This window comes from Ailuropoda melanoleuca, chromosome 1 (genome assembly GCF_002007445.2).
Source record: "Ailuropoda melanoleuca isolate Jingjing chromosome 1, ASM200744v2, whole genome shotgun sequence".
Classification (NCBI taxonomy): Eukaryota; Metazoa; Chordata; class Mammalia; order Carnivora; family Ursidae; genus Ailuropoda; species Ailuropoda melanoleuca.
Genome location: NC_048218.1, coordinates 89,767,213 through 89,839,301, shown reverse-complemented (window position 1 = coordinate 89,839,301; position 72,089 = coordinate 89,767,213). Strand labels below are relative to the sequence as shown.

The window sequence follows — 72,089 nt, the reverse complement described above, 5'->3', positions numbered from 1 at the left end:
ACAAAATATATGTAGAAGCAGGAGTTCCTTTTCATGAAAAGCTCCAGGAATTGAAGGTCCTATGAGCACTCTCCCATTTGCCTCAAGGAAGTCAGCCATTTTGTTTAGTTTCGGAAGTACTGGAGGGAAGGAGAGGGAGAAAACAGGGATCAGTTCTTTGAGGTGAAGATGGATTCTGACTTCCAGTGCATTTTTCCTGAACATGGTGGAGGCAGTTCTAAGAGGGAGGAAGTTCTCAGACTCCCATGCAGCGCTCCTGGAGAAGAAGCTGCTAAATGGGCACAGTTTGGGGATGCGTGAGGACTGAACACCAAGTGTCATGATTGGGGAAATGAAAAATATTCTTGTTCAAGCACAGTATAAAAGGAGTAGAGGTGTCTGCTTACAAATGATTTATGCAGGCATTGATAATTAACATTTCAGAGCTGATCAAAATGGACCAAAGACTAGAAGCCTTTCTTCCTTTTTTCCTAGATTGTATATGATGACCCAGATTATTTATGATCTAGAGAGGGGGTGGAGCCCCTTTGTCCTATCTTCGTTCTCCCATAAAATCAGTTAAATAAGGTGGATTAAATTTCCCATCAATCTTGATGAATAGCAAGCTTAGGCAGATATATCTAATTTAGAACACTAAAGAAAATGATGTTTTTTGTACCCAGTACCGTGGAGCAGATTCACATCCTTTATTAAAGTAGTGGGACCAGAGCTTCTTGGCTGGCTCAGTTGGAAGAGCATGTGACTCTTGATCTCAGGGTTGTAAGTTCCAGCCCCATGTTGGTTGCAGAGATTATTAAGAAAAAAAGATAAGAAACTTAAAAAAAAAAAGCAGTGGGGCCAGTATATTTTGACTCGGTCTAAGCTATTCAGGACCCATGGGAAAGAGACCACTGTGGGATCCCTGGTTCTGCAGAATGTGTCCACATTTGAGAGGAGATATAAAAAGGTAAACCAAGTGAAGCAGGTAGAGGTATAGCCCAGTAATGTGGTGTAAGCCAAGGACAGTGAACTACAATTTAGGTCTTCATTTGTATGGCTTAGAAAACAAAGCCTATGCTTAAATCCCCTTCTCTTGGTTCAAGAAGAGGAACTGTGCTATAATAACCATTTTTTTTTTTTTTCTGTCTTGAGGAATCCTAAGTCAAGTCAAGAAATCAAGCCAGAGCTTCCTCAAGACAGTACAATGTTGGGGGGCGCCTGGGTGGCACAGCAGTTAAGCGTCTGCCTTCGGCTCAGGGCGTGATCCTGGCATTACGGGATCGAGCCCCACATCAGGCTCCTCCGCTATGAGCGTGCTTCTTCCTCTCCCACTCCCCCTGCTTGTGTTCCCTCTCTCGCTGGCTGTCTCTATCTCTGTCAAATAAAATCTTAAAAAAAAAAAAAAGACAGTACAATGTTGGTTTTACTAAAAAATTCCTTCCTTTTGATAATCTTGTGATAATCAAACACAGTTGATTTTTCTTTAGGGATCTAAAATAATAAGATGGTAAATATATTCATTATAATCCTAACAAGATAATGGAATAGACCTATAGACTAGAAACTCAAGCTGGTTTTGTTTTTGTTTTTGAGACTTGCACTATTACTTGTAAAGTTTATGAATAGATTATTTATTTAATTTCTAATTTTAAAATTTCAGATAATTATATGAATTGTGGTTTCTACCACAAAGTATTCCAAGAGTTTCCAGGAAATGGGTCTTTCAACTTATGTTTCTTATTTTCATAGCATGGAAACATATTTGTTCTATCTGCTTTGGGGGAGAGTTGGTAAAAGACCTTGAATGTTCATGGGACAGTGCTTGGACGTATGCTGTTGATAACTAACAGGCAGCCAAGGGTTTGATAAGGAAAATGGCACAATTAGGGCTACTTTGTTTCCCTAACTTATAAATTATAAAAGTAATCCACTTTGATAATTTTAAAAATCAAGCAAGGTAAAAGTGCTGTCTAGAGGTATCTACTATATGATAACTTATTGGCTTTTAATTTCATGTTGGTGTTCCCAAGAGCAGTAATTTAATACATACAAATTCTTTGGTCAGTCAGATTCATGTGAAAAGGAAAAGAAAACGAACAAAAATATTTTAATTAGGAAAATGAAAAAATGTAATTTAAAAATATTGATAAACATCTCAACTCGATATGATACATACATAACAGCTCCATTTAATCTTCAAAAAGAGAAGCAGGCAAAATGTTAATGAAAAATTAGAGGAAATTATGCTTAATGAAGGAGAAAATAGCCTAATATTTTAATCACCTCTATAAAATAGGTTCAACTGTGTGTGAAAGAGAAAGTAAAAATAATGAGAGATAAAGCATCAGGTTTTTTTTCACATCTGTGACTATATCAAGCATCACAACTTTCATGTTAGTGTGCATTAGGGAAACATTTTTCTATTTTATACATATTACCATGAAATTACTTCTCTACTATGGATGGTTAGGATGCTGTATGGCCTTGTGAACTCCAGCTGTACAAAAAGAAAGGTGGTAGGATGAAATAGGGATTGTTCAGATAGAGATCACTGAACTCTGAGCTCCATGAGGGCAAAGTCTGCATCAGCTTGTTTCTCAGTTGTACCCCCAGTGCTTCGCACAGTGCCTGGTGTATAATAAACACCTCATAAATATTTTTGAGATAAATAATAATAATAATAGCTAGCATTTACTGAGTGCTTTCAGTGCACTATTCTGAACACTAATATTATTTTATACAGTCGTCACAAAAACTCACAAACTACTTCATAGCGTATCAGTGCAGGAATTTACAACTTATAGGATATGATTTCAAAGGCACTAGGAACTAAAAGAAGTTTATAGTTTGTTCATTATAGGGCGAAAGTTAAGAACTTTCAGAATCATACAATTGCCTGAATTTTAGGTTTCTTCTCATTTACCGTTGTCCAAAATATGGAACTTCTTTTCCTGTCTGTGCTCTCTGGTCCTTAGCATCTCACACAGTTTACTTGGTCCCATATGCTTGCTACAATTTCAATAGCTCAGTCATCATGGGTTTAAAACCTCTCTTTGGCTTTCAGCAAGCTGACTATGATATGCAAGACCTTCTTTGTATTTATCCTAAGTTGGGTTTGCTGATCTTTTGGAAGTAGAAACTTTTTCTTCTGGCAAAAGCTGTCTATGTCTTTTGTCAAATTTGAGAAATTTTTGGCCATTGTTTCTTAACAAAGGGACTCCAATTATACATGATGTTTTCCCACAGGTTCCTGAAACTCTCATTTTTTTATCCAAAATTTTTCTGTCTTGTTAATATTGAATAATTTCTATTAATCTCTTTACTCTGACACCTACATTCTACTGTTTAGCCCACCCAGTTAATTTTGGATTTTAACCATTAATTTCCCATTCCAGAAAATTTTGAAAAAAGAAAACAGATTCCATTTTGTTCTTTTTAAAAGTATGTTTACTGAGGTATTACTTACATATAGTAAAATTCATGAGTTTTGACAAAGGTATACATTTGTGTAGCTATTACCACAATCAAGACATGAGCACTTCCCCCATCCCAAAAAGTTTTCTTGTGCCATTCTGTAGTACGCCTGTCTCCTCAACCTCAGCCTCTGTCAATCACCCATCTGTTTTTTGTCCCTATCTTTGTCTGTTTCAGAATGCCATATAAATGGAATCATATGACATTTAGCTTTTTGTCTCTGGTTTATTTCACTTAACTTAATGCTTCTGAGAGTCATGCTTTTTGTTGCACGGAAATTACCGAGTAGTATTCCACGTTTAGGATGTACCACTATCCGTTTATGCATTCACTAATGATATACATTTAAATTTTTTCCAGTTTTTGGGGCGCCTGGGTGGCTCAGTGGGTTAGGCTTCTGCCTTTGGCTCAGGTCATGATCCCAGGGTCCTGGATTGAGTTTCGCATCAGGCTCCCTGCTCAGCAGGGAGTCTGCTTCTCCCTCTTCCTCTGCCCCTCCTCCCTGCTTGTGCTTGCTCTCAAATAACTAAATAAATAAAACCTTTAAGAAAATTTTTTTCCCAGTTTTTAGCAATCATGAATAAAATTTCCTCAAAAATTCTTTTTTTTAAAAAATATTTTATTTATTTATTTGACAGAGAGAGAGAGACAGCCAGTGAGAGAGGGAACACAAGCAGGGGGAGTGGGAGAGGAAGAAGCAGGCTCATAGTGGAGGAGCCTGATGTGGGGCTCGATCCCATAACGCCAGGATCATGCCCTGAGCAGAAGGCAGACGCTTAACAACTGCGCCACCCAGGCACCCCTCAAAGATTCTTATATATAGGAATGGGATTGCTGGATCTTATGCAATTGTATGCTTAACTTAAAAAAACAGATTTATTTATTTATTTTAGAAAAAGAGACAGAGCGTGAGCAGGGGGAGGGGCACAGGGAGAGGGAAACTCAAGCAGACTCCCCGCTGTACGTGGAGCCCAAAGCAGGGGCCAGACATGGGGCTGATCTCACCACTCATGAGACCACCAACTGAACCAGAACGAGTCAGCTGCTTAATCGGCTGAGCCACTCAGGTGCCCCTCTTCTCCTATTTCAATTCAGGTTGACTTTTATATGTTTTATATATGGGAGTTCATTGTGACGTTTCATTTGAAGAACTATTCCAAAAGCTTGAAAACTTAACTATAGAGAACAAATTGATGGTTTCCACAGGAAAGAGGTGATGGGGATTACAGAGTGCATCCATCATGATAAACACCAGGTGATGTATGGAAGTGTTGAATCACTAAGCTGTACACCTGAAACTAGTATTACACTGTATGTTAACCAACTGGGATTTATTTATTTTTTATTTTTATTTTTTTTTTTAAATATTCTTTTTTTTTTTTTAATATTTTATTTATTTATTTGACAGAGATAGAGACAGCCAGCGAGAGAGGGAACACAAACAGGGGGAGTGGGAGAGGAAGAAGCAGGCTCATAGCGGAGGAGCCTGATGTGGGGCTCGATCCCAGAACGCCGGGATCACGCCCTGAGCCGAAGGCAGACGCTTAACCGCTGTGCCACCCAGGCGCCCCCCAACTGGGATTTAAATGAAAACTTAAAAAAGCATTGATAAATGACTAAATTGTCATTATAGCATGTAGATAATATTTAGAAATTTTAAAATCTTTCCTCCTTTCTTCCTTTTCGTTTTTCATTCTTCATTTCTTCTTTTGCTTATTCTTTATTTAAAAAAATTGAATACCTATTATGTGGCAGTTACTGACCTGGTTACTGGAAATATCTCAGGGAACAAAACAGGCACAACTCTCTGCTTTCATGGAGCTCACATTCTAGTATGGAGAGACAGACAATAAACAGTGACACAAGTGCCAATAATAATGGCTATGAAATTAAAAAAGAGGAAGGCAAAGGGGACCAGAGGTGTCTGGGGAGGGGCTGCAGTTTTGGTTGGGGTAGCCACCTACGCTGATTGAGACAGTGCATTTGAGCAAGAATTGAAGGAGAAGAGAAAGAAAGTCATGCATTTATGAGAGAAGAACATAAAAGCAGAGGAAACAGCCTGAGTTAGGAGCATACCTCCCATGTGTTTCTTACACGAAGAGCAGCAAAGAGGCCGGAGTGGCTGGAGGTAAGTAAAACTGTGAAGGGGAGAGGAGCAGGTGATGATGTCAGTGAGGATTGTGTTGGGGCCATAAAGTCTATTGTGAGACCACCGGTTTTAGAATGGAAGAAATGGGAAGCCATTAAAGGCTTTTGAGCATAGTGACAAGATCTGACTTATGTTTTAACAGGAATGCTTCAGTGGCTTTACTGAGAATAGACAGTGGAGGTTAAGGGTGAAACTGAGGAGATGAGCTAGTAGCTACTGCAATAATTCAGGTAAGGGAAGATGGTAGCCTACAAAAGGGTAATGGAGGGGCTAAGAACTGGTCCACTTCTGGATGTATTCTGAAGGAGGAACTGACAAGATTTGGATTTGTAAAAGCAATACATCTGGGCATTCTTGGTCGCAAGCAATAGAAATCATTTCTATCTTGAAGGAAAAAAAATTAGTTTTTTGCAGAATCAGTGTAAGGATCAACTTTGGGAAATGGGCAAGAGCTAGAGAGGAGTAGTAGGTAGGGGAAACACTAGCAAAGATTATTTGACTCAAAGACTCTGGTCTGCACACTGCTGTTGCTATTGGAATGCATATGATCCTTACTCCTTTCCATATCTTTAGCACGTGCTAAACATTTAAAGTCCTATGAAGAGAGCATCTGACCGGCAGAGCTTTAATCATGGGAAGAATGTGGCCCCATTCATATCTGTGGTAACAGAGAAGCACTACCTCTCACTAAAACCATATTCCATGAGGGATTTCTCAAAAGGGAAGTTGGATTATTATTAGGAAGAAGGGTTAAATGCTGAACAGCCAGGAAAACAATTGTCCACTAAAACATGATGACAAAACATTTGAAAATTACAAAAAAAAAAAAAAAAAAACCAGGAAAGGAAAGGAAAGGAGAGGGAGATATAACCCCAAATGCTATTGGCCAGATACGAACACTAAGAACATTTTTTTGTATTTCTTCATAGTTAATTTTTTTCTATACATCGGATTTATATGTACTTACATCGTGCATTTAAACATCATTTAAAATCTCATGTTTTAAATAATTTTCCCAATGAATTTCTGTTATTTTTTACATGTAATTTTTTAAAAAGATTTTATTTATTTATTTGTTCATTTATTTATCTATTTATTTGAGAGAGAGAGAGAGAGAGCATGAGAGAGGGGAGAGTCAGAGGGAGAAGCAGATGCCCTGATAAGCAGGGAGCCTGACTCAGGACTCAATCCAGGGACTGCGGGATCATGACTTGAGCAGAAGGCAGACGCTTAACCAACTGAGGCATCCAGGTGCCCCTCTTACATGTAATATTTCCTTCATTATCAAACCCACAGTTAAACTGCTCATTGCAAATGGGCATACAATTGAGGTCAAATAGTCAGCATTTTTTGGATGACCTGGCTTCCATTTTTATTTCACCTGCATTAACAAATCCATTTTTGCCATTCATTTGAACAGCAGCAACAAAAATACTGCTAAGTACAAAGTATTCAAATTGTTGTCATAGCAAATACTATTCTACAGCGATGAAGTCGCTGTCAAAACTAAACTGGCAGACAGTATTACTTTAGAATACCTCAGCTATTTACAAGTTAGTTGATAGTGTGAAGAGGTAATTTATGAGTGTCAGTGTATAATGTATAAAAGTGTAGGTTGTAGGAAAACTGAATTTTTGATATGGATAATGGCCTATGTTCATAAACTATTAAGTCTTACCTGAAGCAGTTCAATACCATCAGCATTAACTCTCTTCTATTCTTAGCTGGACTGGCTGTGGTACAAAAATCATTCAATTCTTGGGTAATGTACTTGAATGTAAGCAATGCAAATTATTTTATCCTTGATATAAATTTATTAATTTTGGAAAAATACCACTTAATTTTTCCTGAAAAACTGTCATAAATAATGGGTTAAAGTTAAAATAAGAGAAATTTTCTTTAGTATCTTTGGAAAAAGCATCACTGATATTATAATAAAAATAAGTTCATTCATTCATTAGTTGAGTTACTTGTTATTTCAACAAATACTTAATTGAATGCCTTCTGTGTGCTAGGTACTGTGGTTAAACTGGTTTTGATAGCATAGGTGGTTAGGAAAGACCTTCTCAGGAGTGGTAAAGTGAGCAAATGCTAAAGGATGAATGGAAGTTGCCTACTCTAGGTTAAAGGAATGAGGATCAGAGGGATTGGTAGACAGAAGTGCAGGTGCAAAAAACCTTGAGAAGGAAAGCAGGTATAGAACTCAAAGAAAGTGAACATGGTATAAGATGAAGCTGGAAATATAGGTAGAGGTCAGACCATGCAGGCTTAGTAGGATTGAAGTGTTTTAAAGAGATGGTGCTACAATGAGTTTGTGTTTGTATAATGTCACTCTGAATGCAGGTGGAAGAATGGATTAGAAAGCAATGTGTATGCTTAGGGATCAATTACAATGTATTCATGAAGCACTTACTGTATGCCAGGAACTGTTGCTAGGTGCTGAAGATACATAAGTGAACAAGACCAATAAGGCTCTTACGTAATTGAAAGTATCTCAAGGCTTTCAAAGGTAAAAAAAAAAAAAAAAAAAATATATATATATATATATATGCTTATATATATGCTATATATGCTATATATACTTATATATATAAGCATTATGAATAACGATATAGATACTTTTATAAGTATGATGTAAAATATAAAATTTAATATTTATAAATATTAATATTTTAATATTAATATTAATATTTTAATAAAGACAGAATAGCTTAATGAAAATAAAACATTTGATCTTGATTTTGCCACTAACTAGTTACCTGACCTTGGCAAAGAAATATAACCTCTGTGGTGCTGGCCTTGGTAAAATTCTTCTGTACGATAAAGAATGAGATAACGAGCTGAGATGTTTTTCCCACATCTAAAAATTTTTTAATCAAATTACACAACTTGAAATAATAGCCTCATCATATTTGGAAACCTCTTGCTCCATAAAGCAAAGCTAATTCTCTTTGTCCAAATGAAACTTTTTAAGTGCTAAATCTGTATAGTCTTGGAAATCTATGATAAGTGATTTATAGCCTAATGATTCATATGAATAAAGCTACAATTCATATCCTAATTACTGGTTATTAAGGTATCTAAAATGGCTCCTTCTGGCTTCCAGTGATTGTAATTTCTAAAGCTTGCTTACAGGCAGAGATGACAGCTCAAAAGATGCTGCATTATAACCTGCTTGGAAATATGACATTTCCATTGGAAAATGTTATTGATTCCAAGAAAGGACAGAATTCCAAGGCTACTCATTAAAATTTTTGAAATAAATATCTTAAGTGATAAGTTCTTAACAGGGACTGAATCTTTGTATCTCGTGTGGCATTATATATATAGGTACATATTTCAAAAATGCTTTGAGGAGGTAAGGATGGTGCTAGAAGGAGAAAAACAATTACAAGAAATCTGTGACATCACAATGTTAATATTTAATTACAGTAAAATATTCAATTCTATGATGAAGTATTTAAATCTACTATAAAATAGAATTATTGGTTGGTAATATTTCACATTTTAAAACTTTTCTTGTCACTCCACATGAAAGCATTTTATTTTTAAAATTTTTTTCAGGATTTTATTTATTTATTTGAGATAGAGAGCAAGCAAGTAAGCATGAGTGGGGCCGGGGCAAGGAGGGGGGAAGGCAGAGGGAGAGGGAGAAGCAGACTCCCTGCTGAGCAGGGAGCTTGAGGAGCCCAATGACGCAGGGCCAATCCCAGGACCCTGAGATCATGACTGGAACCCAAGGCAGACGCTTAACCAACTGAGCCACCCAGATGCCCCAACATTTCACATTTTTAAAATAAAATCTAGAAATTGTAATATATTTCATTACAGCTTTAGGTAATAAAATCAAAAGTCCACTACAACAGATATTGCCCATTTATTGCAACAGATTTAATAATTTTTCAGATATACTAGTTCTTATTAGGTTGAGTATGAGGTGGGGAAAGATATCCCGTAACTCAAAAGTAATTTTCCTAACTCCCCATTCTCTGCTGCTCTGAAGCAGCTGAAAGAAGATGGAGATGGAGGGTGAGGGGATGGAGGAAAAAGAGGAAATATGATTAAGAGGGAATGAACTAGAAGAGGAACAAGGCTGTAGGGGTCAAGAAAGAGAGTCCAGAGTGTCACCCAATTTGGAGATGGAGGTGGGAAAGCTGATCCTCCAAAGGGAGAATCTCAGTAGTTCTATCTTTCCCATTTATTTTCCCCACATCTAAATTTTTATCCCCCATCTATAGAAATTGTTTTATTGCTTGGGGGAAAATATGTCATACACTACTAAGTACTAAAATTCAGTTATATTTCTTTAGTATTTTGTATCTGAAACCTGTTAATTTGGTATACTAGGAGTTGTGGATGACACATAAGGATTATTTAATGGTTTATTCTTTCAAGTTACTCCTTATTTTGATTTATCTATCTGCCCCATACAAACAGAGGTTGACACATAAATTTAGTAACCGTATTTCCAGTGAAGGGGCCTGGAGAAAGAGGCTAACATTTAACGTAAAGAATCTTAGCTAGGACCTGCCTTGGAAGGGGACAAAAGCCTGGCCAAGGGCAGCAGCAAGAGAGCCATGTCTTGAGACAAGTGGAGACATCTTGAACATAGCAGGATTTCCTTAAAGGAGAAAAGGAAGAATAGATTTGGTATAGAAGTATATTAGAGGTATATTAGAAGTATATAGAGGTATATTCCCCTTCTGGTAGGGAAAGAAAGCAATGGAGATCTTGGCTGTATCAAGCTTGGAGCTTGGTTGGAGAGGAGGGTAGTTTATGGCTGGGGTAGGGTGGGGCAAAGGGAGGCATAAGCGCCATTGCTTCTGGGGTCAGGGGTGAGAAGGCAGGTGGAGAACCATCAGTCCCATCAGGCAATTATACAGGGCCCCTTAGTTGAGATAACAGTGGTAGTAAAAGTAGTAGTAATATTAACAGCTAACATCTCTTGCATGTTTACCATATGCCAGAATATATATATATATATATATATAGGTAGCCTCCATGCCCAATGTGGGGCTTTAACTCACAACCCTAAGATTTACAGACTGAGCCTGCCAGGTACCCATCTTATTTTTTTTTTTTTTCAGGCACCCATCTTAATTAAATCCTCATAACAAAACTATGAAGTACTATTAGACCATTTTATACAACGGCAAACTGAGGCATAGAGAGGTTAAGTAACTTGCTTGAGGTTACATGGATAGGAAATGTAAAAGGAGGTTGTTATATGGTAATGAAATGGAAGAAGATTGTATTGTCTATTTGTTAGTCAAATTGCCATACATCCCTTAAAAGAAATCAAGTATGGCTTTTTCTAGGCTAGCATACATTTTGTGCAGTGATATTGCATGGTCATTAGATTTGGGTGCGAAGCCAGTTTAATGGAGCAGTGCACAGAGGAAATAGGCTGCTCTCTTCACTAGCTTAATATGTTCCACTGATGAGAATTTTTGGAATGCTGGGCACACCCTGGTTTCAGTATGCAAGCACATTCCAAAGTGAAATTTCAATGACCACTTTCTTTTGCCTTAACAATTATCACAGCATTATAATGAAGGGTGACTGCAAATATTCTTCAGTTATAAACAGGGAAACCAATAATTACCACACTGTGTCACTCATTTTTTGGATTACATTACATACTTTTCAGTCATTCTAAAGTGGCCTGACAAAATTAGGAAACCTTGTAAATTCTCACCTGTTTGACATGGTCAGGAGTGTTCTATTCCAAAGTACAAGTTTTCCTTCTCTTACTGGGATTTAAGATTTGGACAACGGATTTCCCTTTCTTCTCAGAGATTAGGTGGGAACTTGCAAAACCTATGGGGGGGGGAAGTATTTTTAAGAGATAATGTTATAGAGTATTATATTTAGAAATTGAAGAAAATAAAAGATTGTTTTCACAATAGCTATAGTAATTACAGGACAAACGATAAATTCTTGGCTAGACTTTACAGGAAAGAAAAGATCTCACGGTGGCCGGAGGAGGAAGCAGGAAGCAATTAACTTTGGCTCCAGGAGATTCTAGAATCTCCTGACACATTTTTAAATTTGTTCAAATATAAACTTGTATTTTAAAAAAATCCGAGAAACACTAAGAATTTATTCTAATCAACGGTGAAATTCCCCAGATCAGAGCAGCACTTACACATATTAGAATTCAAATAAGCGGCTGCTAATTTGAAGTCCACCTGGAGAGCCCTGGAGTTTCCCTGTCCATGGCCCTGCCACACCAACACAACCACCAAAGTCAAAACCTCTGAAGCCAACTTTAAGTAACATTCCTAAAGCAGAAAGCACGCAGACAGGAAAATCTTTCAGCTCCGAGCAAACAGTGAAGAAAAATTCAATCGTGGGGGCACTGATTTAATTAAAGGATTTAGTGACGCTTAAAAAAAAAAAAAAGCTGGCGGGGCAAAGGAATCCACTCAAACTTGACTCAGGAAATGGGAAGTTCCTTTAGTAAACAAGCGGTAGCCACAGACACACCTGCCACTCCCAGAGAAGCCTAGAGGCTACCACTGCCACCTCCCGGTCACATCCGGGCACTTCTCTACAAATTCCTGGCGTTCGGACGTGCGAGCCGTTAGGTTTATTTGAAACACACGTAGAACCAATCAATCGGCGCCGGCGGGGAGGTGGGAGGAAAGCAGGGACCAATCACCGCCCCTCTGGAGACCGCAGCCTATGGGAAGGAGGTTGACATCACGCGCCAATCGGCATGGCTTTTAGAGAAAGAGGCTCACTTTTTGAATTGGTTGTGGCTGACACCCGCGAGGAATGGCGGTACGAGTAAGGGGAATCAGTGCTTGAACAGGTGGACTTCCGAGGCGTTTTTTGAGAGTGGTGAGGACTTTGTGGATGTGGGTAGGGGAGGTGGGAGTGGGCCAGCTTCCCCGGAGCAGCGGGCCCCTTCTGTTGTCCGACGGCCCCGCCCCGATGGCCGCGAATTCCGGAGCACCCCTGCTCAGGCTTCCTGGCTCTGGGAACTCCCCCACTGCACTCCCAACAGCTGGGCAATGACGCGTAGTGGGATCCCGAAGTCCTCCAGGTTATTGGGCATCTTCATCCCTCACCTGGTGAGATATTTCTTCCGGAAGAATGTTTGGGTGAAGTGAGGGAGTTGGGAAGAGTGGTCTCGACAAGCCGCCTTGTCCCTGCGGTTCTGGCGGCCCACAGCTGCTGTCTTTGGGGGCTTATCTCAGTGCTTAGTGGTTTCGCTCTGGGATTCTTCTTGGTGTCTTCTCTGTAAGAAGTTTACTTTTTATTTTTAAAAACGCCAGCCCATTCCGGCCTCCGCCTAACCACCGCCCCCACCCCCCCCGCGTGCGCCTTCCTCCCGGGTACAGATTTGTTTGGCTTAGTGGTTAAAAGTGCAGCCTCTGGGATCAGCCCGTGTTTGAATCCCTGTTTTACTGACTTGGGTGCTTACTTGACCTCTCTTTTCTAGGCTTCTTTATGAGATGGAGACAATAATAGTACCTGCCTCTTAGGATGGTTTCAAAGATTAAATAAATAAAAGACTTAGAACAATGTCTGCCACATACTAAGCGTTAAATAAATGTTAACCATAATGTTTATAATGTTAACACTAATGTTATTATTGTCAGTAACACTACCGTCATATCCAGTATTTAATTTAGCTCCTCTGAAAGATGATTGCCTAAAAAAATAAGTAAAAGGAAACCTAAAGTATTTGTGCAAGTGACAGATTTTTTCTTTGAGATGAAAAGAGGCATGTGTTATTTAGTCAAAAGTTGCTTGAGTTTGTCCTTGGATGAGAAATAAGCTGTATAGGTTTATGAACACTGATCCTATTGTGTTACAAGTTTACAGAATACATGAATGTGAAAAAGTGATTAGTGTATTTCTGTTAGTAATCAGAGTGTTGGATGTCATCAACTTTCCGTGCAACTCTTTTTTCCTAAAATTTGAAGCTATTTCAGCAATAAACTGCTCAGATACAGTATTATCAAAGACAATTTTAATTTTTAATTACCTATTTTGTTGGCCTTTAAACAGACATAGGAGAAAAATGTAAACTCATAAGATGTTTTTGATTATTAAAATCTCCCTCCTTCATTCCTTAAAGTATGTTAGTTCATCTCTTGCCTTTTTTTAAGGTTCTTTTAAGGGAACTTTGAATGATAGCTTTTGTAGAGCCTTTTCTTTTTCACTAGAAACCATTGAGTTTAGGAGACTTAACAAAAAAAAAAAATAAGGGCTGGATAGAATTTGTCATTGATTCTAAATAGAGACTTATTAACAACTGTTGGGGATGCCTGCGTGGCTCAGTCGGTTGGGCATCTGCCTTTCGTTCAGGCCATGATCCCAGGGTCTTGGGAAGGTTTCCCTCATCTGGCTCCTTGTTCTGCGGGGAGCCTGCTTCTCCCTCTGTCTGCAGCTCCCCCTGCTTGTGCTCTCTCTCTCTGTGTCTTTCTGACAAAAAACAACTGTTGGGGCATTCCTTTGGAGAGCCTTAGAATAATGTTTGATATGGATGTATGGTAAGACAATAAAAAATGTCCACATTATGAATATTATGAAAGTTAATAATTGTCACTCATTTTAAGATGTCATCTATTCAGTTTTCATCACAACTGGATTTGAGTTGTGCTATTATCTTTTTCTTGGATGTGGAAACTGAGTGCAGAGTTGAGACAGGAGGCTGGGTCACCTGGCTTTGAAGTCTGCGCCGAACAATTACGCTTAGGTCTTTGGATATTATCAGTGTGCTCATCTTCGCACTACTTAGTATCACCATCTAGAAATGATTCTGATGATACCTTAACTGTATGCTGTTTCTCCACAACATATAGTTTATTTAAACTATTACCTTGATAAAAAGCTGGTGGAAGATATTTGTATATTTTATTAATCTAAAAAAGAGGGTACAGTAAATCAGACATGTACCAGATAAAGATAGGGCCTTCTCCAATATTCTGGAAATTAACTTCAAGATAATAACTTACATTATAACCTCGATTTGAATTGATGAAAATTCATTTAACTTTTTCTTTATTCCCTGTTTGCGTAACTTTTCAATTCTTAAGTCCTGGAAGTCATTAAAAAAAAAAAAAGGTTTCCTTTAATGTCCGGAATCATATTGGCACTAACCCACTTGTAATTGTCTTGTTAAATCTTTTAAAGGAGAGGTGAAAGTAAAGTAATAAGAAAATACAGATAAGAGAGCGGTCTACTTACATATGAGTTATATAGAGACATCCACAGAGAAAGAGTCAAGAACAGTGGGACGGGAGTTGAAAGATGTGCTAGTTGGAGAATTGAGTACTATTAAATGTAAGTAGGTGTGTGGAGTATATTGTGATCTGTGTAAGAAAAATTGCTGAGAAATGTGGCTAGGACATACAGTATGTGGACTGAGGGAATTAAACAGGAGATGAGATTGAAGAGTTAGGCTAGAATCAAACTGTAAACCTGGTGGTGAATTTGGACTTGACCCTCTAGGGAAGAGTGCTCATAGAAGTTCGTAAGCAGGGAAGTGATATGGTCACATTTGTTTTTAGGACCGTAACCCAGGAAACCATATGGAGAGTGACCTGAAGAAACTGATGATAAAGTTGTTTGGAGCTGTTGTATTTGACCAAGTGGCCATTGTGGCAATGAGCATAGAGAAGTGGGGCCAGGTCTCAGCTGCTATGTCAATAAATTAATAATCAGAGACAATCCTATGAGGTCCCAGAGTACTTGAGATAGGATTGATAGGAATTTGGGGGAAGGCAAATAAAGCAGAGGAAAGAGTAAGGGTAGATCTAGTTTTTGACAGGGATTATTTGAGGGATGATGGTAGTATTTGTAAGTGAAGATAGGGAGAACAGTGTGTTGGTTGAGGGCAAAGGGGTAGAGGACGAGGCAGATAGATTATTTATGACTACCTTCTGAATTTTCATTATATGTCAGGTAATGTTCTGCGTACTTTTCATACATTGTTATTTTTACTATATTCCTATGAGTTAAGTAATAGTAGCTTTATTTTACAGAAGGGGAAACTGAGGCTCAGAGAAGTTGAATGACATTTCTTTGGTTTAGTATTAAGAAAAATGAGTAATGATACTTTTTATAAATTCTAGATATAAAAGTAGATCCTCTAATGCATGTTTTTGCCCAATGCTCATGTATTTTTATTCAAACCTTATTTTTTTCAGCCAACGTAGAAGATTACTAAGAATGGCTGACAATAGTGTATTAACATCTACTACTGGGAGGACAAGCTTGGCAGACTCCTCTATTTTTGATTCTAAAGTTGCTGAAATTTCTAAGGAAAATGTATTTATTGGATCTGCTTCGTATGTTGAAGGTAAACCTGTTAATCAGCTTCAAAACACATCACTATTTTAATCCTAAACTGACTAGGAATTTAGGAAATTTAACTGGAATGCTGTTAAGCTAGAGTACAGTTATTCAGTAAATACTTTTTGACAGAATCTCTTTATACTTCATAGATTTTTTTCAGTTTTTATTTCACGTCCAGTTAGGTAACATATAGTGTTGTATTAGTTTCAGGTGTACAATATAGTAATTCAACACTTTTATACATCACCCTGTGCTCATCACCTATTTAATCACCCCTGCCCCGCAAGGGTAACCATCAGTTTGTTCTCTATAATTAAGAGTCTGTTTCTTGCTTTGTCTCTCTATTTTTTTCACTTTGCTTGTTTTGTTTCTTAAATTTCACATGAGTGAAATTATATGGTATTTGTCTTTCTTTGACCGACTTAGTTCTCTTAGCATTATCCCCTCTAACACCATCCATGTTGTTGCAAATGGCAAGATTTCATTCTTTTTATGTCTGAGTAATATTTCACTATATATATGCCATATCTTCTTCATCCATTCACCAATTGATGATGGATACTTGGCTTCATAATTTGGCTATTGTAGATAATACTGCTATAAACATAGGGGTGTGTGTATCCCTTGAATTAGTGTTCTTGTATTCTTTGGGTAAATAACCAGGAGTGCAATTGCTGGATCATAAGGTAGCTCTATTTTTAACTTTTTAAAGAACCTCCATACTGTTTTCCACAGTGGCTGTACCAGTTTGCATTCCCACCAACAGTGCCTGAGGGTTCCTTTTCTTTACATCCTCACCAACACCTCTTGTTTCTTGTGTTGTTGATTTTAGCCATTTATACTGTACAGATTTTTGATTATTGTTTGGATTAATGCTTCCCAGCTTTGAAGGAGAAAGCACCTTATTGTTTAATATTGCTTTTTCTGTATGTGAGGGCAATCTAGATGCAACACTGTTAGAATTTATCCAGTTATGACTGGTTAGGTGAAAAGCCACTTCTTCCCTTAACCACTTTATAAATCAGTCTGTCCCGAAGTTGCATGCACTGTTGCTGAGGATGGCTGTGCAAGAGAGTGAATGCTTTTTTTGGTTAGGAGGAGTGCTAATGTTTGTATGCTCTGTGGCAATTTGTTTTTTCTTTCTCTAAAGTGATAGATGTCCACATTTTAAAAAATAAACTGAGAATTAAGTCATTTTAATTTTAGAGAATGTTATGATCCCTCAAAGATGGAAAAACATGCTAGATATAGCTAAAAGAGGGATTAGGAACTGTTGATTTTGATATTAGTACCCGATAAACATATTTACACATTTTTAATTTTGATAGAAGAAATGCCTCAAATTGAAACGAGAATGATATTGGTTCAGGAAGCTGGAAAACAAGAAGAACTAATAAAAGCTTTAAAGGTATGGAATTTTAGCTTTTTCTTTTTTTTTTTTTAAGAAAGGCCATTTTTCTTCCATCAGTGTTTAAATAATTTTATAGTTTTCTTAATCTTATACTTAAGTCTCTTTTCCACAGACTATTAAAATAATGGAAGTCCCTGTTATAAAGATAAGAGAAACTTGTCCTGGAAAGTCGGATGAAAAATTAATAAAAAGTGTTGTTAATATGGTAGGTCAAGCATTTCATTGCATGTGGCATGCTGCACTACTCTTGATTGTATCCTTAAATTCCACTTAATGGTGATTGGACCTAAATTAGGCACAAGGTATATTTTGGGCACTCTGAAGCTAGATGAATAGAGTCTTTTATATTTATTTTTAAAATCTGGGTGTTTTTGAAACCCAAACTGTAGTATATATTGTAAGTAATGAACTTTTTAAATTGTAATTTGGCATTGTTAAATTTAAATGGCACACATATATTCACAAAGATCTGATGTTTTTCTTTAACCTCTAGCTTCTTTTTTTCCCATTAATTTTATGTTTATTCCAATTCTTGCTTTATTTCCAAAATTATAAATCATGGGTGCCTGGGTGGCTCAGTTGGTTAAGTGTCTGACTCTTGGTTTTGGCTTGGGTCATATTCTCAGCATGGTGGGATCCAGCCCTGGTTGGAGCTCCACACTTATTGTCGAGTCTGCTTAAGACTCCCTCCTCTCCTCTCCCCCCACCCCCGCTCGCTTGTGTGCACACTCTCTCTCAAAATAAATAAAATCTTTAAAAAATATAAATCACAATAATTTGACAGTCATCAGGGAATTTGTCTCAGCATATGAAATATATCTAATTCTATATACCAACTGTATTAGTTTGTCAGGGCTGCCATAACAACATAACAACACTGGGTGGCTTAAACAACAGAAATGTGTTTTCTCAAGGTTCTGGAGACTAGAATTCCCAAGATCAAGGTGTTGGCACTTTTGGTGTCTCTTCAGGTCTCTCTTCTTGGCTTGCAGATGGCCACCAGTTGTGTCTTCACATGGCCCTTCTGGGCATGCACATCCCTGATAACTCTGTGCCTAAATTTCCTCTTCCCATAAGTACACCAATTAGATTGGATTAGGGCCCACCTATGTGACCTCATTTAACCTTAATTACCTCTTTAAAGGCCCTGTCTTCAAATACAGTCTCATTTTGAGGTTACAGGGGTTAGGGCTTCAATGTGAATTTCGAGAATACACAATTCAGCCCATCACATCAGCCTAGCAAATAAAGCCCAAACAATTTACTGACCTATTTGGAATTTTCTTTTAAATGATTCTGTTCTTTTGGCATAGGAGTCATACAGCTACTTAAATATCTTCATTCTTTTTCACAGATGTACATGATGAAGTGTTAAACAGTTAAAGCCTTTTTATATCCTGCGTTTGCCACATGACACCTACCTACATATTTCATATCTTTCCCTTACTTCCCTGAAATAAGAAATGATTAAGTTAATCTAAACCTTTTTTGTAGATACGAAGTGCCATAGTATTTTTTCTATTTTGATTTCTATAAATCATTTGAAGATTATTTGTGCAGGAAGAACTGTTAAGTGTGGCATCATTTTCTTGGTGAGAATAGAAAGTAATAGTGGATATCTTTCTAATGCATCTTACTATCAAAATGTGTGTACTTAAAAAAATCATCATTTTAATTTTACATGTGTATTAGATGATTTATAATGACTAAGTCATGTCCAAAGTTATGCCTTTATAATATTAATATTCAAAATTTAATATCAATATAGATGGAGATATGTGTATATAAAAATACAAATAGTAAAGAAATAAGACTGTTCACTAGTGTAGTGCTCATTGTGTGATTTAAAAGTTTACTACAAATATAAAGATAAAAGTTGATAGTGAATTGATTTTTAGGTGTTATTTAGAGTTATATGAATTAATTTTGTAATCTATAAATAATTTTTATTTCTAATAACCTGAAAAAAATCAAGGAAATTAAAGTGCCCTTTGTAAAGATGGAATCACTGGAAGAATTGGAAAGTTTGGATTCTCCAGAATTTGAAAATGTATTCATAGTCATGGACTTCGAGGATTCTGTTTTTATTGAGTTACACAAGACTGATTATAGAATTATTGGACCACCAGTTATCTTAAACTGTGCCCAAAAAGGAGAGGTAAGAAAATATACATTTATTATGACTTTTAAGGTTAAATTTTTACTAATGAATTTTGCGAAAATTCATAAGCAGAAAAATCCTTGTTAATTGTTGGGAGTATGTAAGATTTAAAATAGGGATAGTATTGGCTTCTCTAATACAGTTTTTAAAATCTTTCTATTGTAATTCTTAGGAGTGGAAATGCAAGACTAATGACAGTTACATATTTGTGTGTATATATACACACGTATATAAATACCTGCAATGTCTTGGGAAGAAATAATTTTTTAAACTTGGGTTCCAGAAATGTATACACATATATAAACTTATTTTCTTCCACAGAATAAATACACATTTCCATTTTTATTTGTTACTGCATGGTTTAAAATTAAAGAAATTATTTTAGCTTTTTTCCTTTTTAATATTGGCTTGTAAATTTAAGTTTATTTGTTTATTTATTTTAAGTAATCTCTACACCCAGTGTGGAGCTTGAACTCCCAACCCATAGGTCAGGAGTTGTGTGCTCTTCCAGCTGAGCCAGCCAGGTGCCCCTGCTTTGTTTTTAAATAACATTTCAGTTTTAAAGTTGTAGATTTAGTCTGTATTCTTTAGTTTTGTTGCTACATTTTGCCATTCTTAAGCTTGCCTTATTAACTTAAAATTGTGTAGGTCAATTTTGTGCTTCTTTCGTTATAGATACTTAATAAATTGCATGATAATCTTTAATTCTCTGTTTTGATTTAAAAGTGTTGCTTTCAAAAAACCAAGTAAACCTTTTAAAGACCAAAATTGTGAAATAATCTTGCATAATGGTGGGAATTATATATCTATACATATTTTTTTAGCCATTCTTTTTCCATTATATATATATGTATCTCCATTGGTTAAATTATTTACTATTTCCATTTTTTTAGCTCAAAAATTGGAATCATATTTGGTTGAAGTATATGTGTAATTTACATAGTGTTCATTAAAAAATATTTTGAACTGTTGTAAATTGGGATTTTAATTGGAAACATTTACAATAGTGTGTGGAGTCTGAAATTTTTCCTACTAGATAAAACTTTGAATGTGTCAAAGTATATTTTAGAACTGAAAGTTTGCGTATAAATATGTTTAATTTGCCAGTAGTAAAGTGTGTTTAGATTGTGTGTGTCAAATGTTAATTGGGAGTTATGGGGGATTTTTGTATTGTAAAATTGTAATCTATTTTTTGCTATTTTTTTGTTGCGTATTGAAAAATGCAAGAAATCTTTGAATTGACAAAGGTGATTGTCAAGAGGGGGAAATATGTTTTAGCTTGAGAAAGATGTGTTCTGTTCTCTACTATAAAGAAAACTCACAGATTTTAAAATTGTTGTGTCCTTCAGCCTTTGCCTTTTTCATGTCGCCCACTCTATTGTACAAGCATGATGAATCTAGTACTATGCTTTACTGGATTTAGGAAAAAAGAAGAACTAGTAAGTATTTTAAAACATTCTATTCAAGGAATATTTTTCCAGCCAAAGAAATTTAAATTGACATTTTTTGGGGTTAATTATATCATGGTTTTATTTTAGATATATTGAAGAATTTATGAATATACTGTTTTAAATTTTATGAAGAAACATTCCGAAGAGCCTTGTAAAGAAACATCTTGTTTAGGCTGGCAGGCATATGAATTAAGAGAAAAACTTCATTACTATCTGATTTGTTTAAATTGTCTTTTTCTTAAGGATCATCAGCCACATTATTTGAAGTTTTTGTTAATACATTACAATTTTTTGTTATATAGTTCCAGCCTTCAAGTACATTCATTGCCCTAGAGAGTTCATAGAAACTTTTTTGATTCGTAAAATTTTCTGTGTTGGAACTAATAGGGTATTACTGTAACTTTGTGGGAAGAATTTTGGTGTGATATATCCTGGTGTTAAAAAAAGACTTCTATTTAGGATGTATGAAAGCCAGTTGTTTAATCAAGTTGTGTAATTATCTTTACTAGCTTATCTCTATGTATAATTTTGCCTGTGCCAGTTAGGCAAATGAATCTTTAATTTTTTTGACATAAAATTCATATCATTATAAAAATTCTTGTATGTACCTTATAAATAAAAATTATTCAGTAGATGTTAAATGACTTCTAAACATAATTTAAAATTTTGTTCAAATTAATCATAAAGTTAATGTTCCCTAATTTTTCTTTTGAGGTCAGATTGGTGACATTGGTTCATCACATGGGTGGAGTTATTCGAAAAGACTTTAATTCAAAAGTTACACATTTGGTGGCAAATTGTACACAAGGAGAAAAATTCAGGGTATGTAAACTTGGGTGTATTTCAGTATAACATTTTGGGGGGTGTGGATTTAATAACAGCGCTTTCATCCGATCTATTTCTCCCACAGTTTATTGAGGATAAGAAATTCAATTTTTGCTGTATGTACATGTAATAAAAATATTAAATTATAAGAATCTGGTCCTTTAGGTTTTAAGGAAGCAATGGAACCTGAGTTAGGTCTTGTAATAAGTAGGATTTGTGAATGAGTAGGATTGTGGAAGTTGGTAGATGGGTGACAGTTCAGGCAGATGATTAGTATTAGCAGTTTACTATAAGCATTGGTGAATAAGGGCGTTGGGAAGTGTTGAGCAGATATTTCACTCTTGTCTAAATGGTCTAAGTAAGAACAAAACTATGTTCTTGTAAAATGGTTCTAAGATTTAACTAATGAAAACTATAAAACAACAGGAGAAACTACTTTTATTAGAATTAAAATCTTAGTTTAAGATTGCACTTGAATATCTTAGGAAGAATTTATCACTTTGTTCCCACCCTCCATCAGTGTATTTATGTAACAAATGGTAATTTTGGGGTAATGTTAAATTCCTGGGAGGTATGCTTTCCAATTCATGTCTAGTTTTTCGTGACTTAATCAGGTAATTTCTTCTGTAGTCCTGTCTTGGGGGTCAGTACTTCCAAGGAAGTAAACATGGAGAAAGGAGAAATAGAAATATAGTAAAATTAAGACGAACTTAGCTTCAGAGTTATGTTTACTTGAAATAAGAAAATGGTTTGGACATCATGGAACTTGTTCTAAATTATTTTAACCTAACTTGTATGAATGAAATACAGTTTTTCTGTTTATTTTTCTTTATATTTTGTCATAAAGCAGATGAATAATGATCTAAAACTGCAAAAAATAGTATGTATAAAATTGCTTAGAAATTCCATGAATGCAGTTATTTAAGGTAAAAATTTATTGTAATTAATGTTTATATTTTTAGATTGCTGTGAGCCTGGGCACTCCAATTATGAAATCAGAATGGATTTATAAAGCTTGGGAAAGGCGGAATGAACAGTGAGTGTTTAGAAATTCAGTAGGTCATTATTTGAATTAAGTATGTTATGAATATAAACCCATGTGCCCAAAACCCTAAATTCATAGATAGTGTAGACAAAATAAATTTAGTCTTTGGGTAGCCTAAGGAATAAAGTCTAGGAGGGGCAAAGTTATAAAAAAAAAAATTTATAAAAAATTGAAAATTGAAAGACATCTGTGATATCTTCAGACTTTACCTTGTGAAATAATTTTGATCATTAACATAAAACTATTAGTAAAAGTTTAATGCATCTGGATATTTAGATTGTTACATTTTTTTCACTGTGTTTGTCTGGTTACATTCTAAGTGGTGATTGCAATTCATAACCTGTTAAGCTTTCCAACTTCATAAATCCTTGCTATTCTACTTCATCATGACTTAATGTTTTATGAAACTAAAGAACCCCTGGAATATGTAGAAAATTTCATGTCCGGAGCAAGGATTTGAATCTTGTAAAGACTACTTGTGATAAAATTTTGTTAGAAGTTACTTCCGGGCTGACTGAGGATACATCAATTTTTTTTTTTTAACTGATGTTTTTGTGAACATTTCAAGACTACATATAAAATATTTTCAATAAATGGATTATACTGAAAACCTTGGGCATTACTATAGATTTATAAATTGATATACTTACTGAATTTAAGCTGGTTTTAAAAGAGTATATTTTGTTTTTAGGGATTTCTCTGCATCAGTTGATGACTTTAGAAATGAATTTAAAGTTCCTCCATTTCAAGATTGCATTTTAAGTTTTTTGGGATTTTCGGATGAAGAAAAAACCAATATGGAAGAAATGACTAAAATGCAAGGTAGAATTTACTATAATTTAAAAGTTATATTTCTTTTCCCCACTCCTGCTTAATCATCTCCTGGCTAATATGCCTCTTAAAAAAATTCAGGTTTGGAGAGAGATAGTTTGGCTTATTTATGCTTACATGCATTTCTTTTCAGGAGGTAACTGTTTCCCTGTTGGAGATGAAAGATGCACTCACCTTGTAGTTGAAGAGAATGTAGTAAAAGAACTTCCATTTGAACCTTCGAAGAAACTTTATGTTGTCAAGCAGGAGGCAAGTAGTTGTAGAATAATATTGGCTTTTTTTTTTTCAGATAGTTTTATTTTTATTTTATTTTTTTTATTTTAAGTAGGCTCCACACCCAATGCGCGGCTTAAACTAACGACCCCAAAATTAAGAGTTGCATGCTCTACCGACTGAGTCAGCTAGAAGCCCCAAGATTGGTTTTTTTAAAAATATTACTAATCTGATAAGATAAATTCTTAATTAAAATTTTTTTTCTCTTAGTGGTTCTGGGGAAGCATTCAAATGGATGCCCGAGCTGGAGAAACTATGTATTTATATGAAAAGGTATGCTTTTTTGTCCATTAGTCATTTGTTTTGTGCATTTGATTGTATAAAGATAACATTTCTGTCCAAAAAGAGTGTGTTATAATTGGTATACCAGTCATCTTTTACGTCACACTTAAGAGTTTGAGAATAATTGAACAATTAGTTATTGAGTAATAGTTTGTGTAGATTTAAGTAAAACTATTCAATGTAGTAGAATTATTTTAATCTAATATATGTCATTCTGTGCTACTTCCTCGTGATACCATTACAAACAATAACATTCTTATCTTTAGAAACAGAACCTTAAGGGAAAGATAGATATGCAAACAACTATAGTGCAGAATATGTGCTATAGTTGAGTAATTGTTTTAACTAGCCTCGTTCTGAGAGACTCAGGCAGGTCTGAAAAGCAAATAAATGTTGAGCCAACTTACTAGGCTAACCTAGGTAAGGACATTCAAGTTAGACAGCAGGTTCGGGAGATGGTGTGAAGCTTGAAAGTACGTTGAAATAGCAAGTAGTTTAGTATGGCTTTAGAAAAGAGTGTGGGAAAGAAGGCCAACAAATAAAGCTTATGATTTAGGTAGAATCAAGGAGTTTTTTAAATCTTTTTAAGAACTTGGTAAGTATTGGGAGCCATTGAAGAATATTAAGAGGAGAGATGTCATTAGGCAAGGAAAATGTAGCCTTCACACTAGATTGGTGAAGAGTGGTATCATTCAACAAAACATGGCATAAAGGTATAGAGGCAGGCTTTAAAGGAAGATTTTCTTTAGTTGGAGATTGAATTTGAATGGAATATTGAAGATGAGATGCAGATTTATTGTATTACTATAAAATCTAGATAGGTACTATATTGTCTTGTTTTCTGACTCTTGTTCTTAGTGTAAGGTTCTTAACCATAAAGTTTAAAAACTGCTTAAAACTTCAGGAGAGCTTTTAAAGTCAAGTGTTATTTGGCAAATATTGGAGAGCAGTATGTCCAAGCATTGTGCTAAATGCTAAGAATGCAGTGAACAAACTGTGAATGGTCCCTGCCCTCCGGAGTTTATGGCCTGACCGGGGACTAGGCAGTAAACAAGCTTACAGATGAATATGTAATGGTGATAGAGCTGTGAAGAAACAGAATGAGGTGCTTGGGGTTAGGCAATTACAGTTGTCCCTTGACTATTGTTTTATGAATCTTTCGAATTACCTGGCAGAGTGTGTAGTTGTAAAATTATTGTGCAAAATCCAGATTTTGTCATACTTGTAAATATATTTTTCTTCTGTTCCTGTCTCAGTATAGAACCAAGGAAGTAAAACTGAGCTTTTGTGCTTTTGATTGCAGGCTAATACTCCTGAGCTCAAGAAATCAGTGTCACTGCTTTCTCTAAATACTCCAAACAGCAATCGCAAAAGACGTCGTTTAAAAGAGACACTTGCTCAGCTTTCAAGAGAGACAGACATGTCACCTTTTCCTCCCCGTAAGCGCCCATCAGCTGAACATTCCCTTTCTATAGGGTCACTCCTAGATATCTCCAACACACCAGAGTCTAGCATTAACTATGGAGGTAATTCACATTTAAAAAAATTGATCATTAAAATTTAGTGGAGTGGAATAATTATTAGAATATAGATAAATCACTACCACAGTGAATATGAAAGGTTCTGCCTTTTACTACCTTTGTTCTAGCTGAGGAGAAAAGCCACATAAAAATGCTTCCATTTAATGATTGCTTACTGTATGCTAAGTGCTTTCTATATTTTATTTGCGTATCACTCTAGAAAGTGATAGAGCTGTTCAAAGTGCAAATTCTTGACATTGGCAAAACAAGATCACAGAAGGTGTCACATGAATTATGGAGAAAATAGGTACGATGAAATCAGTGAGGTGCGCTCCGTTTGTTCTCCAGTGATATAGGAAGGCCCTACAATTAACTCTTCCCTCTTGATCATCAATTTTTCCTTCTATTTTTGTTTTTTAATCTGCACACAAATGTGTTTTTTAGATTTAAGAAACAATCAAAACCTCTCGACATCATGACACTCTCTACTTTATTATTCCATTTCTCTTTTTCCTTTTACATGAATACTCTTCCAAGAATTACCTTGATCTGTTGTGTCATTTCCTTGCTTCTCATTGTCTTCTCAACTCACTCCAGTTGAACTTAAGCCCCTACTGCATGAAATTGCTCTTGCTGAGGAGACAGGTTTTTTTTTTTTGTTTTTTTTTAAAGATTTTATTTATTTATTTGAGAGAGAGCAAGAGTGCACGAGCCAGGGGAGGGGCAGAGGGACAAGCAGACTCCCTGCTGAGCCTGGAGCCTGATAGGGGCTCCATCCCAGGACCCTGAGATCATGAACTGAGCTGAAGTCAGACACTTAACCAACTGAGCCACCCCAGGTGCCCCAAGACTGACAGTTTTTATGGAGTCGGCAGCATTTAACACATGAATAGCTATTTCTTCCTGGAGATAGTTTTTTCTCTTAGATTTTGTACCTCATTTCTCATTCTCCTTTGCCTAACTTCTCCAGCTCTAACTGTTGAATGTTATTCCTGAATCATTTCTTCTCTATTGTATTTTCCCTAAGTGGTTTCATTTAATTCCAATGCTTTAAAAAACATTCATATGCTGTTGACTCCCCAATGTGTCTTCTTCCCTGTCCAACTGCCTACTTAATACCTATTTGTACATGTCTAATACATATCGTAAACCTAACATAATCAAATTAGAACTCTTGATTTTGATTCTACCATTCTCAACTCTATTCCTTTGCCACCCTTCCTTTATCAGCCTTTCCTATAAAATGGATCTCTCTTAGATGATTATGTTGATCTCCTAAATGGTTTCTCTATATTCATTTTTGCCTTTTTTTTTTTTAAGTTTATTTATTTAAGAAATCTCTACACCCAATGTGGGGATTGAACTCAACAACCCTGAGATTAAGAGTCACATGCTCCTCCAACTGAGTCATCCAGGTGCCCCCATTTTTGCCTTTCTATATGCAGCACTTAGGTCTCTAAAATACATATAAATTTGATCATGCCAGTCCTGTGCTTGAAGTCATTCAGTGGCTTTGTATTACCATAGCTTTCAAGTTCCTATGCGATCCTTTCTCATCTATGTCCAACCTCATATGACGATATCATGCTTTTCTATAATACTCTAAGCTTCAGTCACACTATCTCTGTTATTCTTTGGATATTTCCACTACATTCACAACTCAGGAACTTTATACTTGCCCTCTTTGCCTTAAAGAAATCTTATTTGGTTTTCTGCAAAGTTAGGTCCCTGTTCCAGCACTTCTCATTAACCCATTACCTGTTGTTGTCTTCAGTAATACTTATCACTGTTAGAAATTTTATTTTTTATTTCACCAGAATGTAAGCTTTAAGAGAACAAGAGCCTTGTCTAATCCTTTGCTTTGTTCTCAATGCCTAGTACAGGGTAGGTACTTACTAAATATTCATAGAAGGAGTTGAGTGTCAATTTATAGAAGGCCCAGAAAATTGAGATGGAGTTGAGAAATGAGAGGAGCAAGAATGCAAATAATGCTATATTAATTCGCATTTTAAGGGATAGTGAATAGGTCAGTTTGCTTGGAGTATAGAGGAGTAATAATTCAATTGGAAAGGTTAATCGGGCCCTAATATTAGAGGACTGGTATGTCTGAACTGCATATTGTCATCAGCAAGGAACTTTAGAAAATGTTGAGGAGTAGAGTAATTGGTTGAGTAGGTAATTTGTAGTGGATTATTCTGAAGAATGCTTAAAAGGAAAACAGTTCTGAGATGGCCAGACCATGAAGTAATCTACAGTGGCTTAGGCCACAAGGTGATAAAACCCTGAACCAGGGTTGCTAATGGTTGGAAAGGAAAGTAGGAAGCACTGTGGAGATACTGATGGAATGGAGTGACAGGAAGGGAATAAGAGATGACAGCAGAGTATTAAAATAGAAGTAATGTTACCTTGGCGAAAATAGGATGTCTGTATTTTGGAGGAAGATAGTGTAGTTTTAGAGAACATCCAGGTTAAATTGAGGTACCAATGTCCAGTGGGTATTTGGAAAAATTGAACTTGGTGCTTGGATGGAAGGATTATGATTAGATACATAGGTCTGAGAATTTATTGGTTCCATAATTGTGATGTACATACTGGGCATAGGATGGTAAAAGCTGATCATATCAAAGGACTGAAGCTTGAATATGCAGTTTAGGGGATAGGAGGAGAAAATGAATCACTAAAGAAAATAGACATGACAACTATACTAATATATTAGGTACTCTGTATAGAATCCCCAGTTTGTAGATCACTATGTAAACACAATAATTAAATTGAATCAATGTATGTCAGATTTTTTCTCTTGACAAATGTAATGGCAGAAGCTCTTGGGTCTGGAGAGTAGTCTGAAATAACATACGGCAAGTGGGAATATCTTTGGTCTGTTAGCTTTAAAAAGCATTCAAAGCTCCATAGTATACATCATTGTTTTAATAATATTTAAAATTATCTTTGAGTAAAACTGATGTACTGGGTCTATATATTGTTTTTTTCATGTCATTGTATGATACACATTTGTTTTCCTATTTTAAAATTTGCCATTAGGAGATTCTGTACATTACATCAAAGTACTCTAACCATATCTATAGTAAGAAAGTATATCTTAAACTTTTATGAAATTTCATTATTTTGAAATACATATAAAGTATACCAATGTGTCCTCCCACTTTGTGTTGGACTGGATGTTTTATATTATGTTAAAAGCTAATAGAATTTGCAGTTGATGTTGGGTTTTGTTGAGGAAGATTCCTCTATATATGTGGTAAGTTTTCTATTACTATGTAATCATAACCTTTTTGTCCTTTAACTTAAATATTTTTAGTTGCTTTTCATTTTATTATTTGACCTCTTTAGTTTGAAATAATTTCAGATTGCAAAAAACTACAAAAATAGTAGAGATTCCAGTACTCCACTCAGAATTCCCAAATGGAAATATTCTACCATGTTTGCTTTAGCATTCATTCATTCTCCCTCTCTTTCTATATGCACACGTATTTTTTATATCTGTACTGTTTGAGACTAAGTTGCAGATATGATGTGCCTTTTCTTCTAAATACTTAAATGTATATTTCCCAAAACAGACATTTCTTGTACCACTACAGTACAGGTATTGTAATTAGGAAATTGACATTAATAGTATGACCAACTCTTAATTTTTATCAGTTGTTTAGCTAATACCCTTTTTAGGAAAAGAAAAAAGTTTTTTCTGCTCTAGGGTCCAGTCCAGAATCATATGTTGTTATCTCTCTCTAGTCTCTTCTAATCTGGAATAGTTCCTCAACTTTCTTTGTTTTTAATGACCTTGACAATTTTGAAGAGTACATGCCAGTTATTTAGTATAATGTCTGTGAATTTGGAGTCATTGATACTTTTAATCATTATTTCTTTCTGGTCTTATCCTATGAGGAAATTTTACTTTAATGAAATGTAGATGGGTATATTTCTTTAATGAAATTTTACTTTAATGAAAATGTAGATGGGTATATTTCTAAGCGTGGATATCCTTCCCCGTTTTTGTTGTTAAATATGCACAATGTCTGGTACTTATATCTGGTTTTCATTAAATCTTTCTTCCTTTTTACCTTTTAGAAACACCAAAGTCTTGTACTAAGTCTTCTAAAAATTCTACTCCGGTTCCTTTGAAGCAGTCAGCCAGGTGGCAAGTTGCAAAAGAACTTTATCAGACTGAAAGTAATTATGTAAATATATTGGCTACAATTATTCAGGTAAAAGTTTGGTTGCAAAATGATCCCTGTTCCAGTGTTCCTAACTAAAAAATCTAGGAGATGCTATTTCTTATAAGAAAATTATATAAGCATAGAATTTGAACATAAAAATGAAAATGTATGATAAAAAGCTGCTATTAGGGAAATGCCATACCGTAATAGTAGCTTTTATTCATACAGAAATAGCACCTTTTTTATAGTGACTGAAAAGAGAAGGATCCTTAGTAGATGATCTTAGAGGAGACCAAGTTTTATTCGATATAGAACTTTGCAGGTTCCCTGTCACGATACTGCATTTATATTTATATGTGGATATGGTAGGTAACTTTTTCTGAAAATGTGCGTTCTAGGAGTCATTGCTTTATTTAGTATTGTATATATGTGAAAAGCAATCAGTGAAGCATAACAATATGGATGTAATTTTTTTGGTAATCCTTTCATGTGTCAAGTTTCTTAAAGTATGCAGTGTTTAGTCATTAATGTTAAATCATTGCTTATCATTAAAATGTACTGTGAAGTTAGTGCTGAAAAAAAAAAAATTCTGGGGCGCCTGGGCGGCTCAAATGGTTAAGTGTCTGCCTTTAGCTCAGGTCATGATCCTCGGATCGAGTCCCCCATTGGGTTCCCTGCTCCTTGGGGAGCCTACTTCTCCCTCTGCCTCTGCCTCTCGCTCTCTTTCTGTCTCTCATGAATAAATAAATAAAATCTTAAAAAAAAAAAAAAGAATTCTAATGGGTCCTTAAAGGATGAGATTGAAGAAGATATTAAGGGGCGCCTGGGTGGCACAGCGGTTGAGCGTCTGCCTTCGGCTCAGGGCGTGATCCCAGCGTTATGGGATCGAGCCCCACATCAGGCTACTCTGCTATGAGCCTGCTTCTTTCTCTCCCACTCGCCCTGCTTGTGTTCCCTCTCTCGCTGGCTGTCTCTATCTCTGTCGAATAAATAAATAAAATCTTTAAAAAAAAAAAAAAAGAAATGGAAAGACTTCTTTCATGGTATTGATGGAGAGGTTATTCTTCACAGTTAATTTGTTTAGCAGTAGTCAAGGGTTTATGAGGCCCTCTGCTGTATTAAACTTTACTTGTTTTAAGTCAGCTTTGCTCTTCTTCCTCAAGGGAAATCATCCTAGATGAGTTTGTTGTTGAAGTTTTTGTAGTCAGCCAGAATGTAGTCGAGTAGCAGAAAATCCCCTTGGCATATACTGTTCATGTACTTTGGTAGCATTTATAACCCAGGAATGTAAATCCTTTCAGGCCATGGTAAATGCACTGGAGTTTCAGAATTCTACTTTGCATATCAATTAAATTCACTAAAATGCCTTAAAAAAAGCCTTTAGAATTATTAGACTGTAGATAGTTTCATACCACTCTGCTTACTATAAACTCACCCAAGATTTTATTGAAAAGATTGTGGCCTAAATTCATAATGATGTTCTCTTCAAACTTTATTTTAGGACCAATGTTTTCCTTTCCTTTTTTTTGAAATTGGATTTGGAAAAACTTAATATAGCCCCCAAATTAAATAAATATCCAGAAGCTTCTTTATTTATTTTATGTAATATAAAATATATGTTAATATAAATTATTGTGTCAGGTGTTAAAGAGGATTCCTATTTTAAAGGAACTTAGACTGGAAGAGGAGATAAAACATACATACTTAATTATAATACCAAATGGAAGGTTATGAGCATCATGAGGGAGGTTTAGATAACGTGTTTGGAGATTTGTGTGGTGAGAGTTTTACTCTTCCAGCTTAGAGAAGGTGTTGGGCTGGAAGTTTCAATGGATTGAACATTGGAAAAAGCATCATAAAGAAGATAAAAATTGAAGTGAATTTTATTTATTTATTTTTAAAGATTTATTTATTTAGAGAGAGAGTGAGCAAGTGTGCACATGCGTCGGGGGAGAGGGAGAAGGAGAGAATCTCAGTCAGACTCTGTGCTGAGCCCAGTAGGGCTCGATCCCACAACCCTGAGATCATGATGTGAGCTGAGACCAAGAGTTGGATGCTTAACCGGTTGAGCCACCCAGGCTCTCCTGAAGTGAATTTTAAAGTATGAGTATGATTAGTACATGCAAAGAATATGGGTAGGAAGTGTATTTGAGATTGTGCAAACACTACAGACAATTGAAGATGTTTATCATTCAAGGTATTATGACGAGTGTAGGGGCATTCAAGTTTAGGGTGGGTTAAAGAGACTAGGGTGGGGGGTGGGGTATGGATATAGTGAGATTTGAGGTAAGGCTGCCTTTGCCAGACCAGAGAAGGCCTTTGGTTCATCTGTAATCTAGAGAAGAATTTTTGATGGGAAGGGAAAGATGATATCTGACTTGGATTTTAGAAAGATAACTTGGTTCACTTTGAAGGAAGTATTGAGGAAGGAAAATTGTGGAGGCAAGACCAATTTGAAGGTGATTTCAGCAGTCTTGGTTAGAGATTTTAAGGACCTGAACTTCTTAGGATAGTATCAGTGAAAATGAAAAGAGGATAAATTTGAGAAACGTTGGAAAGGTAGAATCAGAAGTTTTTGGCTGTCTAATTTTATATAAGGATTAAAGCAAGCACAGGAGAACTGCTTTTGGATAGTTTAACATGTCTTAAGACTGTTGGGAGTCTTTAATGAACCTTGATGTATTTTGGTTGTCTGAATATTTCTGTTTAGGATTTTTAATTAAATGTTGACTAGGTAAAGGAGTGTTTATAAATGATTACAAATATCTTCAAAACCTCTGTTGTGTTTTTTTCCCCAATCCTAATCCTTTCCCTTCCCTCAGAAATCAATCATCATTTGGTATTTTGTGCTTATCATTACCCTTATAGTTCTATTATATATGTGTAGGCGCACAAACTATATACATGTAAACATGTTTGTTTTTTTCCTTTCTTACTTCGGTATTTTAAGTTGTTTTTAGCAGGTAAGGTTCATCATTATTGCAGAAATGGAAGGCCTGAAAAAATATATTTGTTTATAATATGTTTTTATATGTACATGTAAATATTTTGGATAAATAAACTTACGGAATAGTAGTTCTTAAATCTAGTAACAATTCATAAACTTCATGCAGTTCTTTACTATTTGTAATGTATTTTCCTTTTCTCTTTATCTTTTTTTTTCTTTCTTCATCTTCTCTTCCCCTTTGCACTATTGGCATTCATTTTACGTTCACATATATTAAGACCCCAACAATGCATTATTATTTTTAGTTTGAATAGTCAATTGGCTTTTTAAAATTTTGCTTTTTAAATTATCATACAGTGAAATTTGAACAATTCTGTGAATTTTAACACACAAAATTTGTGTAGCCTCTACTACAATCAGAATACAGAACATTTCCATCCCCCAAAAAACTCCTGGTACTTCTATTCCTTTATAAGTCACACCCTTTCCTCATTGCAACTCCTGGTAACCACTGATTTCTTCATCACTGTACTTTTGTCTTTAAAAAAAAAAATTGTCTTTTTTGAGAATGTCCTATGAATGGGATTACAATTAATATAACCTGTTGGGACTAGCATTTTTTAGCCTTTGAGGTTCTTCTAACTTGCTGTCTGTATGAATAGTTTGATCCTTTTTATTGCTGAATGGTATACCACAGTTTTATTTGGTGACTCCTTAAAGGACATTTGGGTTGCTTCCAGTTTGGGTGATTATAAAAAGAGTATTACCAACATTTGTGTATAGGTTTTATGTGAATATAAATTTTCATTGCTCTTGAGTAATGATAAGTAATAATAAGTAAATGATAAGTAATGTTGAACTTTATAAGAAACTGTCAAACCCTTTTCCAGAGGGGTTATACAATTTTGCATTTCCACCAGCAATGTGTAGGAGTTCGGTTGCTCACATCCCAACAAGTTTTGATATTATCAGTCCTTTTTATTTTAGCCATACAGTTGAGTATGTAATGGTATCTTATTGTGGCCTTAGTTTTCATTTCTGTAATGATTAATGATGTTGAACATCTATTCTGTGTATCTTTTTTTGTTAAGATAACTGCTCAAGATTTTGCCCATTTTTGTTTCCTTCCTGAGTTTTGAGAATTCTTTGTATATTTTGAATACTAGTCCTTTGTCAGATATGTGAGTTGCAAATGTTTTTCCCTTGTCTTTAGCCTGTCTTTTTATTCTGGCTGAAAACTTTTAAGTTTTCATGAAGTCTAATTTATTTTCAAGTTTTTTTCTTTTATAGTTCATGCTTTTGATTTCATATTTAACAGCTCTTACCCTAAGCCTAAATTACAAGATTTTCTCTAATGTTTTCTTCTAAGTGTTTCATAGTTTTAGGTTTTTTGCTTAGGTCTGTGATCCATTTTTAGTTTAGTTTTTTTTTTTTTGCCTAGGGCAAATGATGTTTTAGTACCATTTGTTGGATGACTAGCCTTCCACCATTGAATCTGTCAAAAATTACTTGGTCATCTTTGTGTGTGTTGGTTTGTGGGCGTTTTTCTATTCTATTAATCTTGTACGTTTTTCCATTCACCAATATCACAGTCTTGAATATTGCAACTTTATACTAACATGTTCCTCTGCCTTTACATTTAATTTTTAGAATTAGGTTTTCTTTGACTACAAAAAGTCCTGGAGTTTTGATTGCCATTGGGTTAAATCCATAAATCAATTTGGGGAAGAATGGACATTTCCTTCTGTGTTGAATCTTTCGATCCATGTCTTCATTTATTTAGGTCTTTGATTTCTTTCATTGGCTTTCTATAATTTTCAATATCATGTACATATTTTATTATACTTATACTAATTTTAATTTTTTATTGTAATTGAACTGCTTTTTGAATTTTGGTTTCCATTTGTACATTACTGGTATATAGGAATGTGATCTGTGTGTGTGAGAGCGGGAGAGAACATACACATGTGTTGGCGACCTGTGACCTTGCTAAATTCATGTATTCTAGGTTTTCTCCTTTTATTTTTTTAGATTGCTACAAGTAGCAATATAGACATAAACAGTCTTCTAGTTTGCAATCCAGTCTCTTTCTCCTAAACCCAGTTTCTATGCTACTATGTCAAGACATTTAGTACTTATATTAAGTGTATGTTTGGAAATAACTGACTGCTTATTGTCTTCCTTAGTAACTTGAATAGAAAGTACAAATGACTTGTGTATTCTAATAATTTTAATGACATGTAGAACTGTGTGGTAAACTTTTATTAGATTCTAACAACATTTTATAAGAGTATGTATACACACAGATGTGTAAATAAATAGGATAAAATAAAAAACGTTATAAGGAAAAAGTTCTGAAATTTAGGGAGAAGTATTTTTTTAATTACTTTTTTCCATCAACATTACCTCTCTCTCTCTCTTTTTTTAAAGATTTTATTTATTTATTTGCAAGAGAGAGAATGAGAGAGAGGGAGAGAGAGCATAAGCCGTGGGGTTGGTGGGTGGGGAGGAAAGGCAGAAGGAGAAGCAGACTCCTTGCTCAGGGAGGAGCCTGATGTGGGGCTCTATCCCAGGACCGTGGAATCATGACCTCAGCTGAAGGCAGACGCCCAACAGAATGAGTCACTCAGGCATCCCTCAACATCTCTCTTATCACTGTCTATATGTTTGCTTTTTTTTCCTTTTCTCACAATCTATCTAAACTAGTCTTTTTTTTTTTTTTTTTAAACTTTTAGTTATTTCAAGTACCATTGGAAGAGGAAGGACAACGTGGTGGGCCTATCCTTGCACCAGAAGAGATTAAGACTATTTTTGGTAGTATCCCTGATATCTTTGATGTGCACACAAAGATAAAGGTAAATTTTAGATGTTAGGTTGGTAGAAATTCTTTTTGGATTGTGTTTTTATATAATGTTTTTTTCAGCTACTGTTGATTGGCTAAATGAGTTTTGTACCTAAAACTTCTTATTCCCTTATTTATTCCTTTGAATCATTTATATCCCTTTGCTCTTATGCCCTATTAATTTGTTGTTTGCCTGTTTTTGATTTTTTTATTAATTCTGAAAATAAGGAATTAAACCATATCAAGTCTTTTCTGTAGAGACATGGTTGCTAGTGCTAATTTTCTTATTTTCCTAATGTTCCTCTCAGGTCGTACGTTTTGTTTTGCTTTGGATTGTTTGAAAAACTGTGAAGCTGGAAGAGACTTAGAGACCATTTTGTTCATTTCTCTATTTCTGGTCAGATAAATAAAAAAACTATATACGACAGCGCTATCTTTCTAATGATTTTTCCTGTGATGAAGGGTTCATGATTTACAGGAGTCAGTCTCTCATAGTTAAGTAATTTTGGGGCAGGTTTAGCTGAACTTTTACAAGTAGTTAAGCTTTATTTCCTCTAACTTTTCCTATGAGATGCCTGAGCAAAGTTGATCAGTTTTCTCCTCAGAACAGCCCATATTAATGTTTAGTCCATATTCCAATAAAAAGATCAATCTGAATTAAAGAATGTAAACAAGTACATTAAAGTACTTTTGATTTTACTGCACATTATAAACAAAATATAAAAGATCTATAAGTTAAGAAAAATGCAATTTATCAAACACTTACTTTTGTATATTATCAAAATCCACAATCATATTTCAGTTATTTCTGGATCTAAAGGGAGCTCTGAAGGAATCTTTATTTTCTTAAAAAACTACAAAGTTTAAGCCTACTTTATCCTTATGTCCAGTTAGGTTTCTGAATATCTGAAAAGTTTTCCTGGTTTTTTTTTTTTTTTTTCTTTCATAAGAAACACTGAGAGGCATAAAGGTAGATGGGAAGGCAAGTAGGTTTTCATCTTGGTGTTCTACCGCTAACTTGTGGATCTGTTTGAGTTTGTGTCAGTCCTTTATCCAGTCTGGGTGTGCAAGTGCTCTTCTAATATAAAATGTTATACTGTTATGAGTACAGGATCATAATCTCAATTGAGAAAATCATGTTCTCTGATTCACTGGAGCTTTGAAAGTGATGGTCACTCTTTAGTTTTCTCATGTGTAACAATTCTTTAAGCTTTGTCTAGAAAGTTGGATTATGCGCAAGTAATGAATCATGGAACTTTACATCAAAAACTTGGGATGTACTGTATGGTGACTAACATAATAAAAAATTATTATTAAAAAAAAGAAAGTTGGATTACCAATATTTCAACTATTAGTTGTTTTTTAGCTGATTTCAGGTTTGTCACAGATTTAAAAATTTCAGAGTGTGTGGGGCTCCTGGGTGGCTCAGTCGGTTAAGTATCCGACTCTTGGTTCTGGTTCAGGTCATGAAATTGAGTCCCGCATCAGGCTCCATGCTCAGAGCAGAGTCTGCTTGAGATTCTCTGCCTCTCCCTCTGCTTCTCCCTTCCCCCCACTGCTTGCGCAATCTCCTTCTCTCTAATATGACTAAACAAAATCTTTGAAGAAAAAATTTCAAAGCCTGTGTTCTTTTTATCATGAAACCAATACATCTTGTCAAAGATTTGTAAAATCAGGAGTGAAGAAAAGACGAATAGAAAATACCCATAATTTGGGACACCTGAATGGCTCAGTCAGTTAAGCATCTGCCTTTGGCTCGGGTCAGGATCCCAGGGTCCTGAGATCTGAGTCCCACATCGGGCTCCTTGCTCAGGAGGGAGCCAGCTTCTTCCGCTGCCTGCTGTTTCCCCTGCCTGTGCATGCTCTTGCTCTCTCTCGCTCTCTCTCTCTCTGACAAATAAATAAGTAAATCTTCAAAAAAAAAAAAAAAGAAAGAAAATACCCAATAATCTCATCACCCAAATTTAAACTTTTTTTATATTTTCTTGTTTTTTTTAATACATTGCAGTTTTTTCCCTTCTTTTAAATGTAGTTAGCCATCAAGTACTGCCACATCTATTCGAGTGTAACAAGAAGTTGGTATTATTGTCTACGTTTTATAGATGTGAAACTGCTACACACAGAAATTTAATTTTTCTGAAGTCAAGTCATCTAATAAATGGTGGATCCAGGATCCAGGATTTGAATACTTGTTTATCTGACTTCAAAGCCTGTTTTCTTAAACCCTAAAGCTATTTTGCTTTTTTTAAAAATTGAGGTATAATTGACATAACATTGTATTAGTTTTAGTATACAACTTAATGGTTTGATATGTGTATATATTGTGAAGTGATTAGAATAAATTTAGTTAGCATCTATCACCACACATAGTTACAAATTCTTTTTTCTTTGTGGTGAGAACTATTAAGATCTACTCTCTCAGCAACTTCCAAACATGCAGTACAATATTGTTAACCATAGTTATGCTGTATGTTACACCCTCAGGTCTTACCTTATAACTGGAAGTTTGTACCTTCTGACCACCTTTGCCTGTTTTGCCTCCCCCTACCCCCATCCTGGCTCTGGCAACCACTTATATGCTCTAATAGGAGTTTGGTTTTATTTATTTAATTAGTTAGTCTCGGTTTTTTTAGATTCCACATGTAAGTGAGATCATATAGTGTTTGTCTTTCTTTGACTTGCTTCACTTAGTATAATGCCCTCAAGGTTCATCTTTGTTGCAAATGGCAGGATTTTCTTTTTTATGATTGAATAATATTCCATTATATATACCTACACGTTTTCTTTGTCCATTCATTTATTGATGGGCACTAGGTTGTTTCATGTCTTGGCTATTAATAATGATATATTGCTTCTTGATCATGTTGTAGATACATACTCTTTCAGTATGTAGAGGAATAAACTGTAAACGTGTCCTAAATTTGTAGTTTTTCATTTCGTCTTGTTAATACAGTATTCTGAGAAGCACTGGTGTGTATGTATTTTATGGTATTACGGTTACAGATGGTGGACTGTGGAATAAGACGTATTTGGGTATGAAGTCAGGTAGTTAAGTGCTTGTTTTCGTATCTCTAATATGGGGTTAGTAAGTGTCTAGCTTGGGGTTGTTGTGAAATTTTTTTTTAATTTTTTACATATTTGGAAGACACTAAGCCTAGTGCTTGACACTGAGCATTCAACAAATAACAATAGCAATTCATATTAATAACCTAAATTCAGAAGTTGTGTAAACCAATGTTCAGAAGTTTTGTGAAGGATTAAAACTAGCTTTTACTCACTTTGCTTACAACCACTGTGTCTGGCACTTAGATTTCTGTCAGTAAATGTTTGCTGAATGGTGGTCATGCTGTTTTTAAATGTCCAGATCAGGACTGGAAGTCGGTATTTCCTTATCTAGATATTATATGGACAACTTGGTCTCATTCTTAGTTTGACTCCCAAGGTAGTGCACTGATGATATTTAGATTAAGATGAGAATTTTTGAGATTGTTGTCAACATTCTCTTTTCCTATGTGTGAATATATCCTTTTCAGGATTTATCAACATTCGTCCTTGACGGTACAAATCCCTGCTTTTGTATGGAAGTATGATGAAACAAAAGGAAAGGGAGGGATAGATAGAGTATTTTTTCTTTGTATGTTTATCCTTTGTTAATTTAGTGTAAGTCTCAAGGTACCCTGGTGCTTCTTTCAGGAACAGGTGTATATTGGGAAATCTGCTAATTTTATTGTGCAGTGAGCTAGGTAAAAGAGAAATCCATCTTAAATAAGAGTAGATAATAACAGTACAGAAGAAATCTTTTTTTTTTTCAGTCTCATTTCTTAATTTTTTTTCACTTCTCATGCCCTCATCTTTATTTATTTATTTATTTTTTATTATTAACTTAAAATGTATTATTTGTTTCAGGGGTACAGGTCTGCGATTCATCAGTCTTACACAATACACAGTGCTCACCACAACACATGCCCTCTCCAGTATCCATCACTCAGCCACCTCATCCTTCCCTCCACTCCAGCAACCCTCAGTTTGTTTCCTGAGATTAAGAGTCTCTTATGGTTTGTCTCCCTCTCTGGTTTCTTCTTGTTTCATTTTTTCCTATCTTCCCCTATGATCTTCTGCCTTGTTTCTCAAAGTCCACATATCAGTGAGATCATATGATAATTGTCTTTCTCTGATTGACTTATTTCGCTTAGCATAATACCCTCTAGTTCATCCATGTCGTTGCAAGTGGCAAGATTTCATTTTTTTGATGACTGCGTAATATTCCATTGTGTGTGTGTGTGTGCATGTGTGTGTGTGTGTATACACCACATCTTCTTTATCCATTCATCTGCCGATGGACATCTGGGCTCTTTCCATAGTTTGGCTATTGTGGACATTACTGCTATAAATATTGGGGTGCACGTGACCCATTGGATCACTACATTTGTATCTTTGGGGTAAATACCCAGTAGTGCAATTGCTGGGGTAAATACCCAGTAGTGCAATTGCGTAGCTCTATTTTGAACTTTTTTTTTTGTTTTTTAAAGATTTTATTTATTTGACAGAGAGAGAGACAGTGAGAGAGGGAACACAAGCAGGGGGAGTGGGAGAGGGAAAAGCAGGGAGCCTGATGCAGGGCTCGATCCCAGAATGCTGGGATCATGACCTGAGCCGAAGGCAAACCCTTAACAACTGAGCCACCCAGGTGCCCCTATTTTGAACTTTTTGAGGACCCACCATACTGTTTTCCAGAGTGGCTACACCAGCTTGCATTTCCACCGACAGTGTAGGAGGGATCCCCTTTCTCCACATCCTCACCAACATCTGTCATTTCCTGACTTGTTCATTTTAGCCATTCTGACTGGTGTGAGGTGGTATTTCATTGTGCTTTTGATTTGTATTTCCCTGATGCCGAGTGATATTGAGCATTTTTCATGTGTCTGTTGGCCATTTGGATGTCTTTGCAGAAATGTCTGTTCATGTTGTCTGCCCATTTCTTGATTGGATTTTTTGTTCCTTGAGTGTTGAGTTTGATAAGTTCTTTATAGATTTTGGATACTAGCCCTTTATCTGATAATGTCATTTGCAAATATCTTCTCCCATTCAGTACAGAAGAAATCTTAACAAGGAAGAAAAGAAGGAAGTAGCTCAGCTCTCTTAGTCCCATCTGTTTACTTTCTCTACTTTTCTAACAGGCTGTGGGAGCTCTGCTCTGTGTCTTAGAACTACAGAATTCTTCTTTGTTATGGCCAGGTGGTAAATCTGGGAGAATCCTATGGAGAATTCCTGATGTGTTATGGACAAGGAGAAGGAGGTGTATCCTAGTGTCTGTGCTAAATCGGGTGAAGCATTTTCCTACAGAAACGTTGTAAGAGATGATGGCACTATGAATAATGCTCTTGGGGGCTTACCTGCCTTTCTGACTCCCCATTTGTAATGGAGAGGAACTATGGTATAGATCAAGTGGAATAATGGAATCTGGAGTTAGACTACTTGAGTTTGAATACTGGTTCACAGCAGTGTGATTTGAGTCAAATTGCTTGATCTCTCTAAGGCTTAATTCCTTTATTACATTGCTCCTGAGGTAACCGTTCATGAGGGCAGAAATGCTTAGTCAACAAACATTAGGAATTCAAAGTTCACCAGAAATAGACTGTTTTTCAGAGTGTCTAGAGATGATATTGCTTTCTGATAGCAATGTTCTTATGTAAGTATATACAGCCATCTTACAGTTTTTTGCACATTTTATTTATTTATTTGGGAGAGAGAGAGAGCGTGCACAAGCAGGGAGAGAGGGAGAGGGAGACTCCCCGCTGAGCAGAGAGCCTAATGCAGGGCTCTATCCCAGGACCCTGAGATAATGACTGAAGCCGAAGGCAGACGTTTAACTGACTGAGCCACCCAGGCACCCAGTTTTTTACACTTTAAAAAAGGACCACTAGATTAGATTGCCAGAGCTGTAAGTTTTTTCTCTTTTGTATCACAATTTTCTGAATATTCTGTGTACTTTATATTAAATATATAGGTAAATATAGTTAATAATAGCTTACTCCACACTATAATCTGTTAAGGATTCTTTTTTTTTTTTTTTAACAATTTTATTTCTAAATAATCTTTACACCCAATGTGGGGCTCAAACTTAAAACCCTGAGATCAAGAGTCATATGTTCTACCAACTGAGTCAGCCAGGCACCCCTCAGGATTCTTCTAAGTACTGAACAAGTATTAATTAATTTAATCCTTTGAGATAGAAATTATTAATATCCTCATTTTTCAGAATCTGAAATTGAGACACTTAGAGGTTAAATAACTTGCCCAAGGTCACAGAACAAACTCTAGAGCCAGTATTTAACACTAGCTAGTCAGTGCAGAATCCACTGACCCAAGGTTAGTCTCATTTATAAACTTTATCTTTCTTTTGTTTCTTGCAAGTGCAATTTTAAATTGTTAAATCTTAGTTCTTGACTTTTGGGTTGTTAAGTACTTTTTCTGCTACCAGGAGTAATTTTTTTTTCCCCTTTTTAAAACTTTCCTGAATCTGCTAGTGTAGGACGATGGTTAAATTACTTGGTCTTGGGATCCCTTTTAATTCCTAAACTATTGAAGGACTTTTGTTAATGTGGGTTTTATCAATTGGTATTAACTGGTTTTGAAATTAAAATGGAAAATTTAAAAATATTTTTCAAGATGCTTTAAATTTTTTAACAGCTTTATTGAGGTATGTTTTATATGTCTTTAAACTCACCTATTTCAAACATACTATTCCATGATTTAATGACTTTACTTAGTGATGCAACTAGTCTAGTTTCTGTCTCTATAAATTTGCCTTTTCTGGACATTTCATAATGCAAATATACAGTATATTGTGTCTTACGTCTGACTTCTTTCACATAGCATATTTTTGAACTTCCTGTATGATGCAGCACGTTAGTAGTTTGTTCCTTTGTATAGACAGATAATGTTCTATGGCTCTGCCACATTTCTTTATCCTGTCACCAGTTGACCAAAATTTAGGATTTTTCCAGTTTTTGGCTATTATGAATAATGCTGCTATGAATATTGTGTGCAGATATTTGTGTGGGCATGCTTTCATTTCTCTTTAGTAGATACTTGGGAATAGAATTGTTGGGTCATATTGGTAGTCTTATATTTAAAACTTTTCAGAAATTGCCAGGCTTTTACATCATTTTACATTCTTATCAGTGATGTATGGGGCTCAAATTTCTCCATGTTCTCGCCACTATTTAACCTTTTTCTTAAAGCCATTTTAGGATGTGATATGGCATCTCATTGTGGTCTTTTTTTTTTTTTTTTTTTTTTTTTGCTTTTTTAAGATTTTATTTTTAAGTAATCTCTACACCCAACGTGTGGAGCTCGAACTTAAAACCCCGAGATCAAGAGTGAGGTGCTCCATTGACTGAGCCAGCCAGCTGCCCCTTATTGTGGCCTCGATATACATTTCCTTAGTGATTAATGATGTTGAGCATCTTTTCACATGCTTATTAGTCATTTTTCTATTTGGTGAAATGTGTGTTTAGTTCAGTTGCTCATGTTTTGATTGGGCTGTTTGTCATCTTATTGAGGTGCAGGTGTTCTCTATAAATGCTAGATACAAGTCCTTTATCAGCCATGTGTTTCATACATATTTTCTCTCAGTCTATTGTTGGTTGTCTTTTCATTTTTTTAATGGTGTCTTTTGAAGTACAAAAGTTTTCAATTTTGATGAAGTCCAGTTTATCCATTTTTTCTTTTATGTACTGTGCTTTTGCTTTCATATGTAAGAAATTTTGCCTAACTTAAAGTTTTAAAGGTTATGTTTTCTTCTAAAAGTTGTATTGTTTTAGCTCTATAGTTAGATGTATAATCCATTTTGAATTAATTTTTAGGTAAAGTGGGGATCATCTTTTTGCATGTGGATATCCAATCCAATTTAAAAATTATATAATACATTTAAAGTAATTATAACTCATTATGTGGGTAGCATAAATAACAAAACCTCTATGGAGAATAATTTCCAAAGCAGAAATAGTGAGAAGAGTGACACTGTTCTACATTTTTTCTGTCTGGTTTAAGAGAAGACCGTTTCTGGNCCTGGGTGGCACAGCGGTTAAGCGTTTGCCTTCGGCTCAGGGCGTGATCCCGGCGTTATGGGATCGAGCCCCACATCAGGCTCCTCCGCTATGAGCCTGCTTCTTCCTCTCCCACTCCCCCTGCTTGTGTTCCCTCTCTCGCTGGCTGTCTCTATCTCTGTCGAATAAATAAATAAAATCTTTAAAAAAAAAAAAAAAAGAGAAGACCGTTTCTCATATCTGCTTCTGAATTCAGTCTGTTGCAGTATCACACATCATGTAGCTGCTAGGAAACTCAATTGTATGATTTGAGAGAATTAGAATGGGAAAGTCGAATAGAGCTTTAGTATTGTAATGAAAATAGTTTTAATCTCATGAATACCACTAAAAAGATGTTCTAGGGGGCCTGTGGTTGACACTTGGAGAACTTTTGGTTATAAGACCTTATTGATTAATTTCTACTTTAATGTCACTTTTAGAATTTCAGTCAGGGAATGTATCATTTCTTGGCATCTCATTTTACATCTGATTTGTATTTTATTATAAGGCTTTTACATGTCTTCTAATTTTTTATAGATATTTCATATTTTAGGATGACAATAGAGGAGTTTTACAGATCAGGATTAGCAAACTATGGTTGATGGACCAAATCCAGTTAGTTTGGGATTTTGGTAGTTTTGCTTGTTTTGGTAAAGAAAGTTTTATTGAAACACAGGCACTTTTGGTTGCTTATGAATTGTCCATGGCTGCTTCCATAGTACAAGGACAGAGTACTTGTAACAGAAACCATATGGCCTGCAAGGCTTAAAATATTTACCATCTGGCCCTTTAAATAAAATTTGCTGACCTGTTAGAGATTACAGTTTCAGATGGCTGATGTTAAATAAGATGCTTCAGCAGCAAGATCGAAAGTAGTTTTCTATAATTAATAATAGCAATCAACTTTATAGTTAATAGGAAAAGATGTTCAGCTGTCATATCAATTTGGAAAGTTAGGCTTAGTCTTATTGACTTGACACTCTTTATGTTTTCTTAATTATTATTCAAAGGATATTTTCCTCCTAGTCAAAAAGTTAATTTCCTTGTTGAAGTGAAAGAATGTGTTAGAGTAATTGTTTTGCACATCAAATTAAGATACTTTGTAAGGTGCTTCTTTCAAATATTTCAAAAATATGAAAGGTGGTGAAGGGATTGTCAAGTTCAAGCTTAAATGTTTCAATTTGTGCTCTTTTAGGATGATCTTGAAGACCTTATTGTTAATTGGGATGAGAGCAAAAGTATTGGTGACATCTTTCTTAAATATGTAAGTATTTTATTTCTTTTTTAGGATTTCAGGTTAAAGCATCATCTCATTAAGTACTCGCAGGGAATGACAGTTACTTGTTTAAATGTGAGAGCTTTCAAAACTTTGACATAGTTGTGTTTGTAAAATATATTGGAAGTGTTCTTGTCTTCTGAAACATATTTGCTATATATAAGTTAACACTTTCTTGAAACCCAAGGTCATTGTTAGGAACACTAATTGTCATACTGTGCTGTACTCATTTTATTATATATCAAGTTATTTGCCTGGTCACAGATTAATTTTTATTTGAAATTTTCTGTAGTTGAGGTTTCTTTCCTTTTTAGTTGATACCATTTTTTGCTGTCATTATGTCTCCTCTTTATAAAAGCTTCTAATGAACTGCTTTTTCTTTACTAGGGTAGGAACCACATAGCTTATTAATTTTATCAAATAAAGTAAATTCGTTTTGAAAGAGATGCTGAGAATAGGGTTTGTAAGTGTCTTTTAGTCTCTTTGAATATAATTTATAGGTTTCAGTTCCTTGAGTTCTGGCACATGTAGTTTTCTGAAGCCTTCCCCTAACTTCCGTCCTTACCATATAGTCTTAAACATATTTTTTTTCCTGGTTGGTTGAGAATTCCAAATATGCAGATTATTATCACATATTTTTTTCTTTATTTTTTTGCTCACTTTTTTTTTTTTTTTTAAGTTTCAGAGGTAGAATTTGATGATTCATCAGTTGCATACAACATCCAGGGCTCATTACTTCAAGCGTGCTCCTTAATGACCATCACCCAGTTACCCCATCTGCCCACCCTTCCCCCCCCTCCAGCAACCCTCAGTTTGTCTCCTAGAGTTAAGAGGTTTGCCTCCCTCTCTGTTTTCATCTCATTTTATTTTTCCTTCCCTTCACCTGTGTTCATCTGTTTGGTTTTCTTAAATTCCACATGTGAGTGAAATCGTATGGTGTCTTTCCCTGACTGACTGCTTTCACTTAGCATAATACCATGCTTTAGTTCCATCCATGCCCTTGCAAATGGCAAGATTTCATTCTTTTTGATGACTAATATTTCGTTGTATATATATACACTGCATCTTCTTTATCTATTCATCTGTCAGTGGACATCTGGGCTCTTTCCGTGGCTGTTGTGTCACATATCTTTTTGATACCTGTTAGTCTCCTCAGTTAGCCAAGACATTTTTCCTTTTTTTGTTCTTGTGTTTTTGGGAATATAATTGATCTTTTAAATGGTGGTTTGGATTCATCAATAAATAATACCGTGTTCTTGGGTACTAATTACTATATTCTGAACTTACAGAAGTTTTTAAACTTTGTCATGTTTATATCAATACAATAAGCATTAATATATTTTCGTTTCTTTCTCAGCCTTTGCTTTTCAAGTTTTAGGCTATGTGCACCAGTTGATGCATTTTGGTTAGCAATTAACTCATTAATGAGAAATTCATAAAATTTCTATATTTAATTTGAGAAGAAACTTATATAAAATTTCTCTTTTGCTTCTAGTATGTCAGGTTTTGACTTTATTATTTGACTTTAAATTTTATGACCTAAGGGTAACATGTATAACAAATTAATGTGTTTTTTCTTCTTCCTAGTCAAAAGATTTGGTAAAAACCTACCCTCCCTTTGTAAACTTCTTTGAAATGAGCAAGGAAACAATTATTAAATGTGAAAAACAGAAACCAAGATTTCATGCTTTTCTGAAGGTAATTTGCATTTCTTTCAAATAAAAAATCTGAGAATAATTTCTGAAGGAGTTTATTTAAATTATGCTTTTAGTAAAAATCTATCCATGTAAGACCACCTTAATGTTTAACCTGTTAACTTTAGCCAGACCTGAGAGTGGCAATGATATAAGGCTTCAGAAGATTTAGGTAGCAGAGGCCAAGAGGGAGCTGAGTGAATGAAAATGTTGTCTGGAGGTACTCATATTTTTTAGTTGCACATGTTTTAGTTCTCAGACATTTGTCAGTGTGATTTGGTTTTGCCTTTAAGGATTTTTTTTTCTTTACTAGTGCTTTATTTTGTTTACTCAGTGGTATCAGCATACTTAATACTTCAAAAACTGTTTTTTCTTGTGAATGGTGTAGACTCAAGAGAAACTTACGATGGAATTTATAGGAGTGTGCAGAGAAACTCACTTTGTGTTTAAGATGTTAATCCTTGAGTGGCCAGGAGGTCATTTCAGGTCCTGGAAGATTATTCAACCATAGTAGTCTTCCAGAGAACAACTGCTATCCCATCTCTTCTATTAGTTCTTTTCAGGGCACTAGTACTAAGGTGTAATCTAATAAATGTAAGGTGTTTAATCTTTGCAGAAAACCTTTTTTTATTGTTAAATTAATTCCTTTCAGATAAATCAAGCTAAACCAGAATGTGGACGGCAAAGCCTTGTTGAACTTCTCATTCGACCAGTACAGAGGTTACCCAGTGTTGCGTTACTTTTAAATGGTACTTGTCTGGACTGTTTTCAGACTATTTTGATTGTTTTTTATGGAATTGTTTTGCTCTAAAAATTTTGAGATTCTTTTCATTTTCATAGTTTTCTTAGATTTCAGCATTAGAAGTTTATGTCTTACATAGAAAATATCTTTATGGATAATCTTAAAATCACAGGTACTACAATAATTCAGTCTCCTAAAATGCTTTGTTACCGTATCAATTACAATGACTATTATTTTAGTTTTTGTTTCTCTACGGAAAGCCTTACAGTTCATGGTGTGTCATTAATTCAAAATCAGTTTACATCCATGTAAACAAAACTCACCCATGAAATCGCAAGACGAGAGATGATTCATGTCTCAATTTATTTAGTCCTTCTCTGAATCTTTAAAAGTTCTGTATACTTGGTCTAATGCTTGCTTGCTTTCTTAGATTGTGCAGAACACTCTTGAAGCCTGCATCCATTTATTCTAGATCTTAAACAGAGAGTTAATTTTATTTTTTTACAGTTAAATTTTATAAATAAATTTTGCCTGTAGCAAAAGAAAAGCATATGTATATGCCTTTACATTTAGCTGACTAAAGTAGTGAATATTTTTAGGACAGGGTCAGTTTTCATATTTTTAAAATTGAGCGTGAAAACTAAATTACAAACAGGAATAAGTTTGTAATAAAGTATTTTGATACCCAAATGGTAAGCACATTAGTATGGATAGCAGCAGATAAGGAGGCTAATTTTGGGACTGTTTAATCTATTTTTTCTCTTTAAAATATTTTGGGTAATAGATGAATTGTAGTAATTTAAAAAATTGATCATTTTTTTAAAGGATATCTAATGTAGGTTAGAATAGTTAGTTTATAAGATGATTTCCCCCATTTTTAAAAGCTGTCCTGTTTTTTAAGATTATGAGACTACATGAACAAAGCAGTGTGATTTAACTTTACGAGGCATTTTTTTTGATTATTTACTTATCTTCATTATTTTTTCATTAAGTACATGTAGAAATCCATCAAATAATTTCTAAGCCTTTCTCCTAACATTCCAACTTCAGAGACTGGATGGGCAAGTACTAGGGAACCTGGCATGGAGATGGAACATGGCATGAGGAACTTAACCTGGATAAGAGTCAAAGTATCAGTATGTCATGAACCTCTAAGTTAAACAAAACCTGCTTTCAAGGTTACTGAATGCTCTCTGTGATAGACCCCTGGGCCCCAACATGAAATATAACATACAGTGACTTCTCAGCTAATTGAGGATTGTGTGTTTTCATTCAGCACTTTGGAGAGAGCTTGAGGAACCTAGGTGTCCCCAAGCTTTACTAAAAGGGAAGTGAGATGGCAGTGTAAGAAAATCTATCTATATTCTGAAAATTTAGTCAATAAAAAATGTGGAAACCTTAACAAATGTGTAAGAAGAGAGCTCCTAAGAGAACATGGCATAAAAATTTTTTTGAAGCAAAGTTTAGATAATACCTTTAAAAATAAATCAACCTATATCAAGATGGACAGCATTTTTTTTTAAAGATTTTATTTATTTTTTAGAGAGAGAGAGACCATGAGCAGGGGGAGGGGCAGAAGGAGAAGGATAAGCAGACAGGTCCCCGCTGAGCTCCCCGACATGGGGCTCTATCCCAGGACCCTGAGATCATGACCAGAACCAAAGTTAGACATTTAACCAACTGAGCTACCCAGGCGCTCCAAGAAGGACAGTATTTTGAAGTCTTGGATAAAAAACTACTGGGGTTTTTTTACTACTATTTTTCTAATAATGGAAAAAAACATTTTATCATAACAGATCTTAAGAAGCATACAGCTGAAGAAAATCCTGACAAAAGCACTCTAGAAAAAGCTATTGGATCACTAAAGGAAGTAATGACGTAAGTGCATTATTTCAATTTCTTATTGATTCCTGGATTAAAATGGAATTGTATGACAATTAGAATCATAAATGGAGAGAAAAATGTCATTAGCAAAGTGATATCTTAATTATTTTTCTTTTCTTTTTTTTTTTTTAATGATTTTATTTATTTATTTATTTGACAGAGATAGAGACAGCCAGCGAGAGAGGGAACACAAGCAGGGGGAGTGGGAGAGGAAGAAGCAGGCTCATAGCGGAAGAGCCTGATGTGGGGCTCGATCCCATAACGCCGGGATCACGCCCTGAGCTGAAGGCAGACGCTTAACCGCTGTGCCACCCAGGCGCCCCTCTTAATTATTTTTCTAATAGCGTATTTTCACATTAAAATGATGAAAGAGGAGTATTGTAAGAATACCTTGATTAATCAAAAACATTTTTTTCTTAAGGTATTAAACTATTATGCATAGAAAGTAACAATGATTTAGAAATTCAGTAATGTAATAAATGTGCTTTTGGACATGTTCTTCATATACCTCCAGTCATAGCATGTTCTTGTCTTCATTTAAACTACCCAAATGTAACTCAGGAAGTTGACCGTGGTGAAATAAAAAGAAAAGATTTATAATACTTCTTTCACTTTTACTTTTGACTTTTTGTTTATTACCTTGAATTTAATGGAGTATAAATTGGTAGGGTTGGTTGGAGATGTATTAAAAGTATGAATCCTGTGGAATTGACTTGGGTGCTTGACTGTTAAACTTAGGCTAATTACTGTTGGTCTAACTTGGAGACATAGCTCTAATCAGAAATGATCTTTTTTAAATTTAAATTCAATTAAATAACATATAGTGTATTATTAGTTTCAGAGGTAGAGTTCAGTGATTCATCAGTTGTATATAACACCCAGTGCTCATTACATCACATACCCTCCTTAATGCCCCTCACCCAGTTACCCCATCCCCCTCGCTCCCAGTAACCCTCAGTTTGTTTCTTATGATTAAGAGCCTCTTATGGTTTGTTTCCCTCTCTAATTTCATCTTATTTTATTTTTTCCCTCCCTTCTTTCCCCTATGCTCTGTTTTGTTTCTTAACTTCCACATACAAGTGAAATCATATAATTGTCTTTCTCTGATTAACTTATTTTGCTTAGCGTAATACCCTCTAGTTTCATCCATGCCATTGCAAGTGGCAAGATTTCATTTTTTTGATGGCTAAGTAATATTTTTTGATGGCTCTGTGTGTGTGTGTGTCTGTGTATCTTCTTAGGGATTGTGAGTTCAAGCCCCAAGTTGGGTGTAGAGATTATTTAAAAATAAATAAGTAAATAAACTTAAAAAAATTATCTTTCTTTTATTTATTTATTTTTTATTTTTTACATTTGAATTTTTTTGTTTTTTAATATTTTATTTATTTGAGAGCAAGAGAGCAAGTGAGAGAACACACAGGGGGAACGACAGAGGGAGAGGGAGAGACAGGCCGAGCAGGGAGCCTGATTTGAGGCTCCGTCCCAGGGTCATAACCTGAGCCAAAGGCAGATGCTTAACTGACTGAGCCACCCAGGAGCCCCAGAAATGATCTTTCTTGATTATTATAATCAGAAATGAAAACTGTTGCAATTAATTGTTTGCCTCATGGAGGGTGAGGGCACTTCAACTCTTTGGACTTTGTCATCAACATGTTTAATAGATATAGCTAAATGACTTCTGAGATTCCCTGAGGTGCTTCTATATGAAACAGTTTCTTAAAATACTTGCAAAGGAGCTCTTAGAGACTTTACTAGCTCTAGAGAGAGGGTCCAACAATAGAATAATGCTCAAATTAGCAAATAACAGTTTCTGTTTTTGCTGAAAGGGTTACACATGTTTTTTTGCTTATGTTTATATTTTATTCAGCTGTATGCATTGCTTATTATTGTTGTCCATTGTATGGATGTACCACAACTGATGTATCCATTCATGTGTTGGTGGAAATTTTGATTGTTTGCCAGTCTCTGGCTCTTACAAATAAAGCTGGTATGAACATTTGTGAACAAGTCTTTCTATGAATATATGCTTTCCATTCTCTTGGATAAATACCTGGTGGTAGGAATGGCTAGGTCATGTAGTAGGTGTATGTATAACTTTTAAAAAATTGCGAAACTGTTTCCAAAGTAGTTGTACTATTTCACCTTCCTACCAACAGTATATGGTGAATTTCAGTGATTCCGTGTCCTTACCAACTCTCACGTGGTTATTTTAATTTGTGAAATTTTAATAGATGTGTATGTCTATTGATACTCATTGTAGTTTTGACTTGTGTTTCCTTTAACAACAAATGATGTTGAGCATTTTTTCACGTGCTTATTGCACTGGCCAGAAGCTCCACTACAATGTTTAATAGAAGAGGTTAGACTGAACATCCTATTCTTGTCCTGTAACTGATTTTAGGGGGAAAGCATTCAGGTTTTCACTAGTGAGTGTGATAGTAGCTTTGGGACTTTTATAGATTCCCTCTATTAGATTGAGGAAGTTCTTACTTATTTCTAGTTTGTTGAGTTTTTTTATCATGCAGGGGCATTGGATTTTGTCAAATGCTTTTTCTCTGTCTATTTAAGTGATCATGTAGTATTTGTCCTTTATTCTGTTGGTGTGTGTATTACATTTATTGATTCTTGCTTCTTTACTCAAGCTTGTATTTCCTGCGATAAGATCTTACTTGGTTATGCTGCATCTTTTTTATGTTGCTGGATTTGATTTGCTAGTATTTCATTGACGGTTTTGGTGTCTATATTCATAAGGGATATTGGTCTACAATTTTCTAGTCATGTCTTCTGACTTTGGTATCAGGCTGATATTGGTTTTATAGACCACTTTGGAAAGTTATTTCCTTTTTTGGAAGAACTTGGGAAGAATTGGTATTAATTCTTTAGGTGTTTGGTAGAATTCATCGGTGAAGCCATTTGGGCTTTAAAAATCACTAATTTATTGTTATGGATCTATTCAGACTTTTTATTTCTTCTTGAGTCAGTTTCTATCGTTTGTGTCTTTGTAGGAATTTGTCCATTAAATCTAAGCTATCTAATTTGTTGGCATGCAGTTGTCCATAGTGTTCCCATAATCCATTTTATTTTTGTAAGGTTGGTAGTGATGTCCCATCTTTTATTCCTGATTTTAGTAATTTGTGTCTTCGTTTTTTTTTCTTGGCCAGCCTAGCTAAAGGATTGTCAATATTGTCAATCTTTTCAAGGAGCCAAATAATTTTGTTGATTTTTCTGTTATTTTTTGTATTCTCTGTTTTAGTAATTTCTAGTCTATGATTTCTTTCTTTCTGCTTGCTTTAGATTTACTTTGCTTTTCTCCCCTGGTATCTTAAATCAATAATCTTAAATCAATAACCTAACATGCTTATATTGATTTGAAATTGTTTTTTTATTAGATGTGCATTTATAGCTGTAAATTTATAGGTACTGCTTTAGTCATATACTATAAATTTCGTATATTGTGTTTTTGTTTTTTTCCTAAGTATTTTCTAATTTCCTTACTATTTCTACTTGACCCATTGGTTATTTAGGAGTGTGCTGTTTAATTCCCACATACTTGTGAATTTCCACAGTTTCCTTTTGTTGTTTCTAATTTTACTCCATTGTTGTGGGAGGAGATACTTTGTATTATTTCAATCCTTTCAGAATTTTGGAGGCCTATTTTATGGCCTAACCTGGAAAATGATCCATATACACTTAGAAGAATGTGTATTTTTTGTTGTTGGGTAGAGGATTTCTATCATTTAACTTTCAGCCTATTTATGTCTTTGAATCTAAAGTCTGTCTTTTATAGATAGCATTAAGTTGGGCTTGCCTTATTTGTCTCCAGTCACATAGGAATTGACTTCCCAGTGTCTTGACAACCTCTTTTACTTTTTCTTTTCTTTTCCTTCTCTTTCTTTCTTTCTTTCTTTCTTTCTTTCTTTCTTTCTTTCTTTCTTTCTTTCTTTCAAGAGAGAGAGCACCCTGTGTGTGTGGGGGGGGGTCTAGGGGAGTGTTTGGGACACAGGGAGAGGGAGAGAGAATCCCAAGCCGACTCCACACCCAGGATGGAGTAGAGCCGGGCTTGATTTCATGACCATGAGGTCATGACCTAAGCCAAAATCAAGAAGAATTGGACACTTAACCAACTGAGCCATTCAGGTGCCCCAACCCTGTTTCTGTATATCTTGATGGCTTTTTGGTTGTTTCAGGAATAAGGTGTATCCTTTCCTCCTTTCTTCATCTTGTATTGAAACAGTAGTCTTAGTTTCAATTAAATGATTAGCATATGACTTGGGAATGACCTACATAAAACCTTAACTGAAGTTACACTTAGAACTTCTGTTAACCTGAAGTTTGTACAAGTTTAATGTATTTTAGGAAGTATATAGTGAGTATAGTAAAAAAAAAAATAATAATAATATAGAAAGAAGATAGTAAAAAATTTTCTGAAGGATTCTATGGAATTTTTTTTTTAAATATACTGAGCTACTTTTAGGAAACATTTTAACTGATTCAGTTGTCAAAATTAAGATAAACTCACATGGAAGATCTTTTTTCTGTGACATGAGATATCTTTGTATGCAGTTTTCATAGTTTATTGTTTTAAAAGTTGAAGTTTTAAAACTAAACTTATTAATTTTTCAGCCATATTAACGAGGATAAGAGAAAAACAGAAGCCCAAAAGCAAATATTTGATGTTGTTTATGAAGTAGATGGATGCCCAGTAAGTATTCATTTTTGATGATTGTCAATTTATTTTCTTTCTTATTATTTAGATTCTGTAGTTTTAATATAAAAGGAATCTTGGCACCATCTTTTTCTTTTCTTTTCTTTTTAAGATTTATTCTGGAGGGTGGGGAGGGGCAGAGGGAGAGGGAGAGAAAGAATATCAGGCAGACTCCCCACTGAGCCCACCATGGGGCTGGATCCCTGAGATAATGACCTGAGCCAAAATCAAGAGCCAGTCGCTTAACCAATTGAGCCACCCAGGCACCCTGGCACCATTTTCTTTTAAATGATAACTAAAAAGATTACTACCAAGTGATCTCTTTTATTAATATTTTCATTCTATACAGGCTAATCTTTTGTCTTCTCACCGAAGCTTAGTCCAGCGAGTTGAAACAATTTCTCTAGGTGAACACCCCTGTGACAGAGGAGAGCAAGTAACTCTCTTTCTCTTCAATGACTGCCTGGAGGTAAATTTGTACTTAATGTAGTATAATAACACTGCTGATTTGTGTGACTTGCCTGAATATTTAAAGCCAAGCTTTGATTGAAGTATAATGTACAAGTTAATGTAGAGCTAACTTAATCACTTTTTTTGGAGACCATTTGTTGGTTTAATGCCATTAATAGAATGCTTTTAAGAGAAGGCCTAATACTAAGAAGTATGATAAATTTTCATGACTTAACATCCAAGTCAAAATGAAAATTTAGGTTATTTTCATGCTAATAAATGCTTAGGTCAAGAATTTTAGGAGCTTTCCATTTCTATGTATGTTTGTTCAAGATCCACAAAATAATTTGAAATTTAAGGAGATTTTTCAAGCAAAGAGGGAGCCAGTATTTTGTTGAAGAATAGGGTAACTTGATTTTTACTACTATGAATTGTGATCCCCTGATTCTTGCTTGAATCAGCAGGTTTTAGGGTGAGTGAGTGGTTAGTATATCAGATGGGGTGCAATGATTATAATTCTAAAATTCTCATCTATTAAAGCATTTCCCCCATATTAATTCTGTGGGTACATTGGGTCATCTTTGTGTGCTTTTCCAACTCTTAATAGTGTATTTTTATTTTTTTGATTTTTTAAAAGATTTTATTTATTTATTTGTCAGAGAGAGGGAGAGAGAGCGTGCACAAATAGGGGGAGTAGGAGGCAGAGGGAAAAGCAGACTTCCCGCTGAGGAAGGAGCCTGATGCAGGGCTCGATCCCAGGACCCTGGGATCATGACCTGAGCCGAAGGCAGACGCTTAACTGACTGAGCCACCCAGGCGCCCCAATAGTGTATTTTTAAACAACTAAACAGTCTAATGGGAAATATAAAGATGCGTATTTTCCTTTATCTCAGAAAAAAAAGCCTGTATTTTGATAAAACAAATATTAACCAGAAGACTCCTTTGACTTTTCTGTTATTGGGTAGCTTGCTGTTGGTTTCATTGAAGTAATTTGATGGGTTTCCTTTTTCTTTAAAGTCTGTACTTTATCCTTTTCTACTTCTCTTGAAGTGCTGTCCTCTTATATACGTTATTATTTAAAGTATAAAATACAAGGGACTTTGAGAGAACCAACCATGTGCAGTTACAGGTGTAATAAAATCTCACCAAAACTTGATTTGTGTTAAACGCAGAGTTTTGTTGTAGTGAGGTTAATAAAAAATGGTATTTTTATTGGTCAGTAATGTCACAAAAGACTGAAAAATACTACACATACCCTGAACTGAAAAAGTTGCATAGATCTTGTCCCTTGGTCTGTTATCCTGACTTTTAGGCTCTTCTCATATACGCATGAGTATTTCTGCTACACATATTACATACATGTATGAATTTGTCACGTGGTAGCTCTGCTTCTTATCACATAGTAATTCTGGAATGACAGTCAAATGAATCACATGTAGATTTATGTGATTAGTATAATTTTTAAGTATTTGGTCTTTAATTGTTTTAATTATTTTTTTCTGTAATCAGATAGCAAGAAAACGACACAAAGTTATTGGCACTTTTAGGAGTCCTCCTGGCCATACCCGACCCCCAGCTTCTCTTAAGCATATTCATCTAATGCCTCTGTCTCAAATTAAGAAGGTACTGGACATAAGAGAAACAGAAGGTATGCTCACTGGATAAACTGTTTGGCTAAATGAAAATAGTTTATATTCATTGTAGGTTTGATTCACTCCCCTTTGTTTTTGTTTTTTTTAAAACTGCTTGATTATTTTTAAAAAAATTTTTTTAAGATTTATTTATTTGAGGGAGGGAGAGAGAGATCTACAGCCTCACTTGAGCAAGGGGAGGGGTAGAGGGAGCGGGGAGAGAGACAATCTCAAGCAGACTCCCCACTGAGCATGGAGCCTGATGGGGCTTGATCTCACAACTCTGAGATCATGACCTGAGCTGAAATCAAGAGTTGGACGCTTAATCAGCTAAGCCACCCAGGCACCCCTAAACTGATAAATTATCTTTAAATACAGTTGGTTAGCTTTGGTAAAGTACTTTTTCTTATATTTTATCCCAGTTTTTCTCTAGGAACCTACTTGATAGCTTATTTTTCTCAAATGAAAATGCTATCTCAGCCTTTGGGGTATCTTCATCCCTTAAGGGACAAAGAGCTTTTAAATGGTTATGTCAAGATAGTGCCCTAACCTAGCCTCTTACCACAACATAACTTACTTCCTTCAGAATCCAAAAGAAATCAACACTTTATTACCTGTGCTCTGCATCTTATTCCTTCCCTGTTGGCAATGGCTGCATTGCTAGGAATATGTTCAAGATATGACCAGGAAAGAAGTACCTGAATAAATATACCCAAAGTAAATATGGTAGAATTAACATGGGTCAGATGTGTATTAAGGAGAGTTTTTACTCAACCTTCATGGTGTTAGGGAGGGTTCTCTGAAGGCCTGAAATTACCAAAAGTTCATACCTACCAAAACCAGTATCAACTGTTTAATTGGCAGTGATGTGTGTGCATGGCCATATTTTAGATGTTAGATGTAATGTTTTTACAGTGTAAGCTGGCTCCATTACTGATCCTGTCCTGTAATGATGGAAAACTTTGAGATTATGAGAAACAAAGAAAACTTGAACAGCAAGTTATATTGCTATTTTTATTTGGTTGTCAGATTCTGGATTTATTAAGGGTTACAATAGTGCATTTATTTAAATCATTTCCATATTTTTGGATTTGAATTATAGATTTTAATTATTGTTTAAAATAAGTTCTGTTTTATCATTTTGGTCCCAAAACGTTTTGTAACAGTTTTGATATTTGGATATTTTATTTCTTTGAACTTGATTTAAGTTATCAAAATTAATCTTATAATACCGTTTTAATTTAGAACTTAAATTCTGGAATTCTAAGAAATGGTATAATCTAATTCAAAAAAACTGTCTCAGAAAATATTAAATTTCATAGAAAATACTACTTAATATCAGTAAATTATCATTGTTGGTTTCTCACATGGTACTTACTACTAATGATGATGTTCTTAGTCCAGTTAAAACAGAGGGATGGGAAGGGTGAAGAAGAGATATTTTCTTTGGAATTTTGTTGCTCTGGGGAAACTAGAATAAATCTATCATTTTCCAAGGATTAACACTTAATGTTTATACTTATTCTGGAACCCTAGATTGCCATAATGCTTTTGCCTTGCTTGTGAGGCCACCAACAGAGCGGGCAAATGTGCTGCTCAGTTTCCAGATGACATCAGAGGAACTTCCAAAAGAAAACTGGCTAAAGATGCTATGTCGACATGTAGCCAATACCATTTGTAAAGCAGACGCTGTAAGTTCTTAAATGACTATCATAATGAAAGTTTTAACTTCATTGCAGTGCGTTCAGACTAACTCTGTACATTTCTAATGACTCGGTAATTATGGATGTAGGAGAGTTTTAGTTTTATGTGAATTGAGGAAAACTGGTTTAAAAAGTTGTTTTGTAAAAGATTTTTAAAAGTATAGACACATGAGACATTTTGAGTCCCTAGCTTACAGATAGGTCCTCAAAGCCTAATAGCCCCTGTGCCTTTCTGACTGAGTGAGGCTTTTGGGACTTGTTCTAATGTACCCTGTGGTTTTTATTGGTGTTCTTTGACCTGGCTATTTGTAAAATAGAGGGCATCTTGTTCTATTGTTCCTTTATCTTGTTGAAAGCAATAGGTGAGTTGTAGCAAGTTGTTTTTTGTCAGGCAAGCTGCCAATCCAGTTTTCTCAGCCCAACCCCTGAAAATCAGATACCTTTATGAATATATCATTATCTTATACAGCTTAAAGTGCAGATACATGAGAAAATCAGATTACTGAAGTTAAATGATGCACAGAAATCAGAAAGCCTGTAGTAGATCTGGATGAAATCTAGATACCTTAACAGATAATTTGATTTCTTCATTATATATGGGAGAGACATGTGATAGACAGGTATAGACCCCTTCATCTTTGTACAAATGACATAGATAAAGGAGAATGTATTGATAAACGACCCTTTTCAGTAGAGTAGTACTATATCGGAGATTGCCTTGGACGTTCCTATTGGAATAACATGTTTATTTTATCATAGTTAAGTCTGACATTGAAGCCTATTGAGGTATAATTATAATGGTTTATAGAGTAGGTAATGTTTGATTAAAACCTCCTACCTAAATGTTGAGAACAATTAACAGACCCTTTTTAAATATATATATATATAAAAGCAGGAGATTTCAATTTCTTTTTTTTTTTCAATAAATGACATGGCAGGGAAAACCAAATAATAAAATCCTGAGATTGGCTAATTTGTCCTAATGGTTATTTACAGAACACTTCATCCAGCATGATTTGTTTTTGTTTTTGTTTTTTTAATTTCTGTGGGCCAAATATGTTATAAATAAAGGATTGTTCCACAAAAAGGTTCACAGAAGGCTAGTGCATATAACAGCGCTGGCTAGAAAAATGATGGGGACAGCTTTGTTATAAAGCTTACAGAAGTGCTCATTGGTAGGAGGATTTTTTTTTCATAGCTCTAAGTATGCACATATAAAATGGATCCTTGTAGTATAGTGACTGCCTGTTGTAGAAATTATTCCTACATTTATCATGTCAGACTAGATGGCTTATGCAGTCCTTTCCAAATTTATAACCATAATACTACAGTGCTGCTAATGGAAAAATTTCCTTAAAATACAATCTATTGAATTAGTAGCCACAGAATGGCTAATAATTCTGTAACTAAAATAGGAACAGCTAATGGAAAAATTTCATATGTTAGCCACAAGATGGCAGCAAACGTTTAGCTATGTCCTGATTTACACTTCAACCACAAAATTCTTTCAAGTTGTGAAATTTTGTTACGGGGAAATATTTTGTAAATTGAGATATTCTCACTGACTTCAGTTGAGCTCTTTCCCATGTTGAAAATATTATACATAGTAAATATTAAAAAGCCCTGAGTTGATGTCTTAACCATTTGATAACATTTGCCTGTTGAAGATAAAGTATTTCTACATACACACACACACACACACACACACACACACACACACACGCACGCACAATGTAAAAGATAAAAATTTCTCGATTCTTTCAATCAGTAGTTTTTGTCCTTCTATTACACATTTTGGGTTCCCTAAACAATTGGAGCTTACTTAATGAGGAGTAAAAAAAATACAACTGTTTTGTTCTATACTGTTTCATAAATGACTTAAGAATTTTTGACCTGAAATAAAACCTGATCTAATTTCATTATTTTACATGTAGAATTAAGGCTAAGAACATAAAGCTCACATTAGAATCAATGTATTCTGATTCTTGGTTAAACCTTTTTGTATAGCTTTTCTCCCCATGAAAACGGTGTCCCATATTCTGTTAATTTAGAATATAAAGATTAGAATTTTAATCTTTCGAGAGTTTTATCTCTGAGAATACTTAGGTTTGTATTTTTGGTCTCTTGCCAACATGTAACCTTTAAATGCATGGTCCATACTCTTAAGGTTCCTATATTGCCTGAGGTCAGATGGTAGCTTTCTGAAGCTATTGCAGATTTCCAGTCTCCACTCTCAAAACTATAATGTATTTACAAGTGGATTTAAGCAATGTTATTCTTTTACTCCTCCTACTTTGAATTGTTTAGAGGAAGTAACTTGATAATTAAATGCCCAGCGCTACAGTTCAGTTCTTTTACTACTAATTCTTCATATTTCTTCTAAAAAATCAAGTTTTTATATCTTAGTCAAATCACTGCTGGCCACTTTTGAGTAGCAATATTTATTCTTAGAAATTCTACTTACAAGTTTAAGAACTAAGTACATGAAGAATAGACTGAAAGAACATATATGAGAAGAGTTTTTGCTTCTGAGCTGATGATATTTATAATGGAGTCAATATGATTTGTACTTACAATTATTCTGCTGGTTATTAGCCATACGTAATAGTTGTTAATATAAATATCTGTTATTGGTACTACTTTAATTTGGCCAAAACAGAAGCTCTGAGCTATAAATATGATTATAGAGCTTGAGGAAATCACTGAGGCACAAGCTAAGGGGGGGTGGGTACACCATGATACTAGTTATTTTTTCTTTAGCATCTGTGTTTGAGGACTAGTGGGAAAGGAGTGTTTAGGGAAAAAACGGTCATAACTCACGTGTGTAGGCTCATTAGCTTTAGATGTAAGAAATGCTGGAAAACTTCTTTTGAATTAACACCCATGAATAAATCTGTAGATGAGATTCAGTTTCTCCTGAAATTAGTATTATGTCTCTCAGTGGGAGAAATTGATTACTACTTTCTTATCTTAAATTCTGCAGATCTGTCTTTAGAACTAGTCTTAGGTACATGTGGATTTGGGTCTTATTGAAGAACTCCTTCCCTTTCTAGCCTTTAATCTTGAGATATGTTGAGTAAATCATGAAATGTTTTTAGAATTATATTACTATGTTATTAAAAATGAGTTTTAGTTCTGGTATAAATTTTATTTTTATTTTATTTTGGAAATTTAGAGGAATAGAGTAAGGGTTTTTTTGGAGGGACTTCTTGCTTTTACTGATCCTTTTTAAAAAGTCTGGTATATGGTAATGCAGTATTTTATTTACTCTGTCTATTAATAACTAATATTCGAGAACATTTATTTTAAAGATTTTATTTATTTATTTGACAGAGATAGAGACAGACAGTGAGAGAGGGAACACAAGCAGGGGGAGTGGGAGAGGAAGAAGCAGTCTCATAGCAGAGGAGCCTGATGTGGGGCTCGATCCCATAACGCCGGGATCACGCCCTGAGCCGAAGGCAGACGCTTAACCGCTGTGCCACCCACACGCCCCTCGAGAACATTTATAATATTAATGGAACTTAATCTAAGACAAGTTCAACTTTTTTTAACATTTCAGTATTGGTATTATAAAAGATAGTCAAAATAATTGTGGTCAAAATTATTTCATCAAAAACTTTAAATGCTTGGTGTTAGTCTTCATACAATTTACTTTTTGACATCAAGTTTTTTGACCGCAAGAAAGAACATTTAGTTTACTTCACTAATAGGAATATCTCTTAAGGTTGGGCTGGCGTCTTCTTAGTATTTCTTCTGTTGTTGATTTTTAGCATAGTTGTCTGTGATGGTATAAATGTAGTTGAGTGGAGAGGTACTCATCAGGTTTATTCCAAATAAGAGTACATAACCAATTACTATAGTAATGAGGAGGTAGACGGGCAGGGCAATTGCCCAGTGTTTTTGAGGCCAATAGGTTAAGCTGAAGGAGTTTAGCCAAGATTCAGGAATAAAAGCCCACACAAGATATAGTAGGAAGCCAAATTGAAAGCTTAAGAAAAGAACAAAGCCATAACTCACTCTTTCTGGCAATGATGATGGTGAATTTCCCACCATTTCCCTGTGGCTTTAGATAGTCTCAGTGTCCAGTCCCTTGCCAAAGTGCCTGTCTGGGAAGCCTCAGCGAGGGAGAGGGAGGAAAAACCTGGGGAAAGACCAGGTCATGACAGTACCCCCACAATAAGATTTTTCAATATTTGGAAGAGAGAATGGGAACTGTTGATAAGACAAGAAGACTAATAGAAAAAACCTTGGAATAATGAAGATAAGTTTCTCCTAGTTTACATTTTTGTCTGTGATTTTCCCTATTTACCCTCCTCTGTGTAGAGAACTAAAGGAAGTACTTTTTACATCTTAGCAAACAGTTATATTGTCTTCTCAGCCACTAGAACTACCTAGATGCTTACTCTTTCAGTCATTCTGAACCCAGAGCTTCTAGAAATGTAAAAAACCTCATATCTATCTACCCTAACCAAATTAGAAGTAATTTATTTGTTCATTAAGAGAAAACAGGAAGCCATCTGCTCTCTTTTCAGTTCATAGGTTGTTATTATATGCTTAATAATAGTTAAGATAGCAATAGGAAAGACTGAGAATCTCTTTTCTTTATTAGCAACTGCTTAGGGATTTAGTTTTATATTCATATTATGAGTTTTACTCTCTAATTTAAATTGAAAAATAATATTTGCACATAAGAAAAAATCAAATAGAGGAAAATATAGTCCAGTAAAATATATGCATCTGTCCCACTAGTCTTTTTTTCAGCAGTGCAACTTTTGGTACTTTTGTCTATCTTTACAGAAAAAAAAGAGTGTAGACACATGGATTTCTGGTTAGATGTATTCCTAGGTAATTTTCTCTCTATAATTCTGTTCATAAATGAGATATTTTAGCTAAGTTATTTTCTAGTTGTTTTGTATGTAGGTTAATCTTTGATATATATGTTAGTTTTGTAACCAGTCACTTTTATTAAATTAATTTTCTTATAGCTTCTAATTGTGTCCCACCTAATTCTATTGGATCTTTCAGTGTTTCATTTTTTTTAAAGATTAATTTATTTATTTGAGAGAGAGACTGTGTACGCATGAGCAGGAAGGGCAGACGGAGAGGGAGAGACAATCTCAAGTAGATTCCATGCTGAGCGCAGAGCCCAGTGCGGGGCTCAGTCTCACAACCATGAGATCACAACCTGAGCCGAAACTTAAGAGTCCGACATTTAGCTGACTGCACCACCCAGGCACCCCTTCAGTGTTTAATTTTTTTAAAATGTCTTGGGTTGATCAATTTAGAGTAAGCATTGATGAATTACTTTGTATTTTGAAAACAAAACGTCATGAAGGAAAAAATATTTGTGTCAAAACATCCTTTTTCTGAATTTGCCTCTGCAGCTAGGAACCTAAAAAACTTCTGTCAAATAGGTTTTTAATATGTATTTGTTGGTTGAATGAAAGCCAATATGAAATGAAATCAAATGAAACTAAAATTTAAAATGAAATGAGAACAGAATCAATTCATAAAACTGAAGTTACAGCTGCGCTTAGTTTTTGGTGTCATCTGTATAGCAATGTAGGAAACGTGATCCCTCTATTACAAGATGTAGGAAATCTTAATGCACAACCTTGCAGGTGTATGTGAATGGGGATGAGGGAGACTCAGGGATAGGCAGAGCTTGAATCATAGTCCTGACTGCTTTGTTTCTCATGGATTGTCAAGAGATGTTAACTATTCAGTTATTTTGCAAATGATTATCTAGATAATTAACAAGAACCAACTGAAAAATATTAGAATGTGTAACAGCTTAATTTAGCCAAATAGAAACATAAATACATATTAAGACCTTTTCTTTTTCTTTTTTTTTTTTTTAAGACTTTTTTATTTTAGTCAGAGACCCTGGCGGTTGGGGGGGGGCACGAGCAGAGGAGGAGAGAGTCCTAAGCAGACTCCCCGCTGAGCATGGAGCCCAACACAGGGCTCGATTTCATGACCCTGAGATCACGACCTGAGCTAAAACCAAGAGTTTCAGGCTTAACCGACTGCACCATCCAGGTGCCCCTCAATAGTTTTTCTCTATGCTGGCAGTAACCAACTAGAAAGTATAGGAAAGGAAGACCCCTTGTTCCAATAAAACTTGGTATAAATGTAGGAAATTTTAGTATAAATCTAGGAATAGCCTTGTAAGAAATAAATGAAAGTTTTTTATTTTAAGAAAACTATGTAATACTTCACAGAGAAATCTATGATGTTCCTGGATGAGAATGCTGACTAGCATAAAGATGTCAATTCATTGTAGTTCTTATAAAATCCTACAGGAAATTTCTGGATTTTGACAGAATGATTCCAAAGATAATTTTTAAAGAAAAAACAACCATGAAAAAGTAAAGAACAGTACTTCTTTTATGAGATATTACATTGTATTTTTAAAGTTACAATGATCAGAAGACTTCTGCACAATGAAAAGGATAAATGTCCTTGAAATAAGACTTTATTGTATGATAAATGTTGTACTTTAACAATTTAATAAGATTGTTAACATAATGGTGCTACGATAGTTGGTTAAATAAGCAGGGAGAGTTAGATGTATATTCTAACCTTATATCCATATAAGTTTATAGGTAGATTCACGAGTTAAAAGTGAAACCATTTCAAAAATCTGTAAGGAAATATAGGTGTAGGTGGTGAATGTTGAATTTGGTTGGGTTTTTGGGTTTTTTTGATGTTGAATTTTAGGCATTCTCTAAATATTCTTTTTTTTTTTTTTTTTAAGATTTTATTTATTTATTTTGACAGAGATAGAGACAGCCAGTGAGAGAGGGAACACAAGCAGGGGGAGTGGGAGAGGAAGAAGCAGGCTCATAGCAGAGGAGCCTGATGTGGGGCTCGATCCCATAACGCCGGGATCACGCCCTGAGTCGAAGGCAGACGCTTAACCGCTGTGCCACCCAGGTGCAGGCGCCCCTCTCTAAATATTCTGGATATTAATCCCTTCTCAGATATATCAGATATATGATTTATATTTTCTCCCATTCTGTGGATTGCCATCTACTTTATTGATAGTGTCTTTTGCACAACATTTACCAATTTTTATGAAGTCTAATTTTCTGTTTTTCTTTTGTTGCCTCTGCTTGTGGTGTTTTATCCAAGATAGCACTGTTAAACCTAGTGTCTTGAAGCTTTTGACATGTTTTCTTTGTTTTCTAGAGTTTTATAGTTTTAGCTCTTCTATTTAGATCTTTCATCCATTTTGAGTTAAGTTTTGTGTGTGGTGTAAGGTAAGGATCCAACTTTATTCTTTTGCCTGTGGATGTCTAGTTTTCCCAGCACCATTTGTTGAAAAGACTGTCCTTTTCCTATTGGATAGTCTTGATGCCCTTGTCAAATCATTTGACCATACTCTATGAGGGTTTATTTCTGGGCTCTCTATTCTGTTTTATTCCGTTCTATTCTATATCTTATGCCAGTACAGTACCATTTTGATTATAGTAGTAGGTGGTTGTTTTTTTTTTTTTAAAGATTCATTTACATTAGAGAGAGAGAGAGTGTCAGGGGAGGGGAAAGGGCAGAAGGAGAGCAGAGAGAGAGACTTTCCAGCAGACTCCTCCCCGCTGAGGGAGGAGCCCGACTGGGGCTTAACCCCATGACCCCAAGATCATGACCTGAGCTGAAATCAAGAGTCAGATCTTCAACCAACTGAGCCACCAGGTGCCCCTTAGTAGTAGGTTTTTAAACCAAGGAGTTCGAGACTTCCAGCTTCATACTTTTTTTCCAGGATTGTCTTGGCTATTTGGGGTCCTTGTGATTCCATATGAATTTTGGAATGAATTTTTTTTTCTTTGCAAAAAAGTCACTGGGATTTGGATAAGGATTTCATTGAAGCTATAGATTGCTTTGGGTAGTATTGACATGTTAATATTAAATCTTCAAATTCATGAACACAGGATTTTTTTCCACTTATTTGTGTCTTTTTTAATTCCTTTCAGCAACAACATTTTGTAGTTTACAGTGTATGTCTTTCATCTCTTTGATTAAGTTTATTCCTAAGTATTTTTTTGATGTTATGATATTTATTTCTTAACAAGAAGAAAGCAGAGGCACTTTGTGTTAAAAAATAAATGATAAAATTAATTTTCATGTAATCAGAAGAGACTTATCATCTGTTCATTAATAGTAATTCCTTTGAGTATCTAATGATATGGAAAAAAGCTGTAATACACAGCTAATTGAAAAATATAAGATATAAAACTGAATAGAACCACACCAATTTTGTTAAAATAAAACATTTATGCATATAAACATATATGTAGGAAGTATGTTTAAATGTAAATAGCAAATGGTCAGGACACTTGTGGGTAATTTTATTTTATTTTTAAATTTTTCTGTCAAATTTTCTATAATGGAAGTAATTTTTTTTTTTTGGACTCAGGAGAAAAATGATAACATTTTAAAAAGTTACTGATGATTACAAGTATTATTACCTGATTGGGGTTAAATAAGTGACTGAGTCTTTTAGCAAATGGAGAGAGAGTGTCTGAAGCAGGCAGGGCGGATTTGCTTGTTTTAGGAAGCTTGGGCAAAACCAAGCCTGTCTATGTGGATGTCAGTGGTAAACAGTGAAAGCAAGCATTTATAATTGTAGAATATAACATTTAAGACTATTTGTTTGCAAAGGGGTTTAACATTTTATTTCAAAGGACTACTGTGCATTATCTTGTTTCATGATTCCTGTGGGTTAAGTGTACAGATATTTTCTACATTTTGCATATGAGAACATTTTCAGAAAAACCAATATTCACAAGGTTGTATAAAATTCTGTCTAGCCACAGAATGACAGTGGTGGGGGATAGTCTTAACAGTGCTAGACCAGCAGGGGAACTTACTGATTCATGGCTCTTAGATCTATAAGTTTTAAGTGCAAATTGGTTATAAGAGTGTGCAAAAACATTTTGTCTCACCTGCTTTTTTTGAAAAGCCCAAATGTAATTTGAGCAAGTGATATTTTGGATTACTTGGAGATTATTTGTCTCATATAAGGTTAATTTTGATCAGTGGTTCTTGGCCTATATGAAGTCTTTGACTCCTTTTAGAATGTTACATAAACTATGAGCCTATGCCTCCATACACTGTCCTTTGCATTTATGTACACACAGAGTTTTGCACATGATTTCAGGGAGGTTGCATACCCCTTATTTCTATCCGTTGCGACTCCTAGGAGCTCTTGATAACAAGTTCAGAACCTCCAATTTAGAATCCATCTAGATGTTGGTTGAGGAAGAAAGGAAAAAGTCTAAGTTTTAATTTGAGATTATCTCAAGGACATTGCTTTTTGATGTTGGTTTTATAGTAGACTTTATACTCAAGCATTATGTCCACTAAGTTTCTAACTTGTTGGTTTTAACATTGTTAAAAAGATTTTATATTGGGTTCTTTCAGTTGCTTTGGTGTCCATAGTCCTTGCAGTGAATTTTTCATTTAGTGAATGCTAATTTTTTACTGTCCTTAAATTAGTACATTTCAGAGTTGAAATTATGTCAAGCATATAAAAAACCTGAGTAGCTTCATTTGTATACACTCCCGTGTGCTTAGAGCTTTGATTTTAGAAACAGTTATGTATTTTTATTTTGTTTTACTTATTTATTTCAAAATAATAAAAAAGTGTTATTTTTTTCAACAGGAGAATCTTATTTACAGTACTGATCCAGAATCCTTTGAGGTAAACACTAAAGATATGGACAGTACATTGAGTAGAGCATCTAGAGCAATAAAAAAGACCTCAAAAAAGGTGAGTCTTAGTGAGTTTATTATTTAACGTATCTCCAAAATGTATTTTTCAGAGTATATTAAAATAATAATGCCATAAACACCAGTATAAGGATAGTCTAGCAGAGCTGTTTTCTTCGTTCTAGGAAATGGCCCATAGAGATAATAGTTTTAGTTCAGCAAATTCTTTTGCACGGTAATTAAGACAACTTGTTATCCCTCCCATTCTTGTTATAGTGATGCTTCTGTGCCCCATGCTTCACTAGAAATGTCCTGGTGGTGGTTTAGATATAGATACATGTACATTGATCTTAAATATTGCCCTTGATATTTTTCAGCAAAGGGCACTGACAGATGGGGAGACCTGGGATCTATTCCTGACCATAAGTATATTTGTCTCCTAATGATGAAGATTGCTTCCCTTCTTACTTATCAGAGTTGAGGACTATGTAGGAATGTTAGTAATGGGGCTATCTATTTATTTCTTTATTTAAAGTGGGCTTCATGTTAGACATGGAGCCCAACATGGGGCTTGATTTCACGACTCTGAGACTAAGACCTGGGGCAAAATCAAGAGTCAGATGCTTAACTGACTAAGCCATTCATGCACCCCATGTAATGGGGTTTTTTAAAAAGTAGAACTAGAATTTTTATTTTGAGCAAAATTTGCAACCATCATCTGCTAGATTTACAATTTTTTGTTGTTTTCTTTGCTTTTGAGGGTAGGCCTTCTGCTTTATTTAACCATCTTTGTATCTCCCAGAATTTAGTATGTATGATGTATACTAGATAAACACATTGAATATGATTCAAATGAGCTCTTTCACTTTTTTAATAAATAAATTGAGGTTCAAGTGGCCTTGGATTACAGATTTCACAACTACATTGTAGCAGAATCCGATAAAAACCCAGCTTTCTAATCTCCCAGGCCAGGTTTTTTCCTCCTGCTTTCTTTCTCCCTTTGGGCTATAGTGCTTTATGAATGCAGGATGGAATAGTCTACAATATATTACTTCATTCTCTTACTGTTTTGTCCAAAGAATTTTAAGTCTTCATCTACTATTTGTAGAAAAATTTCACATGTATTTGGCATTGTTTATGTTCTTATTAGTTGTATTAGATTTATCTATGTTTAATTAATTGTAACTCTTTTTAACTCTAGGTTACAAGAGCATTCTCTTTCTCAAAAACTCCAAAAAGAGCTCTGCGAAGGGCCCTTATGACATCTCAAAGCTCAGTGGAGGGAAGAAGTCCTTCCAGCAATGACAAGCATGTAATGAGTCGTCTGTCTAGCACATCATCATTAGCAGTAAGTGACTTTGATCTAATGGGCTAAATGACTTACTCACATTTATGGAGTTGGTATGAAATTTGTTAACTTTTTGAAGATAGAAGTCTTAATAACTCTCCTTTTTTTTTAATCTCTAAACTTTTAGCCTCTTTATTGGGTAAAGGTAACTGAGAAAAACTTCACTTAATGAACTAGAGACATACTTAGTGTATAGTTTGATATGAAGTTTTATTGGGATTGAGATACATTCAAAAATCTAAGAAAAGAAACATGTTTCATTTAGGCCTGTCACTTTAACTAATGTAAATAATGATGGTTCTGTTTCTGGAGATTGGCTGCAATAATATAGCCTTGCTTGAGAGTTTTTTTTTGTCTTTTTTTAACTATTTCTGTGATGAGTAGAATATAACATCTGAAGCTGAAGTATGATATGGATTCTAATTCATATGTACATATTTTTAAATGTTTCCTGAATAATTCAAATTCCTAATGATGTCAGAATTATTCATTAATATTAGGAACATTTCTAACATTTATTACTGTCACTAAGTATGTGAGTGATGTATCTGTTCTTTGTAAAGTTATTATTGATCTAACCTACTAAGGTTAAGAAAAGCAAGTGCCTGTTACTTAGTTGTGTGTCCTTCAGCAAGTTTCTTATTCTCTTATCCTCATTTTTGCAGCTGAAGAACAAAGAGGTTAATAGTACTTAAACATATAGTGTTACTATAAGGACTAAACACACACACACACACACACACACACACACACACACACAAACACACGTTCGTGCGATGTGATTATCTAATGAGAGGCAGTTTGAATAGTGGTTAAGAGCGTGAACTCCGGAACTCACATGTTGAAATCCTGTCTCTGCTGTTTGCTAGCTGTATGACTTTTGGCAAGTTATTAAAGATCTCTCTGTTTCAATTTCACTATCAGTAAGATGAATTTAAAGTAGTAGTTGTAAGGATTAAATAAGTTAATACATGTGAAGTGCTTTGAACAGTTCCTGGCACATAGTGAGTGATAACCTTTTATTTTATAAAATTTGTAGATAAGGTACTTAATACTCAATAACTCTTACTTTTTAAAAGCCAGTTGAGTCTAAGTCTTAACTCAGAGACTTACAGTTGAATCGATGAGTATGTTTATACAAATTTTGGAGGAAGTTCCAATGAGAGGGAAGTTGTGCTTGATAATATAAATATATGCAAAGAAATTTAATAAATGAAAATGAATTAAAATGGACAAAATACAGTTAGGCCAAAGTACTGTCCCTTCTTTATTTCCTGCATCTATATAACTATGTAACTATTACAAGCATTGCTTTTCAAATGAATGTAATTGGATTTTACAGAAAATTTTTAGAAAATTATGATGGTTTTGTCACTTTCATGTAGATAATATAAATAAGAATTGCCTAAAATAACTTTAAGACATTGATGTCCTCTTCTCAATTGCTTATTTCTGTTCTAACAGATTGTCCATTCTGTTTCCACAAGCAATGTAATTGGATTTACTAAGCGTGTTTATGTACAGCGCTCAAACTCTACTGGTGGGCGCTCTCAAAACTCCTGGTTTCGATCTATCCGTCATTCTGCCTCACGAGCTAGTTTTTCAGAGATGCTAGAAGGAACTATTGATTTTTCAAATTTCAAAAAAAGTCCTATCCAAGTCATCTTTGACATTTGTGAAGAATTAGGAGATATACCAACCAGTAATGGAAACAAGCCTCGTGAAAGTTTAATGTGAGCTTATTAGCTATTTGAAATTTGTATTTGTGAAAAAAGAAAGTATTCTTTCTTCTCTGAATCATTATTAGGTGGGCGGGGACTTTTGAATTCACAATTTCATAACTGCTTTGAATTCACAACAATTTGGGCTTAATAGAGTTTCCTTGTGTGTTGACACATAAAAACAGTTTTTGCTTGGTAATTTACTCTTAAGTCCAGAACAAATCAATCCCATTAGAAATTTTCCTATTTATGAAAATGATCATTTTAAAGAATAGTAATTATTTTGATGTAAAGTAGATTTTTATTCCAAATCTGATTCTTAATCTTAAGATTTATGGCATTGATATAGAATTCATGCTTTTTAATATGGCAAACCATAAACGTTTCACTTGAAGAAAATGTAAGCTTTTATACTATCTACTTAAATCATCTTTGTAATCACCTGAATGGTAATACTTTACCAACCTAACTCTTTAAATACTACATTTTACCACCTTGTTGATTTACTACATTTTACTACCATTTTTATTTACACCTGCTCTTCAATTTTTGGTGTTTTTTGTGCATGTTTCTTTGTTGTTATTGAACATTCTGGTATTTTAACCTCTGAAACAATAAATTTAGATAGCTTAGTAACTTAAAAATCTCTGTAAAAAGTGCTGCTATTTTGCTCAGTTTTTTATGGAGCAAAATTACACACATACACCTATGTATGGATTGCACACATAATACAAAAACTCTCTAGGAATATATGACCTTTAATTTTAGAGAATTATTTTTCATGAAGTAATTTCACCCCTCTTAATTTTGCTTTATGATTAAGAAGAAACCTCTAGGGTCTGTCTTTTTACCTCAAAAATTTACTAATTGATAATTTTTTTGAAGAACCTGAAGCAGTCTTTAATATCACACAGAAATACCCTACTAGCAGTAAACCAGTTGAGTTAATATGTAGTTAATTATTCTGTCCATTTGTTTTTTCGTTTGTTTTCAGAACACTAAAATAGTTTTAATTATGTTTTCTTCCTGTCCCCTCTCCCTAATTTAAATTCTTTTATTTATTAAAGTTTAGAATTTTCAGTTGTTGTGTTAATTTGTAAAATAATATGCGTGATGCTAAACTATGTTATACTCTTTTAAAAGAAACAATTTAAATATAAAAATATTTGTCTTGTCTTTACAGGGTATCCCATCTCCCTCCCTTGTCAGCCTGCCTTCCTTCTTTGAAAGAAGAAGTCATACTTTAAGCAGATCTACAACTCATTTGATATGAAGCTTAAAAAATCTTAATTTATAGCAACTTATAAACACTTCATACTCAAATAAGAAACTGACTTAAATGGTACTTGTCATTAGCACTTGCTGAAAGCTGGAAAGAATATAAGTAACACTAAATCTATGTCATCTGATTTTCTTCTTTAAAGAGCAAGGTTAACCTCTCACATATTTTGA

General features: G+C 34.8%; 1 protein-coding gene and 1 pseudogene across 1 annotated transcript; one reads left to right on the top strand and one right to left on the bottom strand.

The window, feature by feature from the left end:
* Nucleotides 1-12,280: 12,280 nt before the first annotated feature.
* ECT2 (epithelial cell transforming 2) lies at nucleotides 12,281-70,631 on the top strand. Its single transcript, XM_034662728.1, is given in 26 exon segments — nucleotides 12,281-12,388; nucleotides 15,769-15,920; nucleotides 17,245-17,324; nucleotides 17,440-17,532; nucleotides 19,303-19,485; nucleotides 20,838-20,927; nucleotides 21,654-21,761; nucleotides 22,727-22,800; nucleotides 23,501-23,631; nucleotides 23,774-23,889; nucleotides 24,124-24,186; nucleotides 25,499-25,721; nucleotides 29,802-29,938; nucleotides 35,573-35,692; nucleotides 44,965-45,033; nucleotides 46,633-46,743; nucleotides 47,392-47,488; nucleotides 49,278-49,359; nucleotides 53,989-54,067; nucleotides 54,420-54,539; nucleotides 56,030-56,168; nucleotides 57,688-57,842; nucleotides 67,522-67,629; nucleotides 68,770-68,916; nucleotides 70,381-70,557; nucleotides 70,559-70,631. Coding segments are annotated over 26 exon segments (2,964 nt in total). The 5' UTR covers nucleotides 12,281-12,323; the 3' UTR covers nucleotides 70,604-70,631.
* On the bottom strand, nucleotides 61,506-61,910 carry LOC105238647 (annotated as a pseudogene).
* Nucleotides 70,632-72,089: the final 1,458 nt, after the last annotated feature.